At 41.6% G+C, this 72089-nt stretch overlaps 2 protein-coding genes across 36 annotated transcripts in view; both read right to left on the bottom strand.

Moving 5' to 3' along the window:
• Positions 1–10879, bottom strand: part of LOC104215563 (uncharacterized) — a 19906-nt gene extending 9027 nt beyond the window's left edge. For 19 of the 35 annotated variants that reach the window (XR_011401763.1, XR_011401764.1, XM_009765391.2 and 16 more), the window contains exons 1-6: positions 10712–10879; positions 9109–9363; positions 8918–8971; positions 8769–8831; positions 5563–7014; positions 4567–4646 (exon numbers count right to left, since the gene is read on the bottom strand). The gene's annotated coding sequence lies outside the window, so the exon portion shown is untranslated. Of the gene's footprint in view, positions 1–4566; positions 4647–5562; positions 7015–8768; positions 8832–8917; positions 8972–9108; positions 9364–10534; positions 10637–10711 lie in introns of those variants that run through there. The other 16 variants (XM_070155421.1, XM_070155423.1, XM_070155425.1 and 13 more) reach the window with 16 other exon arrangements.
• Positions 10880–27513: 16634 nt separating this feature from the next.
• LOC138875762 (uncharacterized) lies at positions 27514–59810 on the bottom strand. Its single transcript, XM_070154626.1, has 5 exons — positions 59123–59810; positions 58296–58975; positions 57801–58184; positions 56448–56735; positions 27514–27717 (listed from the first exon to the last, which is right to left on the bottom strand). Exons 1-5 carry the CDS (start codon positions 59808–59810, stop codon positions 27514–27516), a joined length of 2244 nt encoding a protein of 747 aa, XP_070010727.1.
• Between the last annotated feature and the right edge of the window lie 12279 nt (positions 59811–72089).

The raw sequence follows: 72089 nt of genomic DNA, 5'->3' as shown, positions 1-72089 counted from the left end.
ACGGGGCAAGTCATGCTCGAGAACTGGCGAGCAAAATGCAAAATCTCAAAATGACCGGTCAGGTCGTTACATCCTCCCCCACTTAAACATACGTTCGTCCTCGAACGTGCCTAGAGTTGTTCCCAAAGTCAACCAATTGCTGAATAACCTCACCATGCACATACCCGGGGGTGATCCCACATCACCCTATCTCACATAGGTTCGATAACACAATATAATTGAAATTTCACAATCCTTCCTAGTCCATAAACCATAGAACCACATTTCCACTTCTAAAATCATCAACACGATCAGAATCTCACATTTATACTATGAATAAATCCGAACAAGCTGTAACAAACCATATATACTATCTCCGGTACAATCACATGATATACCACATAACTCCACACTTGTAGTGATAACTTCTAACCACAACAACTGCACACAACATCTGCATACCGATAGAAAAACTCTTATCAACTAAAGTCTCATCCCAACACTTTCATATACTGCCAATGATCAATAAGACACGCGGTAAGCCATAACCATTTCCCAGATCAACCATTCATGAAGCCACTTATCCTTGGCAAATACCACATCAAATTTCTGAACCGAAGCTTGATACTATCCTTCCAACATGCTGAAATCGCATCCATTCGTATTTATTAATGATCCCCAACGATCTCCTCTAATCCAACACATTACTCTGGTGACATGACACATCCATACAGGCCTAAGCCACAACTTGCACAATACACGCACCAATACACAACAGTCCGAACATACTCAAATCATGAAAATGGCTCAAATAAAAGAGTTGTACCTCAGGTTCACCAGTACCACCACAACACAAGGCTGAGAACCCGTCTAACATTATAGGAACAAAACACACGAATCTAACCCGCAAGGTCATACCTCCACATAACTTCGTTGCGATGTGAGATCCTATCCAACACTGCTCCACATGAACCACCTTAAGTCATATTGCTCGAAATCGACAACCACGCACAATTCGATGTCTGGAACCAAAGAAAATCATCATACCTACGATGAAGCAAATAACATACACCACACTAACCCGAAAGGACATAACCGATACGCCATTCACTGAGCAACACCCAATCACTCTTCCTGCTCGACTTCCACTATGAAACCCCAATAGAACCGCACCATATGTGCCCATAACCAACAAATCATAACATCTCACAACATAGAAAGGTAACTCATGGATCTCCCCATATTACTAATAAGCTCAATAACAATCGAATCAACACATCCCTCAACAGTACAATTCGGAGCCAACCAAGCCGACCCAGGTTAGAACACGCATCCATATTGGCCTGCCAACGAACTCCTTATCAAGGAAATCCTGGAGCTGCTCCTTCCACCCCTTTAACTCTACCGGTGCCATACGATATAGTGCCCGACATCAACTTAATACCGAAATCAACAACCTTGCCCAGCGACATGCCCGACCACAGGAAACACATCCGAAAAGTCCCTCACCACCGGAACTGAATCAATAGTAGAAGCCTCTACAGTAACATCCATCACGAAAGCCCAAATAAGAAAGACAATCCTTCCCAGCCGTCCGCTGGGTCTTCGAAATATAAAACCACTCCACTAGGACATAATCCATCGAACCTCGCCACTCAATTCGTGACATTTTCCAGCATAGCCAACAGCGTCACATTAGCGCAATAGTCCAGAATGACACCACACAGAGACAAACAATCTGAACCCAATATCACATCCAAAATCTAACATACCAAGCAACAAAAGATCCGCTCGGGTCTCCAAATCCCGATAGTCACTAAACAGTGCCGATACACACGACTCACAACCACCACATAGCCTGAATATGAGAACTTCCCGTCTCCAACTCTATATAGTCCATGAATCAACATATCTGGTCCTAATCCCGCCGTCCGAATGAATACCATACCTCAAATGCCCAATCATTCCACGAGAGATAATCTAGAATTCCTCTGTGCCACCAAGCAAACTCGAATATTAGCAGTCGAGCTAACAAGAAAAATGCCGCAAAACTACCGAAGTATTATCAACTTAATCTCATTGCCCTTTCTGAAACATATGCCCTCGTCAAATCACCCCAAATTATCAATACCATTTCCTTAATCATCCAAAGACCCTTTCTCTAATTATCTGAAGCTCGTTCCTCTAATTGTCTGAAACTTCCTGCCGCCTAAGAGTTTGTGACCTTCCTTTCAGAACCGAATCGCAACCTTACACACGCGATTCTCAATCCTTAACAACATACCGTATAACCCGAACTATCCTAGGATAACCATGAGAACTTCATATCCCTTCCAAACCATAAGCAACTATGCATTCCACTAGCCAAGAACTTCCTATTGATCCCATCTAGAAGAGAACCACTATACATCTCATGCTCCTCACGCCAATAGGAAAAATATACCTCTCTAACTGTGGTGGAAACTATCTAGAACTCCCCGAATTCCTTTTACACGACACTAACTCATCAGGACTGAATCCTTCTAACTCAACCGAGCTATACATGTCACTAAAACCCAAAAGAATTGCTGCGAAACACCTGCAGAGACTCGTTACCTCGTAATCAGCCAAGGAACTAATCATATCCTTACCATACTGATCTGGCCTACTACCATGCTATCCCATCTATCCGAGTTTCCTTCTGATTTACGTTCAACTTGATATCCCCTCTTGCTGTGGCACCATAGTTCCTCAACCCAGACTTACCACACGAGACCCAAGCATAAAACCACACTGTCTAAGGCTCATAAGCCGCTGAGTACTCTCTTAAATGTTTCCAAAAGCACCACATTCAAAATACCTACCTCGAAGGGACTTCCTGCGAATTTGGAACCATTACCTTCCTAATACTGATATATAGAATCCCATAGTTAATATAGAAAGTACCACAAGTCCTGACATCTTCCAAATGAAAGCTCAGTTCCTAACCACATATATAACTTTAAAATACCCAATTGTTACATGTAGAATCTTGAACACATTAGAACTATTCTCGAGAGTCATTCACTCTATTCAAGATGCAATTAGTCTGATCAAATGAACCGAACAACCCGTGCCTCATTGGTACCCCGACACTGCAGAATGAAACCTCATCCCAATACAACCAAGCAACTTCCTGCTCTATGCAACGAGCATTCTTGCCAATAACAACTCAAGACATCACGTGATTCTCACACACCTATGAAGCATAATATAATCTTCGTCAAAATTTTCCTTTACCCGAGCCATCCTCGGTCTCAACCTCCGTAGGCCATAACCGATTCACCCGAACGTCTCAAACCGGAAGCACATAACCATGCAATCGCTTAATCAATAGCAGACTCCCCCACTTGGCTCAAAGGCATAGACCAAAACACACACAATAACTCATAACACATACTCTATTGCTGCCACAATACTTTAGTGAGATTAAACTCAAACTTTCACAAGCTCGTGAAACACAGACCATCTGGTACCTTGAATCTTCTGCAAATCTCACATTCATCCTTGCAACAGTCAAGCCCACTCTCTTAAGCGACTCAAAATTCAAATTTCAACAACTATATTTCACTTGACCTTCTAAAAGACACATAAGGATCACACAACCTCGGAACACTTCGCAGGAGATAACCCACCTGCCTTGTCTTCAACTAACATTTCTGTATACCTTCAACCATCACAAACATTATGCAGTCACTTAGCCTTCCTGAGTCTGAACTCATACCGCAACATGAAATTTACTTCACTCCCAACTTGGACACATGAAAAGACTCTTCGCACACCCATAATTCGGGGCTATACCTCAAATCAAGATGAAAATCAAGCACCTAATAGTCCTTCTATCCTCCAGCAGACCCTCCTCATCGCCTCCAAATCATATGGATACATCTAGCAGTACTAGCATACTCATCACATAGCCATGCAGCCGTCACTTCCACTAATAGGGACACTACCGAACATATCAGTTCGAAGACACTTGCTCACACAATCAGCACATCTGATAGAGATCATGTCTCGCCCCTTGATTAGGGAATCACAAGCCATCAATGCACATCTGATACTAAGCGCTCATGCGCGCATACGAACGCGTGGAAGGCATTCAAGAGTTACTTTTCAAGCTGATTCAAGGACGCACAATTAGAATTCAAGAATGTGAAGTTTTCCTAAAGGTTCTGCAGCCTCTCGAGGATAAATACAGATGTCTTTGTACCGATCCGCGAGACTCTACTAAACCTGCTCATGACTCGTGATACCTATGTAACCTAGGATCTGATACCAACTTGTGAGAACCCTAACCCCGAACCCGGTCGTGATGGTGCCTTTCATGAAGACAAGGCCAACCAGTTCAACCCAACTCAACTTTTAAAGCAGTTAATCAACATAAAAATAGTCAAAACATGATTTAATGATAATAAGTTGCAGAAATACAACCCAACACAGCCCTAACCGGGGTGTCACAAGTCACGAGCATCTACTAAGGTATAAATACAACTGAAAGTTTGAAGTGTACAAATATAGAATAATGAAATGAAGAGAGAGAAAAGTAGTGTTGAGAACGCCGACAACTACCTTTCTAAACTCCGGTAACTCTGCCTCGGATCAACCAAAACCCGCTACTGGGTGTATAAATACCTGAATCTACACACAAGCTGCAGGGAGTAAAGTGAGTACTTGAACTCAGTGAGTAACAAATATAAATAATGACTGAAAGTAAGAAATCACGTAAAACACAAGGCATTCCATACTGAAGCAGTAAAATCACTTAAAACAGTAAAACAGTGAAAATTCAATTGAAAATCCCTTTCTTAACAAGTAAAACAAGTAATTGACAGGTAAGTAAACAAATAGAAATTTGCCCCTCGGGCACAGTATCAACAAATCCGCCCCTCGGGCGACATCTCAAAACGGTACCAGCCCCTCGGGCTCAAATCTCAGAACAATACCAGCCCCTCGTGCTCAATCTCACATCACAATGGGTACCCGCGCTCACTAGGGGTGTACAGACTCCGGGAGGGGCCCCTTACGGCCCTCGGCCTCATATCAATCAAGCCACCTTGTGGCATATTTATGTATCTCAGGCCCTCGGCCTCATATCAGTATCAATGTATCCTCACAACTAGGTCCTCGGCTTTACTCAGTCCAAAAATCATCACAAGCCCCTCGGGCAATAAAAAAAATAGTATTTCTCAGCTCAAAACATCATTTTAAAAAATCATTTAAGTCAAAACTGAGTAAAAATGGTTGAGTAGTAAATTAGTGGAAAATAAGATGACTGAGTTCAAGTAATAAGTCAAAACAGTGAGGAAATAGCAACAAAAATCCCTGAAGGGTTCAAATAGTTGGCACAAAGCCCAAATATGGCAATCAGCCCAAATCTTGATGACAACAAATAAGTTTCAGTCAAATACGCGGTAAAATCATCAATCGGGATGGACCAAGTCATAATCCCCAATAGCGCACGACCCCATGCTCATCATCAAGCGTGTGTCTCACCTCAATATAGCACTACGATGCGCAAATTCGGGGTTTCAAACCCTCAGAGCATCATTTACAATCATTACTCACCTCGAACCGGCCAAATCTCTAACTCGCGACGCCTTTGCCCCTTGAATCGGTCTCCACGCACGTCGAATCTATCCAAAATCAGAACGAATATGTCACAATATGCTAAGGGAACAAAACCCAAGCGAAACCAATCAACAAAGGGCACGATTCCCAAAATTACCAAACCCGAGCCCTGGGCCCACGTCTAAGAATCGGGTAAAATTTACATTTTCAGAATCCTCATACCCTCACGAGTCTAACCATACCAAAATTATCCAATTCTGGTACCATTTGGTCCTTCAAATCATCATTTTATATTTTTGAAAGATTCCACAATTTTTCTTCCCAAATTCCATCCCAAATCACGAATTAAATGATGAATTCAATGATAGATTCATGTATTCTAGCTAAATCTGAGTTAGAATCACTTACCCCTATGTTCTTGAAAAACCTTCAAAAAATTGCCAAAATCCGAGCTCTCTAGGTCAAACTATTAAATAAAACCCAAAACCTCATATTTATAGAGTACCCCACAGATTTTCACCTCTGCGGACCGCACAAAAACGACCGTGGTCCGCACAAAACCAGTGCGGTCCACACAAAAAGGACTGCGGCCGCACATGTTTTCATCTGCAGTGACATGCTTTAGTTCTTTGGTCATACCTTTCGCTACATATGTCCAAATTGCGATATCTTTATCTTTCTAGAAACTAGACACGAAGAGCTACAACTTTCGTTTTTGAATCATCTCAAAATTCCTTGTATATCAAAAGATATGAGCTTCCGAAGTAGGACCAGTGAAATGTTCCCCACCATGGCCGCACTGCATTTTGTGCGGTCCGCACAACACCTACCAAGGCCGCACTTCATTTTGTGCAGACCGCGCTGGTGGGTTCCGAGGCCTGCAACCCTTCTAGACCTGCTACAACTATGATTTCGGCCTAAAACATCTCGGAACCTACCCGGAACCCCCGAAACTTCAAACCAATTGTACCAACACATCCCATGATATCGTTCAAACTTGTTCAGAACTTCGAAACACACCAAACAACATCAAAATGTCAAATTTGCATCGGATTCAAGCCTAAGAATCCCGAAATCTTCTAGATTGCGCTTTAGATAAAAAACCCAACCAAACCACGTCCGAATGACCTGAAATTTTACACACACATCCCAAATGACACAACGAAGTTATTGCAACTCTCGGAATTCTATTGCGACGTCTATATCAAAATCTCACCTATCCACCGGAAAACGCCGAAATCTCAATTTCGCCATTTCAAGCCTAAACCTTCCACGGACTTCCAAAATGTATTCCGATCTCGCTCCTAAGTCCCAAATCACCTAACGGAGGTAACCAAATCATAAAGATTCCAATCCGAGATCATATACAAATAAGTCAAATATTGGTCAACCCTTTCAAATCTCAAGCTTCAAACTGAGAACTGTTCTTCCAAGTTTATTCCGGTTATCCTGAAAACCAAAACCAACGATTTACATAAGTCATATTACATTACATGGGGCAAGTCATGCCCGATAACTGGCAAACGAAATGCAAAAGCTCAAAATGACCGATCGGGTCGTTACAAAGGAACAACCCATGAGTTATCAAAATAGTGATCTTTAACTTTCACAAGTCCCATGTTTCATCTTTTATAAATTGGGTAAGAATTTTTTCCTTTTGATGTTTGATCAACAAAGCTTCTTGGATATTTGAATTTGCATCAACCTTTTTTCTTTTGCATACATGAATTTATAGGATTTAACTTACCACAAGGTCCATGTATCATATGTTGGACAACAAGTTTATATAAGGTTTCTTCAGCGTTACAATCATGTAACTCAGCACGAACAATATTATCATAAGATTCTGGAGTAAGTAGTTTGTATTCATTAGTAAGTATAATAAGGAAATGAGCATGTGGTAAGCCACACTTTTGGAATTCTATAGTATACATAAAAGTTGCAACTTTTCCAAAGATATTTCTTTTTAATATATCTGTTTTAGTTCTTCTATCTTTGGTCAAAAAACTCGACTAATTAAATCAGGTCTATTCTGTGCTTCATCAGTTGATAGCAAGTGCTCTTTTATCTCAGGCCAAGATGGGTTACAAGTCATCGTTATGAATAAATCAGGTTTTCCAAATTGTTGTACTAAAGAAATAGCATCCATGTAGCGTCGATGCATGTCTCTTGGTCCTCTTATAAAGGTAACCGAAAGGAATGTTTGCTTTCCTTTATTGGAAGCATCTCTTTCTCCAAGTCTTAAAACATCAATGAGTCCTTATAGCATTTCAATTCTAAAGAGATTTGGGTTGAATGAAAAAAAGTCTAATCTTTGTGTTTCTAGTTTTATGTGTTTATCTACTGAATATTGCTGAAATAATCTTCCAAAATGCAAAGTTTCATTTGTTTCGTCTTCTCTCATTTGGAATTTGTAACAGTAATATTTACAAACAGAAATATTATCTCTTTTTTGTTTTCCTTTTTCAAAATTTTGAGCTTCCATGTCAAGGTATCCATCAAGAGAACACATATTTCTAATACTTGGTAATTCTTCATGTTCACAATAGGCTCGATGTTTAGAAGTATCTTTTGGTTGTATAATTATTTTGATGCCATAGTGCCATCCACTTTGACCATAAGGAAATAATAATGGGTACTATAATAGGTCATAACATCCGTAATAGTAGTTCTCTATTTGAGATCTATTGCTATGAGTGTAGATTCAGATATGAGGTGCAGAACTAACTTCAATGATTTCTTTTTCAATCCATATACCTGCAACTTCTGATGTAGTAGGAATATTGTATACACATTGATCCAAGCCTGAGTCAGATTTAAGTTCAATATTGTAGTTTGATAGATTTGGAACATCTATTAGGGATTTTAAGAAAGTAGAATATGGATTAATTCTCAGTATATTCATTAGTTTTTTGACTATTGATTCATGGATTTTGTCTGAGCAAGCCATTATGTTAGCTAATTCGTTATCGTTGTCGTAGAAGTATAGTTGTAGATTTCTTGCTATTCCACTCGGAGGGAGTAAATCATTGAAAAAATGGTACATCTTCCCTTGAACTCTAAATGTATATATACCACGATTTTTTTTTTGCTAGTTCTTTGTCATAATTTGTGAGTTATAACCTGTATATTTAGGTATCATTGGCATAAAACTACCAATTAGGTAATATACAACACTATCATAATAAAATATTATGGCAAACCTTTTTTTCGAACCGTTCTTGAGCTCATACCATTGGCTTCATTAGATGCATGTGACGTTGAGCCTAATGCCAAAAAGTAATAAATTAACAATAATAAAGACGTTATGTATCATAGATATATAACTCAATGTTGGATCCCTTATACTTGCCTACTTCAAGTGAGTAGAAGGGATAAGTTATATTCTTTTGCTTGTCAATGGTAACTGCAAAAGCATCAACGTGAGGCTCGTTGGCTAATAGGGAAACATCACACATTTAGCATCATTTAATTAAACTCACATGCAAAGACCGTGAAGCAACACTTCTACAAAAAGTAAAACAACAAATGATGTATTCTAACCTGTTGCTCAAGAGCCCACCAGAGGAACAGTTTGTTGCTGAAACTCAAATGCAGCTTCAATAGTGCCGTGGAAACCAACATTGTCCGACAAACTACTTCTTTTTGACTCTTGTCTTTTTGTTCGTCGTTGTAGTAATAATGCTTCTTTTTTTCCGGCAGATATTAATCTATACGCTTCATGTCGCCTAAGTTTCATCTCAGCTTCCGACTTTGCTGAGCAGGCATGTTTGTTCTTTTGGTCAGAAGTCATTAGTCCTATAGAAGCACAATTATAAGAATTAAAACACAAGAAATAAGTGGAAATAGCTTGCTGCAGAGGTACCAGCAAAAGCGAATAGTATCAAGATTAATCACTTGTTAATAAAGAGATCCTGGGTACAAGGTGCAATGACGATTTCAACATTAGCTATGTATTCCTAGGTCTATTAACATGTTCTATCTCTGAGAATGAGCTTAAAATCAGTTAAGTGTACCTCTGTGGGAAGAGGAAATTAACAGCCAATTAATGAAGCTATGAAAATTTTATTTTGGAATATAACAACAGATTATAGATATAAAGTATCAAACAAGATCAACATAAATTTAATATGTTACATGACAAGATAACTCTAGTACCCAAAGATAAAGAGAACCTAGAGAAGGCAAACATTTTCAGATTTTTTTTAAAAGATTCTGACCTATATCATTTTCCAAGTAGTAGTAATGATATAATTTAACTCCAGACAAATGACAACAAAACCTGTTGATATTCCTCAGAACAATAGAGATAGAAATGAATCACAAACACTTCAAAAATAGAGAATCTAATTACCAAAACAAAAGCTAAGTAAATTGATACTGGATGGCATATCAAGAGACAAAATCTTTAAACCTCTATTTCAGGTCAATTTGGTTCTAAGCAAACTAAAACTGAAAAATATCTTCAGAAACTTAGCAAAAATAAAAAATAAAAAAAGGGCATATATAAAGACATAATCTTTACATGGATTAAATCAAGAATTCAAGAAATAATCAAAACCATTAACTCAACATAGATGATTACTGTAAATGGATCTATTAATATTAGAGAACAAAAAAGAATCAGAATACTATGAATTGACATGGGATTAGCTCATATGTAAAAAAGAAGAAAACGTTACCTTTTCGAATTTAGATAGAAGTTTGATGAAATTCAAATGAAGTCACATTCAACAAATATAAGAAGTAGATGGGGCTTCTTCTTTATCTTCTATAACTGTAATTTCTGGGGGAATTAGAAAACAACTTAAGTCTATTTTAGAATTCCTAACAAGGGATTTGCCATAAGAACTTTTTCATACACTATTATACTTCAGAGGATTCTGATAACAAATCTCACTCCTTTTCTTTGTATATTAATTATGGTTAAACTTTCACTTTATAAAAGCTGCAAAGAGAATCAAATTACCCTTCGCTAAGGAGATTCGACGGTGAAGATCCTCTCCCAAATAAAGTCTATTGCAATAACCCTATCCATGATTTTGTTGGTTTAGCCAACAGGTTTGTCACTTTTTTTTGTCTTCTACAAAGTCTTAATTGCAAATTAAATAAATTACTAAAAACAGAGAAAAAATCAGAATCCAACCTTAGTTTGTTTTTATCTTTATGGAAGAAAAGGCTAATCAAGCGAAAACCCCGAATATCTTTTTGCAGAAGATCTGAAGCTTTGAACAGAGGAAAACACAATAAAGCTGAAAGAGGAATTTATGAAGAGGGTAAAGAAGAGCACAAAGGAAAACTTGGTACTAAACAAAAGCAGACCAAAGAATAAAAAATTTGAAAGCGATGCTTTCTACCTGGCATTTTAGGGTGTCAAGAAAAGAGAAAATGACAAAGACACCCTTATGATGAAGCATACATGTTGACCATCAAATGCCTGCTTATTCTCTCTTATATTATAGTAGTAAATATGAGGAAATATCTAAATTAACATAAGAAAAAGCTAAATCAAACAATAGTAAGATGAAATCCTAAACCTATATACATAATTCATAAATATTGCATAATTCTTTCATATTATTTATTTTTGGCTAAATTTTATTTTGGAATTGCTACGACCCGGCCAGTCGTCTCATGAGTTACCGCTACGTTTCTCCCATTTCAGCTTCTTTATGCTTCGTTATCCATGTTTTTGTGGTATCGGATTGGTCGGATCGAGTCCGGAATGAGTTTGGTGAAGTTTGAGACACTTAGTCTCTTTTAAGAAGGCTTAAGTTGGAAAAGTTAATCGGATGTGGACTTATGTGTTAGAAGGCTCAGAAGTGAGTTCCGATGGTTCGGTTAGCTTCGGGAGGTGATTTGTAACTTAGGAGCGCGATCGGAATGAGTTTTGGAGTTGTAGAGAAGATTTAGGCTTAAATTGGCGAAGTTGATATTTTGGCGATTTCCTGTTGATAGGCGAGATTTTGATATAGGGGTCCGAACGGAATTTCGAGAGTTGTAGTATCTTCGTTGTTTCATTTGGGATATGTGTGAAAAATTTCAGGTCATTCGGACGAGATTTGATACACTTTTTTATCGAACCTATAATTTAAGAATTCTTGGAGTTCTTAGGCTTGAATCTTATGTTAAATTGGTGACTTGATGTTGTTGTGAGCGTTCTGAAGTTTTGAACAAGTTTGAACTATGTCATGGGATGTGTTGGTACAATTGGTTTGAAGTTCCGGGGGTTCCGAGATGTTTTAGGCCGAAAATCAAAGCTGTAGCAGGTCCGGAAGGGTTGCAGGCCTAGAAACCCACCAGAACGGTCCGCACAAAATGAAGTGCGTCCGCGGTAGGTGCTGTGCGGACCGCACAAAATGCAGTGCGGCTGCGGTAGGTGCTGTGCGGACCGCACAAAATACAGTGCGGCCGCGGTGGGGAACATTTCACTAGTCCTAATTCGGAAGCTCATATCGTTTGATCTACAAGGAATTTTGAGATGATTCAAAAACGAAAGTTGTAGCCCTTCGTGTCTAGTTTCCTTAAAGGTAATGATATTGCAATTTGGACATTGGACATCTGTAGCGAAAGTTATGGACAAAATACTGAAGCATGTCACTGCAGATGAAAACATGTGCGGCCGCAGTCGTTTTTGTGCGAACCGCACTGGTTTTGTGCGGACCGCGGTCGTTTTTGTGCGGTCCGCAGAGGTGGAAATCTGTGGGGTACTCTATAAATATGAAGTTTTGGGTTTTATTTAATATTTTGACCTAGAGGGCTCGGATTTTGGCATTTTTCAAAGGTTTTTCAAGAAATTCATCGGGGTAAGTGATTCTAACTCAGATTTGGCTAGAGTACATGAATCTATCATTGAATTCATCATTTAATTCGTGATTTGGGATGGAATTTGGGAAGAAAATTTGTGAAATCTTCCAAAAATATAAAATGATGGTTTGAAGGACCAAATGGTACCGGAATTGGATAATTTTGGTATGGTTAGACTCGTGAGGTATGAGGATTCTGAAAATGTAAATTTTACCCGATTTCGAGATGTGGGCCCAGGGCTCAGGTTTTGGTAATTTCGAGAATTGTGTCATATTTTGATTGTTTTCGCTTGGGCTTTGTTCCCTTAGCATATTTTTACGTCCACGTTCTGATTTTGGATAGATTTGACGCGCGTGGAGGCCGATTTGAGGGGCAAAGACATTGCGAGCTAGAGATTTAGCCGGTTCGAGGTGAGTAATGATTCTAAATGATGCTCTGAGGGATTGAAACCCAGGATTTGTACATCGTAGTGCCATATTGAGGTGAGACACACGCTCGATAACGAGCGTTGGGTCGTGCACTATTGGGGATTGTGACTTGGTCCGTCCCGATTGATGATTTTACCGCGTAATTGACTGTAACTTATCTGCTATCATCATGATTTGGGCTGATTGCCATATTTGGGCTTTGTGCTAACTATTTGAACCCTTCGGGAATTTTTATTACTATTTCCTCACTGTTTTTGACTTATTACTTGAACTCAGTCATGTTATTTTCCATTGTTTTACTACTCAGCCATCTTTACTCAGTTTTGACACTTAAATGATATTTTGGGCTGAGAAATACCATTTTACTATTGCCCGAGGGGCTTGTGATGATTTTTGGACTGAGTAAGGCTGAGGTCCAAGTTGTAAGGATACATTGATACTGATATGAGGTCGAGAGCCTGAGATACATAAATATGCCACGAGATGGCTTGATTGATATGAGGCCGAGGGACTAGATTTGATGCCACAAGATGACTTGATATTGCGGTTAGGCCGTAAGGGGCCCTTCCCGGAGTCTGTACACCCCCAATGAGTGCGGGTACCCATTGTGATATGAGATTGAGCCCGAGGGGCTGATATTGTTCTAAGATTGAGCCCAAGGGGCTGGTAGTCTTCTGAGATGTTGCCTGAGGGACAGATTCGTTGATACTGTGCCCGAGGGGTGAACTTCTATTTATTTACTTACCTGTCAATTACTTGTTTTACTTGTTAAAAAGGGAGTTTACTTGACTCTTCACTGTTTTACTGTTTTAAGTGATTTTTACTGCTTCAGTATAGAATGCCTTTTGTTTTACGTGTTTTCTTACTTTCAGTCGTTATTTACATTTCTTACTCACTGAGTTGGAGTACTCACTTTACTCCCTGCCCCCTGTGTGCAGATTCAGGCGTAGCTGGTATCGCTCCAAAGTGCAGATTCCTCCAGTTCCAGGCAGTTTTTCGGAGACTGTGAGGTATTTGTTGACGTCCGCAGCCTCGTGTCTCTACTTCTCTATCATTTATGTTTCCTTTCAAACACTTGTAATAGTTTATGACTTTAGCAGACTAGTATTATGGTTTAGAGATGCTCGTGACTTGTGATACCCCGGTTAGGGCTGTGTCGGGTTGGACGTTCCGCATTGTTATCAATATTTCCGCTATTTAGTATTGTTAAATCATGTTTAGACTATTTTTATGTTGATTAACTGCTTTAAACGTTGAGTTGGGTTGAACTGGCTGGCCTTGTCTTCACGAGAGGCGTCATCACGATCGGGTTCGGGGTTAGGGTCGTGACAAGTTGGTATCAGAGCCTAGGTTACATAGTTCTCACGAGTCATGAGCAGGTTTAGTAGAGTCTCGCAGATCGGTATGGAGACGTCTGTATTTATCCTCTAGAGGCTGCAGAACCTTTAGGAAAACCTCAGATTCTTGAAATTCTTGTCACTCTAACTTGTTGATCCGAGTACTAAACTTCTGTTATTCCATTCTCTCACAGATGGTAAGGACACGCGCTACCGGGCGGGGTGGATGACCACCAGTGCCACCAGTTGAGACCACCAGAGGCCGAGAATGCGGTCGTGGTCGTGGTAGAGGCAGATCAGCGAGGGCAACACCTGTTGATCTACCAGCTGCCCCATCTCAGGATCAGACTCCAGCTATGGATGCTCCAGCAGCACCAGTTCAGGCACCAGCTGTGCCCATCGTGATTCCAGGTCTTTAGGAGGCCTTGGCACAGATCTTATTAGTTTGCACTAGCCTGGCTTAGGCGGTTTCAACCACTACAACCGTAACTATTTCACAGGCCTGGGGAGGCACTCAGACTCCTACCGCTCGTACACCTGAGCAGGTAGTGCAAGGACTTCAGATGCTGGGGGCACATCCAGCCTAGCCGGTCACAGCTGCTCAGGACTATGTGGTTCCTATCATGTCGGAGGATGAGCAACATATATTGGATAGGTTTGGTAGATTACAGTCTCCGACATTCAGTAGCATAGAGGGCGAGGATGCCAGGGCTTTTTGCATAAGTGTCAGAGGATGCTTCGTACTGCCGGTATTCTGGAGACCAGCGTGGTCACTTTTACCACCTATCAGTTTTCAGGAGCTACATTTACTTGGTGGGAGGATTTTGAGAGGTGTAAGCCTGTTGGTGCTGTGCCCCTTACTTGGCATCAGTTCTCCATTCTCTTCTTGGAGAAGTATGTGCCGCAGTCCCGCAGAGAGGAGCTACGTAGACAGTTTGAGTGGTTGCGACAGGGGGATATGATGGTGTCACAGTATGAGTTGAGGTTTTTTGAGTTGGCTCGTCATGACATCTGGATGGTTCCGACAAATCGAGAGAGGATCAGGAGATTTGTTGATGGTCTTACTTACCACCTCCGTATTCTTATGACCAGAGAGAGGGTGACTGGTGCTACCATCGAGGAGGTTGTTGATATCTACCATGAGATTGAGACTGTTCGCAGTCAGCAGCAAGAGGAGAGGGAGGCCAAAAGGCCTTGAGGATTTGGCAGCTATAGCGGTGCTCCTTCGAGGGGCCAGCTCCAGCACAGCAGAGGTCATTCACTCAGGCCTACTTAGTCAGCTCGCCCAAGTTATCGGGGGGCATCTTCAGGTCATGGTTATCATGGATCTCAGTAGGGCCAGTCTTCACTCAGCGCCCTTCTAGATCAGAGTTCATCTCATGCCCCATTAGTTCAGGGTTCTTCTAGGCCGAGTGCATCAGCTAGTCACTCCGGTACGAGGGGTTCCCTTCAGTCCCATTTTCCAGCATCTGGGTGTTGTTATGAGTATGGCGAGATGGGCCACATGTGGAGGCAGTGTCCTCGTCGTGTTGTTAGTTCATCCCAGCAGAGGGGTCAGTCTTTGGCTTTAGTGTTGTCGGAACTGAGACTCCCAATATTGATTCTGTTCTAGTTGTGAGGGATTTTCCCGATGTGTTTCCTGCAGTCCTACCGGGCATGCCACCAAACAGGGATATTGATTTTGGTATTGACCTGGTGCTGGGCACTCAGCCCATTTCTATTCCGCCGTATCGTATGGCATCAGCGGAGTTGAAGGAATTGAAGGAGCAACTTTAGGAGCTCCTAGATAAGAGGTTTATTCGGCCTAGTGTGTCACCTTGTGGTGTGCCAGTTCTGTTTGTGAAGAAGAAGGATGACACAATGAGAATGTGCATTGATTATAGGCAATTGAACAAGGTAACAATTAAGATCAAATATCCTATGCCTCACATTGATGATTTATTTGACCAGCTTTAGGGAGCGAGGGTGTTCTCCAAGATTGATCTCCGTTCAAGTTATCACCAGTTAAAGATCAGGGACTCGAATATTCATAAGACGACCTTCAGGACCCGATATAGTCATTATGAGTTCTTGGTGATGTCTTTTGGGCTGACCAACGCCCCAACAGCGTTCATGCATTTGATGAATAGCGTGTTCTGGCCTTATCTGGATTCATTCGTCATTGTCTTCATTGATGATATTCTGGTGTATTCGCATAGTCAAGGGGAGCATGCAGAGCATTTGAGAGTTGTATTGCAGAGATTGAGGAAGGAGAAACTTTATGCAAAATTCTCCAAGTGTGAGTTTTGGCTTGGTTCAGTAGCTTTCTTGGGGCACGTGGTGTCCAATGAGGGAATTCAAGTTGATCCGAAGAAGATAGAGGTGGTTCAGAGTTGGCCCAGACCGTCCTCAGCCACACAGATTAGCAATTTTCTTGGTTTGGCAGGCTATTATCGATGGTTTGTTCAGGGATTCTCCTCTATCGCATCGCCTTTGACCAAGTTGACTCAGAAGGGTGCTACATTTGTATGGTCGGACAGGTGTGAGGAGAGCTTTCAGAAGCTCAAGACAGCTTTGACCACAATTCCAGTGTTGGTTTTACCATCAGCTTCAGGTTCATATACCATGTATTGTGATGCTTCGAGAGTTGGGATTGGTTGTATATTGATGCAGGAGGGTAGAGTTATAGCTTATGATTCTCGTCAGTTGAAGTCCCATGAGAAGAACTACCCCGTTCATGATTTGGAGTTGGCTGCCATAGTTCACGCATTGAAGAATTGGAGGAATTACTTGTATGGTGTATCTTGTGAGGTGTTCATTGATCATCGCAGTCTTCAGCATTTGTTCAAGCAAAAGGATCTTAATTTGAGGCAGCAGAGATGGTTGGAGTTGCTTAAGAATTATGATATCACTATATTGTACCATCTGGGAAAGGCCAATGCGGTGGCCGATGCTTTGAGCCGAAAGGCAGTGAGTATGGGGAGTTTGGCATATATCCCAGCTGGGGAGAGACCTCTTGCAGTTGATGTTCAGGCCTTGGCCAATCGGTTTGTGTGATTAGACATTTCGGAGCCCAGTCAGGTATTGGCTTGTGTGGTATCTCGGTCTTCCTTATATGATCGTATCAGAGAGTACCAGTACAATGATCCGCATTTGCTAGTCCTTAAGGACAGAGTTCAGCATGATGACGCCAGAGATGTGACCATCAACGATGATGGGGTGTTGAGCATGCAGGGCCGGATTTGCGTGCCCAATGTGGATGGGCTTCAGGAGTTGATTCTGGAGGAGGCCCATAGTTCGCGGTATTCCATTCATTCGGGTGCTGCGAAGATGTATCAGGATTTGAGGCAGCACTATTGGTGGAGAAGAATTAAGAAAGATATTGTGGGATTTGTAGCTCGGTGTCTTAATTGTCAGCAAGTGAAATATGAGCATCAGAGACCGGGTGGCTTGCTACAGTAGATGGATATTCTTGAGTGGAAGTGGGAGAGAATCACTATGGACTTTGTTGTTGGACTTCCACGGATTTTGAGGAAGTTCGATGCTATTTGGGTGATTGTGGATCGGCTGACCAAGTCCACACACTTCATTCCTGTTTGTACTACCTATTCTTCACAGCGGTTGGCAGGGATCTATATGCGAGAGATTGTTCGCTTGTATGGTGTCCCAGTTTCCATCATTTCAGATATAGGTACTCAGTTTATTTCGCAATTTTGGAGGGCCGTGCAGAGAGAGTTGGGTACTTAGGTAGAGTTGAGCACAACTTTTCATCCTCAGACGGACGGGCAGTCCGAGTGTACTATTCAGATATTGGAGGACATGTTGCGTGCATGTGTCATTGATTTCGGAGGATCATGGGATGAGTTTCTACCGCTTGCAGAGTTTGCTTATAACAACAGCTACCAGTCGAGTATTCAAATGGCTCCATATGAGGCTTTGTATGGGAGGCGGTGTAGATCTCCAGTTGGTTGGTTTGAGCCCGGTGAGGCTAGGCTATTGGGGACTGATTTGGTGCAGGATGCCTTGGAGAAAGTGAAGGTGATTCAGGAGAGGCTTTGTACAGTGCAGTCGAGGCAAAAGAGTTATGCTGATAGGAAGGTTCGAGATGTGTCTTACATGGTTGGCGAGAAGCTTCTATTGAAGGTTTCACCCATGAAGGGTGTTATGAGATTTGGGAAGAAAGGGAAATTGAGTCCTCGGTTCATTGGACCTTTTGAGGTGCTTAGGAGGATTGGGGAGGTGGCTTATGAGCTTGCTTTGCCACCCAGCTTGTCGAGTGTGCATCCGGTATTTCATATTTCTATGCTTTGGAAGTATATTGGGGATCCGTCTCATGTTTTGGATTTTAGCACGGTTCAGTTAGATGATGATCTGACCTATGATGTGGAGCCAGTAGCTATTTTGGGTCGTTAGGTTCGGAAGTTGAGGTCAAAGAATATAGCTTCAGTAAAAGTGCAGTGGAGAGGTCAGCCCGTGGAGGAGGCTATCTGGGAGACCGAGCGGGAGATGCGGAGTAGATATCCTCACCTATTTGAGGCTTCAGGTATGTTTCTTGACTCTTTCAAGGACGGACATTTGTTTAAGCTAGGGAGGATGTGACAACCCAGCCAGTCATCTCAAGAGTTACCACTTCATTTCCCCCATTTCAGCTTCTTTATGCTTCGTTATCCCTGTTTTTGTAGTATCGGGTTGGTCGGATCGAGTACAGAATGAGTTTTGTGAAGTTTGAGACACTTAGTCACTTTTAAGAAGGCTTAAGCTGGAACAGTCAACCGTATGTTGACATATGTGTTAGAAGGCTCGTAAGTGAGTTCTGATGGTTCGGTTAGCTTTGGGAGGTGATTTGAGACTTAGGAGCGCGATCAAAATGGGTTTTGGAGTTGTAGAGAAGATTTAGGCTTAAATTGGCGAAGTTGATATTTTGGCGATTTCCGGTTGATAGGCGATATTTTGATATAGGGGTTGGAATGGAATTCCGAGAGTTGCAGTAGTTTCGTTGTGTCATTTGGGACGTGTGTGCAGAATTTCAGGTCATTCGAACGAGATTTGCTAGACTTTTTGATCGAAAGAATAATTTAAGAGTTGTTGGAATTCTTAGGCTTGAATCCTATGTTAAATTGGTGATTTAATGTTGTTGTGAGCGTTTCGAAGTTTTGAACAAGTTTGAACGATGTCATGGGATGTGTTGGTACAATTGGTTTGAAGTTCCGGGGGTTCCGGGTAGGTTCAAGGATGTTTTAGGCTGAAAATCATAGCTGTAGCAGGTCGAGAAGGGTTGCAGGCCTCGGAACCCACCATCACGGTCCGCACAAAATGAAGTGCGTCCGCGGTAGTTGCTGTGCGGACCGCACAAAATGCAGTGCGGCCGCGGTGGGGAACATTTCACTGGTCCTACTTCGGAAGCTCATATCTTTTGATCTATAAGGAATTTTGGGATGATTCAAAAACGAAAGTTGTAGTCCTTCATGTATAGTTTCCTTAAAGGTAAATATATTGCAATTTGTACATGTTTAGAGAAAGTTATGGCCAAAATACTAAAGCCTATCACTGTAGATGAAAACCTATGCGGCCGCAGGTTTTTGTGATTTTTGTGCGGTGCGCAGAGGTGGAAATCCGTGGAGTACTCTAAAAATACAAGGTTTTAGATTTTATTTAATATTTTGACCTAGAGGGCTCGGATTTTGGCAATATTTCAAAGGTTTTTCAAGAAATTCATCGGGGTAAGTGATTCTAACTCAGATTTGGCTAGAGTACATGAATCTATCATTGAATTCATCATTTAATTCGTGATTTGGGATGGAATTTGGGAAGAAAATTTGTGGAATCTTCCAAAAATATAAAATGATGATTTGAAGGACCAAATGGTACCGGAATTGGATAATTTTGGTATGGTTAGACTCGTGAGGGTATGAGGATTCTAAAAATGTAAATTTTACCCGATTCCGAGACGTGGGACCAGGGCTCGGGTTTTGTTAATTTCGAGAATTGTGTCATATTTTAATTGTTTTCGCTTGGGCTTTGTTCCCTTAGCATATTTTTACGTCCACGTTCTGATTTTGAATAGATTCGACGCACGTGGAGGCCGATTTGAAGGGCAAATGTGTCACGAGCTAGAGATTTTACCGGTTTGAGGTGAGTAATGATTGTAAATGATGTTCTGAGGGTTTGAAACTCTGGATTTGCACATCGTAGTGCTATATTGAGGTGAGACACAGGCTCAATGATGAGCGTGGGGTCGTGCACTATTGGGGATTGTGACTTGGTCCATCCCGATTGATGATTTTATCGCATATATGACTGAAACTTATTTGCTATCATCATGATTTGGGCTGATTGCCATATTTGGGCTTTGTGCCAACTATTTGAACCCTCCGGGGATTTGTATTACTATTTCCTCACTGTTTTGACTTGTTACTTGAACTCAGTCATGTTATTTTACACTGTTTTACTACTCAACCATCTTTACTCAGTTTTGAGACTTAAATGATATTTTTAAATGATGTTTTGGGCTGAGAAATACTGTTTTACTATTGCTCGAGGGGCTTGTGATGATTTTTGGACCGAGTAAGGCCAAGGGCCTAGTTGTAAGGATACATTGATACTGATATGAGGCCGAGAGCATGAGATACATAAATATGCCACGAGGTGGCTTGATTGATATGAGGCCGAGTGCCTAGATTTGATGCCACGAGATGGCTTGATATTGTGCTTGGTCCGTAAGGGCCCCCTCCCATAGTCTATACACCCCTAGTGAGCGCGGGTACCCATTGTGATGTGAGATTGAGCCGAGGGGCTGATGTTGTTCTGAGATTGAGCCCGAGGGGCGGATTCGTTGACACTATGTCCGAGGGGTGAACTTCTATTTGTTTACTTACCTGTCAATTACTTGTTTTACTTGTTGAAAAGGGATTTTACTTGACTCTTCACTGTTTTACTGTTTTAAGTGATTTTTACTGCTTCAGTATAGAATGCCTTGTGTTTTACGTGTTTTCTTACTTTCAGGCGTTATTTACATTTGTTACTCACTGAGTTGGAGTACTCACTTTTCTCCCTGCCCCCTGTGTACAGATTCAGGCGTAGCTGGTACCGCTGCTGAGTGCTGATTCCTCTAGTTCCAAGCAATTTTTCAGAGACTACGAGGTAGCTGTTGACGTTCGCAGCCCCGTGTCTCTACTTCTCTATCATTTCTATTTCCTTTCAAACACTTGTAGTAGTTTATGAATTTAGCAGACTAGTATTATGGTTTAGAGATGCTCGTGACTTGTGATACCCCGGTTAGGGCTGTGTCGGGTTGGACGTTCCGCATTGTTATTAATATTTCCGCTATTTAGTATTGCTTAAATCATGTTTAGACCATTTTTCTGTTGATTAACTGCTTTAAAAGTTGAGTTGGGTTGAACTGGCTGGCCTTGTCTTCAAGAGAGGCGCCATCACGATCGGGTTCGGGGTTAGGGTCATGACAGGAATGTCAGACCTAGGTCCAATTATCTTGTAAGAGTAGTGAAATTATTTCAAATTTGATATTATTGAAACTAAATCAAATTTCGTATAGCTATACTATCATGTACGATAGTAGTGTTAGATTATAAATAAAAATTAGAATAGAAATAGAAATAAAAAATATTAAACGAATTAAGGAACAATCTTATAATACTTTGGGGGGAAAAGGATAAAATGAAAATTATAAAAGGAGCGAGGAACCAAAGGACAACAATACAGGTTTTAGGTGGTGGAAGAAAGGCACATTTGCATCTATACCGCTTTTTGGGTCATGTTTTAACTTGTGACCGCTTTGAAAAAAAATTGCAAGCGTGCCCACTTTTTCGCGTAACTTCAGCATACGTGGCTGAAGTAGCAAAGGCAATCACGCAAAACTTCAGCATCCTAGTAGACGGGCCTGAAGTAGCAAGTGTGCTGAACCAAAGTGTTCTGAAGTTTTTGTTTGTAATTGCTAAACTTAAGCATTGTAGCAGAAGTTTTTTTCTCTATTTGCTAAAGTTTTTGTTTGTAATTGGTGAACTTAAGCATAGTAGCTGATGTTTTGTTCTCTATTTGTTGAAGTGTTTTGTTTGTAAGCACTAAATAAGCTGAAGTTTTTTTTGTCCTACATTCATTAGTTGTCATTATGCTTTTTCAAAAACTTCAACAGAAGATGCTGAAATTATTTAGTTCATTTATAAAAACTTCAGCACTAAATAAGCTGAAGTTTTTTTGTCCTGGATAAGCTTTTTCAAAAACTTTAGTAGAAGATGCTGAAGTTATTTAGTTCATTTGTAAAAACATCAGCACTAAAAGCTGAAGTTTTTTTGTCCTGGATTCATTAGTTTTGTCATAAATCTTTTTCAAAAACTTCAGCAGAAGATGTTGAAGTTATTTAGTTCATTTGTAAAATTTCAGCACTATATAAGCTGAAGTTTTTGAAAAAGCTTTCTCACATACTAGATAAATAATCAGGTTGCCAACAGTATCTAAATCATAAATTTTGGAAACAATAAATATGAAAAGAACAGAATTATCATTGTCTGCTAAATTATGTATGTGAAAATATTCACAAATTTGTCACGACCCTAAAATCGACCTGGTCGTGATGACGCCTATCGTGAAACTAGGCCAGCCGACACAACTCCCGAATTAATTATTTATCAATAACAATCATTTTTAAGCTTTAAATTAATTAGATGTTTCATAATGTAATTCTAAATGAACAGTGCAGAAATAATACATAAACCCAACATCGGGGTGTCACAAGTCACGAGCATCTGCTAAGGTCTGAATACAACGAAGTGTGTGAAAATATACTAAAAATAATCTAAGAAAGACAAGAGGGAGAAGAGTAGAGCTGTGAACGTTGGACAACTACCTTGCTAACTCCGATGACTTTGCCACTAAGCAATCAACACCCGCTACCGGGTTTAGAAATACCTGAATCTGCACACAAGGTGCAGGGATTAATGTGAGTATGCCAAATTAGTAAGTAATAAAAGTAAATGAAAGCTGATTAGTAAGAAAACACGAAAGCCACGTCATAACGCTACAACAACTGCAGTACATTCCAAAATAGTACAGAAATCATTTTCGTCGTAAATCAAGTTCAGTTTCAGTAAAATCTTTTAAAACAACCTTTAATTGTTTCAAACGAGTGATGAAACAATGAGTAAAAATGATAGAAAACGTAAACAGCCCCTCGGGAAAAATATTTACCATAAACCACCCCTCGGGCATAATATCAATAGAATCAGCCCCTCGTGCATAACATGAATCAAGAACCGCCCCTCGGAAAAAATATGGATCAAGAACAGCCCCTCAGGCAATAATATGAAACAACAACAGCCCCTCGGGCTACATCATATAACTCACACTGGGTACCCGCGCTCACTGGGGGTGTACAAACTCCGGGAGGGGCTCCCTATAGCCCAAGCGCAATATCAAACCATCTCGTAGCATAATCAATATATCACTGACTCAGGGTATCCGTACTCACTGGGGGTGTACATACTCTAGGAGGGACCCCTTATGACCCAAGCGAAATAATAAGCCATCTCGTGGCATAATCAAACAGGCCCTCAGCCTCGTAACAAGCTACCGCGTGACGTAGCAAATCAGGCCCTCGGCCTCATAACCATAAATCAGTAACAACCTACTGCGGCGCACAACTCGATCCCATAGTATCCTCACAACACAGTCCCTCGGCCTCACACAGTCAGAAATCTCTCAAGCCACTCGGGCAACAGTAAAACATGATGCTCAGCCCAAAATATCATTTAAAATATCAAAACAGAGTAAATATGGCTGAGTTATAAAAATAGTAGAATACAGCATGACTGACTACAAATAAGAAGTCAAAATAGTGAGGAATAACAGTAAAAAGGCCATAAGGGTCCAAAATAGTTGGCATGAGGCCCAAATATGGTAATAATTTCCATAACACAATGATATCAAACAAGTGTTGATACCCAATTTTTTCCTATATATTTTCAATACACAAATAATTTCAAAATAGCGTATATATACATATATAAGTATGTCCAAGTGTTTTATTATTTTTCCCATAATTTTAAAGGTTTAAATTGATTTATTTTCTCCATTTTTATCCATAAAATTCCCAATAATTATTTCCAAAATTATGGTTTTGATAATTCATTTATTTTATTTCTATATTTATACTAAAATATGGCTAAGGTAATTTTTATATATTTTTACAATTTTATTGTGGTATTTTTAAAGCTATATTGCACATAATTGCAATATTAGCCATTTTAAGGTTTAATTGTGTTTTATATGCATAAAATCGGATCCTGTATTTTTAAATTGTTATTTAGGTATTATAAATCACTTTAGTACTTTCAATTTATTTTTCAGAAACTATTTACTATTTATTTATAAATTAAAAAGGAAAAACTGGCTATTTAAATAACATCCCCTTTTGTATTTCAATTCTAGCCAAAATTGGACCCCAATTCCCCAGCCTAAATTTTAATTTAAACCCGACCCACACCCTGTAAATCCTACCCAAACCCGGATCCCCACCTACTCCATTCAATCTAGACCATTGATCATTCAGATCAACGGTCCCCAGCTCCCCTTCCTAAATTAAACCAAACGACCCCTCACACCCTTTCATTCTTCACTCAACCGACTCTCATATCTCTCTCTCTCTATCTCTGGTACTCTCTAGAACCTTCCCCCATCCACTCCTCTTCGATGAACTTCACCCACTTTCTACGACCATCTCCTTGCCTGAATCTATGGTGGTTTCACCACCTATCAGCCTTATGGCTCTCTCTTGAATGTGTGTCATCGTTTTGAGGCTTTCAAGTGAACTAGAGGTGGTTTACTCGCCTCCCATGGTTTCCCATGCCATTTTTTGGCCATCCATGGCCGTTCGAGTAAGATCGGTGACTCTTCCGGCTAGATCGGTAACTTTTCGAAGTTTTCTCACTTTTTGGGGTTCTCCGAAACCCTAACTTTAAAGACTTTCCGATATTTCTTTCAGATCTGTCTTAGATCTGTGTATGTTATGAACCTCTTGGTTTTCTTCTCAAAGGTTTTTCTGATCTTTTTTCAAAGTGACTCTCCGTCTTCAAAATTAGGGTTTTCTTAATCCCCTTTAAAAGACTTCTCCTCTGATTTTTAGTGTTGTCTTTGTCGACACCTCCTTTTCCTCTAACCGTGGGGTCAGAAATCGGGTATACGACATTGGGACGACAACCCTATTCCCTTTCGAGAATTGGGTTTAGAAGTTGAAGAGTCTCCACCTAATGATTATAGTGCATTAGGACACTTTAAGAAGGGTTTGAGATGAAGGGACCAGAGATTAGGGTAAGGGCTAGAAATTATCCCGAGGGGAAGATGTTAGGCACCCCTCAATATCCACTAGTGTGGTTCCCGGCCATGTTGCAATTGTGACTTTACAAGTAAACAATCAAGGCTCAAATAAGGATTCGCACATAACATTGCGACCAAGTTGAAAATTTTCAAAGGTAAGTAGAGAGGGCAGAAATTTATGAAAAAGAGATTCGAACAGTTTTACAAGAAGAGATGAAAACAAATAAAGGGAGGGGAGTCCTAAGTTTATAATTAATATGGATCACTTCAATGCAATACCCAGCAATCACTCCTCAGAAGAGGGGTCGCACGTGATATTAACGCATCGGTCATCATATCTATATTCTACCCTTCCTACCCCGTTAAGGTATTTAAACGCGATCAGTCTCGTTTACTTATTGCATGCTAGTACCCGTCCCAACCTATCAGTCCCGGGGTATCAGGACTTCTGATCCTAAAGGGGAAGAAGAGGGATATAGGCATATATGGAGTTCAAAGGTTAAAATTCTAATTGCGACATACAAAACATGTAACAAATATAAGGATGAACAAAACAAATAGGTAAGGCTCAAGTAAACCCCTTAATAAAACAAACACTTAGTTTAGCATATCTTGACACATACTGATTTGGTCTTTAAATTAAACTTAAACAACGAACGGATTGGTTAAACCCATATGTTTAAATAGAAAGTCTGCATTAGGAAACTTGGATACAATTGTCAGAAATTAAGGTATTTCAAGCGAGTGATTTAAAAGGTACTGGTTTCAGGAAAAGTAGTCTAATGCAGAGGAGTTTTGAAAAAAAAGTATAGACTACAGTAAAAATAAAACAAAGAAATGGTTGTGAAAGAGTTTTAGAGATAGAAATATCTAAGGAAAGGGTAAGTGGAAACTATTTTGAAAGACAATTTCAGGGTCTGAGTAAAACGTTTAGGCAGAATGTTTAGAAAGAAATGTTTCAGAAAAGATGCCGATTTGAGGGATTCAAAAGCATACTGAGTCAAGAGAGTTTTGTCAAAGAATTAAGACTTCTGAAATCGTTGTTGTATTAAGACGTTAAGGACCAGTTAATAGATCTTTATTACTTTAAGCGAATCAGACGAGTTTGATGCAAATCCTATAGGCATGATATCTACTTTGATTTTTAAAACCTATTATTGAACTTGTAAAAGATGATTGTGTTAATTAACCCTACAGTTTGCCTAATGCATATGCATTCCTTATAGGCATGATCTCTATATGCATTGATTACATGAACGTTAAGTCCTATAGGCATGATTTCTATGTGATTTGTAACACAATGAAGCGTTGACCCTATAGGCATGGTCTCTAGGTGATGTGGAACCAGAAACATTGAATAACCCTATAGGCAGGATTTCTAAAAAATTAAAATCCTAAAGCATGGTTTCTACCCCTACTGATGCAAGAATGTAAAACCCCTCCCACACCCTTTTACTATATTCCCCAAATCATTTATTCAAATTATTACAGACCAAAAGCATCTCAAGGATTCCCGGCATTGCTTACACTCAGGATACCATTTAGAATAAGAATAGTGCAGTGCGGAATAGCCAGCCCTCAGGCATCCAAGTTCAGTGGGAGCTCAAGGGTCCCAAAGCATGGCTTGCAAGAGAGGGCAGAACTTAGAGCTAGGAGTAAGTGCAAAGTGAAAAGGAATTGGGGAGACATAACAAATGGTGGTCATACCTAGCCACAGGTGCAGACTGGCACACCCATGACCATTTGTTTGGTCAAACAAGTTAGGAGCAGACCCCTGAGGGTCAAACCTAGGTTTGGATGGTGATTAGGACACCACCAGCCACAGGTCCAGGCTCAAGCACATAAAGGGGAGAAAGGAGTGGGGATTGATTGAGTTAGGAGGTTCAAAGAACCCAGTTCAGAGTCATAGACAACAATATCAAAGTGTTGTTATGGCTAGAACTATACTCACATACAAAGGGGAAAAGGGAAAGGGAGTTCCCATAAGAAAAGCACAACAGGGTTGCAGAAACATAGTAAAGAAGAACATAACAGACTAGGAAGTAAACACATAATGAAGAAACATTATTCAACTAAGAATGACGTACCAGTTGCAAAGTAAGAACAAACAGAAGAATAGAGCAATCACGGCAAGCAAACACAGTAGGAGCAGACTTAAGTTCAGCAGAACACTTGAGAGTTTTAAAGAGAGAGCCCAAAATTGTTTCAGAAAGCACAAAGTAGAAGAAGAGAGTAGATTTTTTGTGAAAGAACTCAGCATTCGAATGTGTAAAAGCCTGTGTTTTTGTGCAGAAAAGTCTGTGAAAGCATGTGTAAAAACCCTTTTTTTAGTGCAAAAGAGCAGTCCCTTTTATAGTGCAGAAGGTGAGTAAAAAAAGGTAAGAGAATAGTTTTGAAATCAATCACAAGCTGTTTCCCTTTGGTTAAGGGATTTGATTCAAACGGGCAAAATAAATAAGGAAAAGATTTGTTTTAAACAACCTTTTCTAAGGCAGTATAACAGGGGCAAATACACAGAAACCTATTTAAGGAAACAGTTTAGTAGTACACGGTTTAGGTCAAACAAAGAAAGACAATCAATCAACCAGCCAGTAAAATCAGGATTCGAATCTTAGTGTGAATGAATCCAACCAGAAAAAGGTGAGAAGGGTTTAATTTAAAGAAAATCAACAACACACAATCAAACCTTTTTAAAAAGGAACTCAGAATCAATCACAAGCTGGCCAAAGGTCTTTTGAAAGAAGAGAATTTCATATAAAAACCATACAGAGACAAGAGAGAGTTGTTGCAACACTAGCAAAGAAATCAGAGTAGCAAGGAAAGTTATGTTCGTAGACTCAAAGTGAGTCTTTGAAAGAGGGCCAGGGTTCTGAATGGAACCCGAACCCAAGCACACAGCCAAGCTTGTCAAAAAACCTCCAACACTAGGGTTTTCTAACTCAAATCAGATACATAGGCGAAGAACAACAAGTAGAATAGGCTCAATAGCCTATCTCAGAAACTCATGAGAGAATAAGCAAACAGAGAGAACAACAAGTTTGAAACACAGGGAATACATTTAGGCAAAGCTTTGTTGCTTAAACAAGTTCAGGAGAGACAAGAAATACAGGTTTAGGAAAACAGTAGAAGAATCATGCTTAGGGCTTTAAACAAAAAATGCAGTGAAGGCAGGCAAGGAGCAAAGGTTTAGTGAAAAATACAGTAAAGGGATATACGAGGGAGACACATAAATCATGCTTATAGAACCCTGTAGGAGAAAGAACAAAACACAAAACAGACGAACATGCGTAATAATGGAAAAACACAAGAACATAGGAGAAGACATGCGAGGAAAGAACATAAGACATAAGCGAAAAACTCGTAAGAAACATGGCATATACGGATTCACACAAAGAAAAGAAGAAGGAGAAGAAACAGAAGTCGTTTTAAGATTTTTGAAAACCCTAAATCGAAACAGACTAGTTTTTTAAAAAAGAAAAATTGGGGAAAAGTTTAAAAACTTCGAGTATAACACAGATTTACCACAGATCTAAGAAAATAAAAGAAAAAGGAACCTCGAACAGCTTTAGGGTTTCTCAGAAACCCTAGAAATGAGAAGGCTTGGAAAGGGTCTGGTCTCGAACAGGTCTGAGCCATAGCTATGCCTTTTAAGGCTCAAACACGTCTGAACGGAGCCGGAGAGGCCATAGGACCTCAGATCTGTGGAGGATCTGAACGGGAATCGCTGAGGTCGAACCTCAAAATCTCGAACAACCATGATTTGGGGGTGAAGGGAGGTGAGCATAGGCCGTTCATGGCCTGAGAAGCCATGGACTCCGGTGAGATTTGGTCGGAGAAGACGAGGAAGACAGTTAGGGTTTTTGAGTGTTAGAGAGCGTTTGAGAGAAAGGGCGGGGGGGTTTGAGGGCGGCGGTCGAAGAGAAATGAGAGATAGGGTTAGGTCGTTCGAAATTAAAAAGGAAAGAATGGACGAGGGCCGTTGATCAAAATGATCAACGGCTAGGATCTGAAGATACAAACAGACGAGTTTAGTTAATGGGCCAGGGGTCAGGTTAAATTTGAATTGGGTTGGTCCAATTTGGGCTTGAAATTGGCTGAGATTGAGATGGAATTGTGGTTAAAAATTGAAACGAATTGAGGCTAAAATTGAAATAGCCAGTTTTCCCCTATTATTTTATAAAATAGTAAAAATGCTTAAAAAAAAAAATTAAAGGTACTGAGTTAATAAATATTATATAAATATTAATTCAAAAATATTGGAATCAATTTTGTAATTATAAAATGCTATTAAATCTTAAAGAGGCTAGTATTGCAATTATATGCAATCTGCCTTAAAAAATACCAAATGAATTTGTAAAAATGTGCAAAAATCATGCTGAATATATTTTGGTGTAAATATGAGAATAAAATAAATTATTCTCCAAAATGGCAAGCTTTGGGAATAATTATTGGATTTTATGGGGTAAAAATAGGCCATAAATTGGTTTAAAAATCATTAAAATGCCAAAATATTTTGGTGTGCTCATATATGCACATATGTGTTATTTTGGAAGTGTTTTGGGTATAAAAATACATAGAGAAAAATTAGATATCAATAGCTGCCCCTCTTTACTCGAAAAGGATGAAAGAGTTGTCGGGTAAAGACAAGATGACCAATTTTGACCGGATCGGCGATTGAAAAGCGTTTTGACCAAGATCTGGATTCAGAGCCGCCTACATATCCCTGGTTTTATCGGAATCAGGCCATATGTAGTTCAGGAACCATTGACGGAGTGTGTCGAATGAGGGTTCGAAAAGAACGGACTTGATGATTAGATTTGGAGTCGGAAAAACTGTGGAGAACCGGAGCGGGATCGCTCCTGCTAAGATGGCCGTTTGCTAGCCGGTGTACCTACAAGTGAGAAATGTATCGTGTATTGTGCATAATTTGAACATGATGCAAGTTCCCATTGGACCATGAATGCTGTCTTTGGACGGTTAGGATGACGTCCTCAGACTATGATGTCCTGGGCCGTATAGAGCATAAAAAATAAAAATTCGCAGGCCATGAAATGGTGTTCTCGGGCTATGCAAATGGTGCCTTCAAACTATGACGCCTTTGAATAAGTTGGCGATCTTTCAGCCCATGAAAAGGTGGTAATCTTTCAGCCAAATGAATGCAAAGGGTGGCGATCTTTCAGCTAGAGCGAAAATTTAAATGCATATGGTGATATTGCAGCCATTCAAAATAAAGTGGCGATATTTCAGCCATACAGGATGGAGACAGAGCTTAGTCTCGAAAGGCAGATAAGTAGCCTTATGCATGATGGAGGTAGAGTTTAACCTCGGAAGGCAGATAGGTAGCCTTATGCAAAATGTAGATGGAGACAGTGCTTAGTCTCGAAAGGCAGATAAGTAGCCTTATGCAGGATGGAGGTAGAGTTTAACCTCGGAAGGCAGATAGGTAGCCTTATGCAAAATGTAGATGGAGACAGTGCTTAGTCTCGAAAGGCAGATAAGTAGCCTTATGCAGGATGGAGGTAGAGTTTAACCTCGGAAGGCAGATGTAAGCACGTGATTTTTGCTTCACGGACAGTCACTCCAAAAGAAATAGTAACAAAGGACCTCGCTGTACAATTTTCAAGTTTCCGTAACATGTGCTGTTAGTCATGTGTGGTTCTGTCCATTTTGTCCATTTTTACATTATTAAACAAAATACAAAATGTGTATGTCCTGGTAATTAGACCATAATTCATTCAGTAAAAGAAAAATTCACAAAAATATTCTAGGGTACGATTTAACCTATTTAAATATTTTGATAATTATGTTTGTTTGAATTTCATTTTTTCTTAGTTTTAAAATTAGAAAAAAAAAGGAAAAAGAAAAAAAAAGAAAGGGAGAAAAGAATGAAGGAAGCGGTTTGGGCCAAGGAAATAAACCAAAAATAGGCCCAAACCAACGATCTGACCCGGTCCGAACCAGGCCTGCCCAGGCACCTCCTGAAACGACGTCGTTTCAGGGACGGTTAATCTGGGCCGTTCATTTCCATTGATCCGATGGCCCTTATTAGCCCTCATGACCCGACCCATTCCCGTTTTTGACTGACCCCTTGATTAACCAAACGGCACCGTATGGTCTAGCCTACCCAATCCTGGCCATCAATTTTAATCAATCCAACGGCCAGGATTGAATCAGCCTCCCCGTATATAAGCCTCCTATCACACCCCACGCCCCTATTCTAACCCCCCCCACTCATCGTCTTCATCCAAACACTGAAGCCCCCCCCAAACCCTAGCAGCCGCCCTAGCTTCCCTTTCACCAGAACCCGGCGGCACGAACGCCGGTGACCGCCTCCTGAACACCCTAGGACCACCTCACTGTCCTGAACACAAATCCACTAACCACGAGCCTCGAATCACTTCCGTTCGTCTCGAATCTTCATTTGAAGATTTGAGTCGAACCTGGATCTATGCCAAACCATCCCATCTTCATACCAGACACTCCCCTGACTTTCCTCGTGACCAAACCAAGCTTGGTTTGGTCCGAATCTACCCACAACTCCCTAAAAATCAGATCTGGAAATCCAGACTTTAGAACACATGCACCTGGGGAATCCGGCCGGTTTGGACATGGGTTTGAGGTCTAATAGACCTTAATCAAGGTGTTCTCATGTGAGAACACCCTGATTAAAGTTTGTTCGGCCTCAAAAGGTCGAAGATGAATCAGATTTGGGTCTGTTTGATTTAAACATTTTCGGTAAGTTTTCCTTTCTTTTGTGTTAATTTTGATTAAGTGGTCAGCATGTTTCGTTGTGTTTGTTTGTTATTTTTGTTATTTTTCATCCGGATTTCTTTCTTCTCTGTAAAGACCTTTTTATTTGGTCGATTGTGTTCTGTGTATGATTCTGAATGTACTCTGTGATAAACATGATCGTCGATTAGTTTAATCGTCAGATAAGTTAACTCATATAGGCCCCCAGTAATTGAACAAAAATTGTCTGATGCCCTTTAGGTCCCTAAATGTATTGTTTATGTGAGCGATTGATTATTACCTGCTATAATTAGTATAGTCGACTCGATAAATGTCGTCGATTAGTTTTCTATAACTAATAAACCGAATGAGCTAATAATGTCGCATGACTAATTGAGCTTTGCCACTGACTGTATGACCCAGGATTGTTTGAAATGGGTCGTTTGCACTGTAAAACTGACTGAAAAGGTACAGCCCAGGCAGTCTTAAGTTCGAACTTTCATCAGATAAAAAATGCCCTGATGCTGCAATAGGCAGGGGCAGTAATAATCAAGGTTGACAGGGGTATTCTGGGGTGTTAAAAAGAACAGAAGTAATTAGTTTAAGTGAGCTGACAAATGGGGTACTAAATTAGGATTAAACTAATGCCAATGGGGGGACAAGACATAAGAGTATGGGGCTTAAAATGAATAAATAAAACAAGCCCATAACTCTTGATTAAACAAAGCCAGGCGTGGGGAACCAATGGCTGGCATCAAGAGATGCTCAAGCATGGGTTTAACAGAGTATGGGCAGGCTGCAAGTTGCAGCAAAAAGGCAGCTTAACTGCACTGGTTCATTTGGCTTATAAATAAGCCATTTGAGAACTTAAAAGAGGGCTGGAGTTTTGAGTCTTAGGCTGGACTTTTAGTCTTCAGAAAAAGAGAAAACAAAAGGTTGGAATTTTTAGTCTTAAGGCTGGAATCTTTAAGTCTTAAGAAAGAGTGGTGAGTTAAAAGAAAAGATTGAAAACATAAGAGAGGCTCGAGTAAGACATTGTAACCAAACACTGCCTGAAAGTGGTATAAGAATGCATTTTGGTCAATCTGTCTTGGCCAAGTTCTGTTGCTTGCATTGACTGAGTTGTTTGTGGTTGATTAAACTGGTGGTTTTACTGCATTTGAACCCTCAGTTACTGCTGCTATTTCTTTACTCTTTCCTGAGATTACTGGCTTGGCACTCGACTACTTGCTAGTCCTTGTATTCTGGGAGATCATTGTTGGTTGTCTGTGGCTATGGAAAACATTTGGTTTAGTTGGTTGTTGCTGTGTTGTTGCTGTGTGTCTGCCGCTGCTGTATTCACTGCATATTGCCTAGCTGATCATTCCTTTCTTCTTTGTCCTCCTTACCAGGTACACAATCGATACCACTAATGTAACTGAGAGTTTGAACATGAATGCAAAAGAGAGGACCTGCAGATTGTTTTTATATACACGTGGACTGTTGTGTTAAATGTCATGTAGTATATAGTAGTTACATTTTCGTTTGGATAATAGAAGTAGCCTACATGCTTAGTGTATCAATGTAGGTTAATGAATGCTAGTCATGTATGTGTGCTGTTAGGTGAAAAACATTCCCAGTGTAATAAGTTGTATTTTTAGACTTAGTCTGAGGGTGTAATATATTCTCTAATGTAAGCCAAATAGGAAAACTATCCACTTTAGTTAAATTTCTTTCTCCTTTTGCCAGATTGTCCCATATAAATTGATAAACTCATTTCACAGAACAAAGAATCAGTTCTAGGCCTCAATCTCATGAAGGCCGAGCCCAAATCGAAACAAATCAGTTAGGCCCATATCGAAAAACAGGGGCCCAAGTCTGGCCATCTCGCATGAGCTAGGTTTGGGCCCATAATTGTCGACTAGTTGTCCATAATCGCAGTCACATTTTATTATTCTGTAAAAGCATTTTAAATCCTGTTATAAGTAAGCTCGCAATCATGTAATCGATTAGGGCTATTTACTGCTTTCAATTAGTAGAGACAAACACCACAAGAAACGTAGTTGCTATAGGATATCCTTTTAAAATAAGGACGAGACGAGCCTCGATGAAAATAAACAAAACGCGCAGGTGCGGGGCCCTCGTTAAATGTATATTATTGAAGCATTTAGTTTCCAGGACGGGTTGCTTAGCAAATCTCACAACCCTCCTAAAATAACAACACGTTAGTCTTTTTAGGATACGCTTTAATAAACCTTACCTTCTTAAACTCGGGTGCACATTTATGTGACCCAAATCCAAATCTCGACGGATTCGAAATGTATTTCTAATCACGGGTACATTGATTGTGACGTGATCCGAGAGGCATATCCATGACGTCGCGAATTCCTTTTAAAAGTAGAACGAGACGAGCCTCGTCAAATAAAATAGACTCAGCTGCGGGGCCCTCTAACTGTATATACATTACAACACTTAGAATTCGGGACATGCCGTTTAGCAAATTTTACGGCCTTCCCCAAAACAACCATACGTTAGTTGTTTTAGGCGCGTCTTAAATAATTTATTTTTCTTAATTCGGGTGCACATTTATGTGACCCAAATCCAAATCTCAACCGAGTCAAGGTATGTCAATAATCACGGGTGCATTGATGTAACGTGGTTCGAGATATGTTTTCACGACGTTGCAAGTCCTATAAAAATAACAGTGAATGATAAAAGCGGTTTAAAAGATAAAATTGGCACATAAGTTCATGCTTGTATAAAATCAGATAATCAAGCCGAATATAACAATTGAGCGACCGTGCTAGAACCACGGAACTCGGGAATGCCTAACACCTTCTCCCGGGCTAACAGAATTCCTTATCCGGATTTCTGGTACGCAGACTGTAATATAGAGTCATTCTTTTCCTCGATTCGGGATTAAAATTGGTGACTTGGGACACCTTAAATCTCCCAAGTGGCGACTCTGAAATAAATAAACCAATCCCGTTTCGATTGTCCTTTAATTGGAAAAAACTCCCTTGCACCTCTCGGGTGCGGAAAAAGGAGGTGTGACAGCTCTGACGACTCTGCTGGGGATTTTATACCCAGAACCACTGGTTCAGGGTTAAGAATTCGAGCTTAGAATAATTGTTATTATTTGGCTTTATTTATTATCTGATTATTACATGTTCTGAGCCTAATGTGCTAAATGCTGCTTTTACCGCTTTGATATTATTTGAACTGTATATAAACTGTGCCGAAACCTTTCTCTTCTTACCTCCGGGGATGTGCTCACTGGTTGAGACTCCCTATTCTGTTAGTGTCATACCCTAAATAAAAAGAGGCTCGGAAAGTTTCTAAGCCGGCTGGCCTTTTGGTTCCCGGAAAGGAGCTCCTTCCTCAGCTCGAGTTGTCCGCTCGGGTACACTGTCTAGAACACCGACCCAGGTTTTGAACATAGAATAACGTGACTTCATGCCGGATCCCTAGTAGGAACGCTTATTTGCATCATGTTGCATATGACTTAGGGGACTCAACACAGGGGTTGGGTCCGTCTAGGACTAGCAACCTGATATGAAAAGACCATTCTGATGCATCCTATCGTTTTCCGTGCATTTATTTGTCTCATGCCCGCATGCTGACCGGTTTGAATATTTGGAATATTGTGAAAAAAAGGGAAATAAAGGTTAGGAGTTGATTGTTTATTTTTGAAAAAAAAGAAGAAAAAACAAATGCTGTCAAAACTCTGCCAAATTTTTTTTTTAAAAAAAAAAAAAAAAAAAGTCGTTGTTCTATAGAGTTTGTCTTGTCATAAAAATTAAAAAAAAAAAAGAGATCTTATTTTTAAAATGTTTTTTTTTATAATAATCAAAAGGGAGTCTTATGTTGTCTTTACTTTTATTATTTGTTGCAAATATATGTATATATATGAAAAATTCAAAGTTTTTCTTTACTTCAAGATGTATATATATCTTTATTTGTGACAAAAGTATTTGTCTTGCTGAAGGTCTAGAAAAGTCCTTTCTGGCTCCCAGTTTTCGAAACAAAATCCAAAATATTTTCCGTTATTGACATCTTTAGAAAGTTTTTATATATATACGAAAATTCAAAATTCACAAAAATCGCATATATTTTTGTTTTTATCAGGATAAGTGTCGTTTGTTAAAATCTTATTAATAAATGTGCAGAATGAGCACGATTCCGAATGAACCCTTTTCAATCATGAATAAAATTCCCCTCCAATTGCGGCTCTGGTGGAATGATTTGGGCAAAGAAGGGCATGACGAAATCAAGAAGTATCTGAAAGGCCTCACGAGTTTGTTGGATATCAGGCCACGAGGAGATATCATAAGGGCACTAGTCCCCCACTGGGATCCTGCGCACAATGTCTTCCGTTTCTCAGATTTTGAACTTACCCCAACTTTAGAAGAAATAGCAGGGTATATCGGCAGCACTGAGACTCCTTTGAGGCACAAATATCTGATTGCTCCAAGAGCTGTAGCAGTACACCGGTTCCTGGACTCCTTAAAGATAGTCAGAACAATTCATAACCCTGACTTGGCAAAAGGTTTTTGCAGCATGAGTTTCATATATCAAAGATATGGTCACATAGGAGGATTCGACAAGCCAGAAAACCAGTTGTGCAGCAAAGGTAATCGCCAGAAGTGGGAAGAACATAGACGAATTGCTTTCATGATAACTTTCTTAGGACTACTAGTATTCCCAAGAAAAGATGGGAATATTGACATAAAGATAGCAGGGGTCGTCAGTACGTTGCTCACACAGAGTGATAGTACGTTGGCGCCCATGATAGTATCTGATATATTCCGGGCACTCACTTCTTGCAAAGCCGGAGGAAGCTTTTTCGAGGGTTGCAATTTGTTGTTGCAAATGTGGATGATCGAACACCTATGTCACCGAGCCCAGTTTCTGAGCCATGGATCCGCTGGAAAGACCTGCATAGAGGAGTTCTATACCAGAGTTGATGAAACCTACCTACCAGAAGGAGTTATAGCATGGACCTCATATTTCCATACCCTCAACGCCAGTCAAATACAGTGGGCGCTAGGGTGGCTACCGATCGACGAAGTCATATACATGCCAGCAGCCAGGCCCCATTTTCTCTTAATGGGACTTAAAAGTATTCAACCATACGCGCCGCATCGGGTTTTAAGGCAACTTGGGAGGTATCAGATAGTGCCGAAAGACGAGGATCTGAGCATCCAGGTAATCGAGATCAGTCCCGACGGCCAGTTTCCTGAAGCAAGGGTTCGTCAAATTTGGAGCCAATGTCAATACTTAGAAGCAAATACTTGTGTAATGAATCGGGCAAAAGGGGAAGTTTCGCCCGGGTATCAGGCCTGGTACAAAGGGGAGACATCATCTGGAAGACCGACCAAAAGACCTCACCTGCAAGAATTTGCCAAATCTTCACAAGAACAGTGGGGCTGGTTGGCCAAAGAGCAGGAATATCTTGTCAAAGCAGGCAAACTGAAGCAACAAGTTCAGGATATGAAGTTTGAGTGCCAATTACAGTCTGCTGCCCACAAGGGAGAAAAGAACAAGTTAATCAGAGAAGGCGAGATCCTCAAAGCTCAGATCCGGAGAATGAAAAAAGAGGCTAATAGCCAGCTAGGAAGCCGGGCAGATAAAAGATTGATAGCAGGGTTAAAAGATCAGGTTGCGGAATGCCAGGAAGATTTGGAAAAAGCCAGGGCCAGCACAGCAAAATTGCGAACCAAGTGGGCAAAGGGTGCGATGGCTCGGAGGCAGCGCCTGCAACAAGTCATAAGGGAGTATGAACTGAGCGTCGGGACATTAAGGGAAACGAATGCCTCTCTTCGAGAAAGGATCCTCAAGCGAACACGAGATGCCCAAGCCGACAGAAGGCAATGTTGCGATGCAATGACCAGAATGGAAAGGCAAATGGAGATGTTCCAGGATCAGCTTGCCAACAATGCGCAAACACTGGGATTGAAGAACCAACAGATAAGGCATTTGTTCACAGAAAGGGACAACATCCGGGGAAAGATCGACGAGATTGGGCATTACATCTACATGAGATGCCTGGCATGCGAGCAAAAGCCTCGAAAGACCCTCCTTGTTTCCATCATGGGTTGCGTCCACCGAATCATGAATGAGTTGAAAAACCTGCAGAGGGACCTCACACCAAGGGCCGCGGAAAGGCCGAATGATGCCTCGCGGGTCCCTAAGTTGGAAAATTAATCTTTGGTTGAGTCCTGTTTATTTGGCTTTGTCGTTTTTCCATATGTTATTTTCCTTTCTTTTAGTCAAAACGGGTTAAGAACTGTGGAGTCTGTACTATTGCTATTCCTTGCTTGATGTAATTTGTAATAGCAAAATTTTGAGAATGAATTTAATGATTTCACAAGAATTGTGTGTTTCTTTACTTTAAGGCAGAACTACGCCTGGTCTGATTCACGCGGGGACGTGATACGTAGGCAATCCCCATAAGATTCGACCGCTTTTAATAAATAAAAATAAAAATACAAAATAAAACACAGGGTTTCCCAAAGTACTTTAAAAAGGGATGAATGAGCAAACCGGGATGACGTATGTTGTTTGAGGCAAAGCATGTAGAAACGATTAACTGCCTAGGTGCATTGCATCCTCTATGTGTTATGATCAAATCTGTTAAGCTCTAACACTAACAAAGTTTGTTGTTGTCTGATACCAGACAGTTAGTTGTTAAAGAATTCTGGCAACACATTCATACCAAACCAGATCCAAAGGACCGGTAGCAACAAGCATGACTACTTCAGAGAATAGTAATGAGGAAGAAAGGCCGATGAGCCAGTTGCTAAAAGAGGCAATGGAAAAGATTGAAAGGATGGGACTAGAGATGCATGCAATGCAGCTAGCCCTAGCCAAAACACAAAAGAGTCCTGAAACACTGGGACACGTGCCGGAGTACCCTCACTCTGGCCCTTCCACAAGCCGCCCAAATCCCCTCTATCATCAAGAAAGAAGCCCTCATGATTCCCAAGCTCCACCACCCCATCAACCTCTCCCAACACCCAATATTCCCATTTTTGTGGGACCTGCATCAGCCCCTTTGCAGCGAACGACCAGTGAGCCATTGTTTCAGGCTCACGATACACAATACTATCCCCCTGAGCCTACATTCCACGCACCGGAACCACAGGCTTACAATCCCCATTTGGAAGTACCGGCAGAGGTTGAGAAGCCGATTAAGGCCCCTGAACAGGATGAAGTGTTGAGAAAGTTCAAAAGCCTGGAGCAATCCTTCAGGAACTTACACGGGCTGGGCAATCAAGTCAGCGTGGCATACAAAGATCTGTGCCCTTTCCCAGATGTCCAACTCCCGGCTGGGTTCAAGATGCCCAAGTTTGATTTATATGAAGGGCACGGTGATCCCATGGCACATTTGCGGGGATTCTGTAGCAAAATGAGAGGGGCAGGAGGCAAGGATGAGCTTTTGATAGCTTATTTCGGCCAAAGTCTGAGCGGATCTGCACTGGAATGGTATACCAGGCAGGATTTCAGCAGGTGGTACACGTGGGATGACCTGGCGCAGGCTTTTGCAGGTCATTTCCAATACAATCTGGAGATAGTCCCTGACCGTCTCACGTTATTGAGAACTGGGAAGAAACCCGGGGAAAGTTTTCGCGAGTTCGGGTTCCGCTGGAGAGAACAAGCAGCTAGGGTCGATCCTCCCATGAGAGAGGGAGAGATGGTAGACTACTTTTTGCAGACATTGGATCCAACCTACTTTGGTCACTTGGTGACAACGGTTGGAAAATCTTTCAACGAGGTGGTCAAAATAGGGGTCATGATAGAAGAAGGTTTGAGGTCGGACAAGATCTTAAACTATTCGGCACTTAAGGCCACAACCCAGGCTATTCAAAGCGGCACGGGAGGTGCGCTAAGAAGAAAGAAAGAAGAGGTTGCCACGATCGAGGCAGGCAGTTGGCCCAGGGCTGGCAGGCCACACTACAACCAACCCAGGCCTCACAGGTCAAACTACCCATACAACCCACCACAAAATTTCTATCCACCTCGAGAACCACATTGTTCCGTACACCAAGCCCAGGTATACACTCAGCCTCCGGTTCGCCCACAATGGCGCGCACCGGCTCCCCAGAACATATATGCACCACCACAAAACACTTACCCTCCACCAAGGGCATATAGAAATCCTTCAGGGGCAGGTTTCCGGGGAAATCCAGATGCCAGAAATGACAGGTTGCGGAAGCAAAGAACCTTCACCGAACTGGGAGAAACCTACACCGCTGTGTTCCACAAGCTGCGGCAATTGGGTTTGGTTAGTCCCGTCCATACTCGGGAACCAAATCCCCCGCCTCAGAATTTGGATCGTTCAATCAGTTGTGAATACTGTTCAGGGATGCTCGGGCACGATACCGAGAAGTGTTGGAAGTTAAGGCATGCCATACAGGATCTTATTGACACCAATAAGATCGAGGTCCAGACACCGGAGGCTCCTAACATCAACCAAAACCCACTGCCAACGCACCACGAAACTCACATGATTGAGTTGGTGTGTGAGGGAGGAGAATTAAGAAAACCCTCACAAACAGTGATGATGATCCAAGCTGCCCCAAAAGAAGTCTTAACCGGTGGAGGAACAAAGGTACAGTCGCAGGGAGAAGGCGTCAAGCCGGTAGTAATATGGGGGAAGAACCCGTCCGTCATAACAAGCAAACCCGAGCCAAGCAAATTGGTAATACCAGGGATCCTGCCCACACCGGCAGTCATGTTGAAAGGGGTATGTAGAGAACGGGTGACCATAAAGCCGGTGGTCCAACTGCCTATGCTTGACAGCAGGGCTGTGCCCTGGAAATATGAAAAAGCAGTGGTGACGTACCAAGGAAAACAGGTGGAAGAAGTCAGTTGTGAAGCGCAAGGGCTGACTCGATCAGGTCGATGTTTTGCTCCGGTGGAGTTAAGAAAAACCAACCCAGTGGCAACCAAGAAGCCAGTGTCAGAAGAAGAGGCTGAAGACTTCCTGAGGAAGATGAAAGTGCAAGACTATTCTGTGGTTGAGCAGCTGAGAAAAACACCTGCCCAGATCTCACTATTGTCCTTACTCCTCCATTCCGAGGAACATCGCCGGGCCCTGTTAAAGATATTGAACGAGGCCCATGTACCCAGTGAGATTTCTGTAAACCACCTGGAAACCATTGCTAGCAAGATTTTCGAGGTGAACAGAGTGACATTCTCAGATGATGACCTGCCGGTGGAAGGTACGGAGCATAACAAAGCTCTATACCTAGCTGTCAAATGTGAAGACTCGGTGGTAACCCGAGTATTGGTGGATAACGGCTCAAGCGCCAATATTTGTCCATTATCCACCCTGGACCAGTTAAAGATTGACCGTGGAAGAATCCGGGAGAATAGCATCTGTGTCCGGGGGTTTGACGGAAACGGAACCGCCACTGTGGGGGATGTTGTACTTGAACTGACCATTGGTCCGGTCCTGTTTACCATGGAATTCCAGGTATTGGATGCCATGGTATCTTACAACTTGCTGTTAGGACGACCCTGGATTCATGCAGCTAAAGCGGTGCCTTCCACCCTACATCAGACAGTGAAGTTCGAGTGGGAAAGACAAGAGGTCGTGTTGCACGGCGAGGATACGACATGCACCATGGGCGGAACCATTGTGCCTTTCATAGAGACCACTGATGACAAGGGTCCTTGGGTCTACCAGATTCTCGATACAGGGTCGGCCAACAAAATCTCTGAAGGAGAAATCATCCCGCACCCTAGGGTAGCTGCCGCAACAGTCATGATGGTATCGGAGATGCTGGGTAACGGATTTGTGCCGGGAAAAGGCCTGGGAGTTGAACTTCAAGGGATAGTCCAACCTGTTTCCCTTCCTAAGAATCTGGAAACCTTCGGGTTGGGGTTCAAACCAACCGCAGCAGACAGGAAGGAGGCGCGAAGAATGAAGAAGAGGGTCTGGTTTCTGCCTAAACCAGTGCCACGCCTCTCAAGGTCTTTTGTTAAAGCAAGTGCCAAGGGGTCAGCGATCCCAAAGATTCGAGGACCTTTGATCGGTATAAATGAAGACCTCAATCAGAGTTTTGAAAGGCTATTTGCGGATGTCAGTATGGTGGAAGCTGGAGAGGGTTCCAGCAGAGCAGAGATACAATTCGTGGGGCCTAAGGCCAAGACCAACAATTGGACGGTTACTCCTCTTCCTGTCCGAGGGGAGTCTTGGTAGTAGGCTTTGATTAATGTTTTGTTTGTTTGTTTGTTTGATCGGATTATTCAAGGGTGTAATCCCAGTTTTACTTTCGTTTTGTAAAAGTGTGAACCCTTTTTATCCTGCAAATTTAATAAAGTTCTTTTCTTTTGTCCCATTTTAATTTCTTGTTTTGTTCTTTTTCTTTCTGAACAGTTCTCTTTTTACTGGTCCTAATGACATGGCATGCACAGCGGATCTTCGACCTAGTCTAATAAATCAATCTGAATCTGACTCAACAATGCAAGAGGTCGTTTGTGATAATGAATCCGAAGGTGACGAAGGGGAAGCCTTCGAAGAAATAAACCGAGAACTGTGCCAATTTGAAGAGAAACCCAAGCCTAACCTAAATGACACTGAGGCTGTGAACCTAGGAGACGCTGATAACATCCAAGAGACCAAAATTAGCATCCACATTGAGCCGAATGTCAAAGCAGAATTGATCGAAACTCTCAGGGAATTCAAAGATGTTTTTGCATGGTCATATGATGATATGCCTGGATTGAGCACCGATTTAGTGGTTCACAAATTGCCCACTGACCCGGCATACCCTCCGGTCAAGCAAAAACTAAGGAAATTTAAAACAGAAATGAGTGTAAAGATCAAAGAAGAAGTGATTAAGCAGTTGCAATCGAAGGTCATTCGGGTCACTCGATATCCCGAGTGGTTGGCCAATGTGGTACCAGTCCCAAAGAAGGATGGAAAAATCAGGGTGTGCGTCGACTACCGCAACCTCAACAAAGCAAGTCCCAAGGACAATTTCCCGTTACCCAACATTCATATCCTGATCGATAATTGCGCTGGGCGCGAGATCGGATCCTTTGTGGATTGCTATGCAGGTTATCATCAGATCCTAATGGATGAGGAGGATGCTGAGAAGACAGCGTTTATTACGCCATGGGGAACCTACTGCTATCGGGTAATGCCGTTCGGGTTAAAGAACGCTGGGGCAACGTACATGCGAGCAATGACTGCTGTGTTTCATGACATGATACACAAAGAAATAGAGGTGTACGTCGATGATGTGATCATCAAATCTTGGCGTCAGGAGGACCATGTGGCAGACCTAAGGAGATTTTTCCAAAGACTCCGGAGGTATGATATCAAGCTTAACCCGGCCAAATGCGCATTCGGGGTTCCATCAGGAAAGTTGCTAGGATTCATCGTCAGTCGACGGGGGATTGAGTTAGACCCATCCAAAATTGAATCCATCCGAGACTTGCCACCGCCAAGGAACAAAACAGAGGTAATGAGTTTGCTGGGTAGACTCAATTACATCAGCAGGTTCATCGCTCAACTCACAGCAACTTGTGAGCCCATATTTCGGCTACTGAGAAAGGATGCTGCAGTAGGTTGGACGGCAGAGTGTCAGGAGGCTTTCGACCAAATCAAAGGGTATCTGTCTAATCCACCCGTATTGGTCCCGCCTAAGCCCGGGAAACCCCTAATCCTTTACCTGACGGTCTTGGAAAATTCATTTGGTTGTGTACTGGGGCAACATGATGACACAGGAAGGAAGGAGCAGGCCATTCTACTATCTTAGCAAGAAATTCACAGTGCATGAGGTCAAGTACACTCAACTCGAGAAAACATGCTGCGCCCTAACTTGGGTAGCTCAGAAGTTGAAGCACTACCTGTCTTCATATACTACTTATCTCATATCCCGCTTGGACCCATTGAAGTATATCTTTCAGAAACCTATGCCCACGGGAAGGTTGGCAAAGTGGCAAATTCTGCTCACAGAGTTTGATATCATCTACGTAACGAGGACGGCCATGAAAGCCCAGGCACTGGCAGACCATTTGGCAGAGAATCCCGTTGACGAAAAATACGAGCCCTTAAGAACGTATTTTCCTGACGAAGAGGTGATGCACACGACTGATTTGGAATTACCTGAGGAACCGGGTTGGAAGCTTTTCTTCGATGGAGCTGCAAACGCAAAAGGGGTTGGAATAGGAGCAGTACTCATTTCTGAAACAGGGCGCCATTATCCTGTCACGGCTCAACTACGCTTCTATTGCACCAACAATATGGCCGAGTATGAGGCTTGCATTCTGGGTCTGCGCTTGGCTGCTGACATGGATGTCCAAGACGTCTTGGTCTTGGGAGACTCGGACCTCTTGGTACATCAAATTCAGGGTGAATGGGAAACACGAGATCTAAAGCTCATACCATACCGACAATGCTTGCATGATCTGAGCAAGCAATTTCGATCGGTGAAGTTCAAACACATCCCGAGAGTTCACAATGAGGTTGCAGATGCCTTAGCCACCTTAGCATCAATGCTGCACCACCCTGACAAAATGTATGTTGATCCTCTGCATATCCAAGTCCGTGATCAGCACGCCTACTGCAATACCATAGAAGAAGAAGCAGATGGCGAACCCTGGTTTCATGATATCAAGGAATACCTCAGGATGGGGATATATCCAGAACATGCCTCTGGGGACCAAAAAAGAGCCCTTCGGCGTTTGTCGAATGGTTTCTTCCTCAGTGGAGGAGTATTGTACAAAAGAACCCCGGATTTGGGATTGTTGAGATGCATAGATGCCGGGCAGGCAACGACGGTTATGGCGGAAGTACATGCCGGAGTTTGTGGGCCACACATGAGCGGATATATATTGGCAAGAAAGATCCTTCGAACAGGGTGTTATTGGCTAACCATGGAACGCGACTGTATCACTTTTGTGAGGAAATGCCATCAGTGCCAGATACACGGAGATTTGATTCATTCTCCGCCAACAGAGTTACATACGATGTCAGCACCTTGGCCGTTTGTGGCCTGGGGCATGGATGTCATTGGGCCCATCGAGCCAGCAGCGTCCAACGGTCACAGGTTCATTCTAGTGACCATTGATTACTTCACCAAATGGGTTGAGGCTAAAACCTTCAAGTCGGTAACCAAGAAGGCAGTGGTGGACTTTGTTCACTCCCATATCATCTGCAGATTTGGGATCCCAAAAGTGATCATCACGGATAACGGTGCGAATCTTAATAGCAGCCTGATGAAAGAGGTATGCCAACAATTCAAGATTACACACCGCAATTCCACCCCATATCGTCCTAAGGCAAATGGAGCAGTCGAAGCAGCCAATAAGAATATCAAGAAGATACTGCGAAAAATGGTGGAAGGGTCCAGACAGTGGCACGAGAAATTGCCCTTTGCTTTGTTGGGTTACCGCACTACCGTCCGGACTTCCATAGGCACAACTCCTTATTTGTTGGTGTATGGAACTGAGGCCGTGATACCAGCGGAGGTCGAAATTCCGTCCCTCCGAATTGTCGCTGAAGCCGGAATTGATGATGATGAATGGATCAAAGCTCGCTTGGAACAGTTGAGCCTGATAGATGAGAAAAGATTGGCAGCAGTGTGCCATGGTCAGCTGTACCAGAAGAGAATGGCAAGAGCGTATAATAAAAAGGTGCGCCCCAGGAAGTTTGAAGTAGGGCAGCAGGTATTGAAGAAGATCCTCCCACATCAGGTCGAGGCAAAAGGCAAATTCGCCCCAAATTGGCAAGGGCCTTATATCGTGACCAGAGTCTTGGCCAATGGTGCTTTGTGTTTGACAGATGTCGAAGGTAGATGTGTCGACATGGCTATCAATTCAGATGCAGTCAAGAGATATTATGCGTAATTTCTTTAAATTATGGCAATTTTGGTTTATTTGTTTGTATTTGGCATTTGTTGAATAATGAGATGACGGAGGCAATTCTTTCTTCTATCCAAACACTTTTAACCCTCGCTTCCCCCTTTGAGCCTTAAGCAAATTCTTTCAATACCCCTCTTTTGGAATCACTAATGGGAAAGATACGAAAAAAAAGAAAAGAAAAGAAAGGAAAAGAAAAGAAAAAGAAAAAGAAAAGGAAAAGAAAATGAAAAGAAAAGAAAAATCAAGGAATATAAAACCGTGGGAACTACGTTTGACCTGATTCCTCAAAGAGGATACGTAGGCGCCTCACGGCTCGGTCATAGTATGCATCATAATAAATATAGGATGCATAATGTACATAGTGTGCATAATAGACACAGCGTGCGTAACGCACGTAGCACAACATAAGAGTAAAAAATAAATAAATTCCCCAAGCAAGAAAACTGGGGCAGAGGTTATGTTTTAAGTTCCAACAAAGGTTTGATTCCAAAAGTTGTAGCACATCACCCTTCAAGTTGTTTTCATTTTATAGCCTTTCTTCAATCCCACACCAAAACCAACATCGACATCCAAAAGACCTCCCGATCAATGTTCGAGAGATGCCAAATCCGGCAAATAAGGCCGAGAATAATACACTGATCCCCAGCAAAGAAAAGGATCGTAAGACTGGGAATGAGTTGATAGTCAAAAGAATCCCCGGAAGAGAGGGTCGTATCTACAACACACCGGATTCTCGAAAGAAATAAAATGAGAGAGTCTTATCGGTGAAAACCTTCACAGGCACCGAGAGGCGATGTAAGATGAGGGATGTGAAATGAGAGAGTCTTATTGGTGAAAACCCTCACAGGCACCATAAGGCGCCGGGAGATGAGAGAAAAGAGAGAGTCTCATTAGTGAAAACCCCTCGAAGGGCACTATGAGGCGACAAGATAGAGCAGCAAAAGCTACCACATTCGCAACAAGATGAACATCCATTTATCATCCCCAGCAAGTCAGACCGTCGGACAAATCGATTGATACAAATAGACTGGGTCGGGAATCTATGGTGCACGTCATGATCATGGGGACCAGTTGTGTCCTCCAGATAAGTTCTTTGGATTGTCTCCTCCCACAAAATATTGGTTCAGAAAGTTTTTCTTTTTTTCCATATCTTTATTTCTTTTCCTAAAATGTGTCTTGAAAGGATTTTTCAAAGCTTACTACCAGGAACCAAAGGGGAATTCATCCAGTGCAGGATAATACAAACAGTCTTAAAGGCCGGTCCCGGGCAATGCAGTGATTGTGCCCGGAAATTTTGGAAGAAGTAAGCTCCAAAAGGGAGTGGTTTCAGGAGTTAGAAGCAGACTCCCACATCATGTGTTTAAAGAGAAAGAAGAAAAGGGGATAAATTGAAAACCAATCCCCAGCAGGCTAGAGACCCCCAACAGGCAACTTTGCCCGCCAACCAATTATGGGGACAAAGAGCAAGAAAAGGGGAAGAGAGAAAAATGGCTTGCCAGAAAGGCACCACCACGATTAAAACTGACTAAATCCTTTTGTCTGTTGCAGGAGATCAAAGAATTGATGATGGCAGCAAGATGCAACGCCATGGAAGTCACCAAAAACCGGGGCAGAAAATTTTCTGCCGATTGTCGAAAATTTTCTGGAAGAACGGGAAAGCAATTTCAATACATTTAAGTTCTAGGTCGCCCACCAGTATAATGCGGGAATACTTTTAAGTTCTAGGTCGCCCACCAGTATAATGCGGGAATACTTTTAAGTTCTAGGTCGCCCACCAGTATAATGCGGGAATACATTTAAGTTCTAGGTCGCCCACCAGTATAATGCGGGAATACTTTTAAGTTCTAGGTCGCCCACCAGTATAATGCGGGAATACATTTAAGTTCTAGGTCGCCCACCAGTATAATGCGGGAATACATTTAAGTTCTAGGTCGCCCACCAGTATAATGCAGGAATACTTTTAAGTTCTAGGTCGCCCACCAGTATAATGCGGGAATACTTTTAAGTTCTAGGTCGCCCACCAGTATAATGCGGGAATACTTTTAAGTTCTAGGTCGCCCACCAGTATAATGCGGGAATACTTTTAAGTTCTAGGTCGCCCACCAGTATAATGCGGGAATACTTTTAAGTTCTAGGTCGCCCACCAGTATAATGCGGGAATACATTTAAGTTCTAGGTCGCCCACCAGTATAATGCGGGAATACTCTTAAGTTCTAGGTCGCCCACCAGTATAATGCGGGAATACTTTTAAGTTCTAGGTCGCCCACCAGTATAATGCGGGAATACTTTTAAGTTCTAGGTCGCCCACCAGTATAATGCGGGAATACATTTAAGTTCTAGGTCGCCCACCAGTATAATGCGGGAATACTCTTAAGTTCTAGGTCGCCCACCAGTATAATGCGGGAATACTTTTAAGTTCTAGGTCGCCCACCAGTATAATGCGGGAATACTTTTAAGTTCTAGGTCGCCCACCAGTATAATGCGGGAATACATTTAAGTTCTAGGTCGCCCACCAGTATAATGCGGGAATACTTTTAAGTTCTAGGTCGCCCACCAGTATAATGCGGGAATACATTTTAAGTTCTAGGTCGCCCACCAGTATAATGCGGGAATACTTTTAAGTTCTAGGTCGCCCACCAGTATAATGCGGGAATACTTTTAAGTTCTAGGTCGCCCACCAGTATAATGCGGGAATACATTTTAAGTTCTAGGTCGCCCACCAGTATAATGCGGGAATACTTTTAAGTTCTAGGTCGCCCACCAGTATAATGCGGGAATACATTTAAGTTCTAGGTCGCCCACCAGTATAATGCGGGAATACTTTTAAGTTCTAGGTCGCCCACCAGTATAATGCGGGAATACATTTAAGTTCTAGGTCGCCCACCAGTATAATGCGGGAATACTTTTAAGTTCTAGGTCGCCCACCAGTATAATGCGGGAATACTTTTAAGTTCTAGGTCGCCCACCAGTATAATGCGGGAATACTTTTAAGTTCTAGGTCGCCCACCAGTATAATGCGGGAATACATTTAAGTTCTAGGTCGCCCACCAGTATAATGCGGGAATACTCTTAAGTTCTAGGTCGCCCACCAGTATAATGCGGGAATACTTTTAAGTTCTAGGTCGCCCACCAGTATAATGCGGGAATACTTTTAAGTTCTAGGTCGCCCACCAGTATAATGCGGGAATACTTTTAAGTTCTAGGTCGCCCACCAGTATAATGCGGGAATACATTTAAGTTCTAGGTCACCCACCAGTATAATGCGGGAATACTTTTAAGTTCTAGGTCGCCCACCAGTATAATGCGGGAATACTTTTAAGTTCTAGGTCGCCCACCAGTATAATGCGGGAATACTTTTAAGTTCTAGGTCACCCACCAGTATAATGCGGGAATACTTTTAGCTCTAGATTTTGGAATCAGTCACCCCACCTGAAGACGGAAAGGTTACAACAGAGATCCCCAAACGGGAAACAATAAAATCCCCAGCACCAAGAAGCAGACAACTGCAAAAGCAAGCGCACATTCAAAGGGAAGAAGGAACGCGTCTCAAAAGAAGTAGTTTGGGAACGTTGTAGCATGCCCAGTATAACAATTCTGATGAAAAGCCATACCACTGAAGAAACCATTGGAAGATTTAAAGAAGAAAGCCGTATCCCCAGCAAATCAAGCAAAGTGATGAGAACTGACATTCAAAAAGGTGAAGGACCAGCATCATCTCCAAGTTCACAAAATAAAGGCGTCAGAGGAAAGCGTTAGCCGACAAGAAAGCAAGGCAGCAAGAACAAGTTGAAGATGGATGAGATTTCAGGATCCTCAGTTTAGCTTAGCTTCTTGTTTTCCTTTTAGAGCAATGTAATAGGGAGATCGGTTGAGCAGTAGCATCCTACAGCAGCATACAACAGCGCACAACAACAGCAAACACTACAGTCACACGGTAGTCCCAGCTACCAAAATTTCCCGAACTACATTGACCTGATTCCTGTTCAGCCCAGGATATGTAGGAAACCTCTGAAGCAAAGGTTCGGTCAAATCTTTTTTCAAAAAACGCTTCACACGGAGTATTCGGACGGGCAAAAATCGCACGCTTTATCTTTGCGCGAAAACCCTTCGTGTCTTCGAGCAAAGAGGGGCAGCTGTAAGCACGTGATTTTTGCTTCACGGACAGTCACTCCAAAAGAAATAGTAACAAAGGACCTCGCTGTACAATTTTCAAGTTTCCGTAACATGTGCTGTTAGTCATGTGTGGTTCTGTCCATTTTGTCCATTTTTACATTATTAAACAAAATACAAAATGTGTATGTCCTGGTAATTAGACCATAATTCATTCAGTAAAAGAAAAATTCACAAAAATATTCTAGGGTACGATTTAACCTATTTAAATATTTTGATAATTATGTTTGTTTGAATTTCATTTTTTCTTAGTTTTAAAATTAGAAAAAAAAAGGAAAAAGAAAAAAAAAGAAAGGGAGAAAAGAATGAAGGAAGCGGTTTGGGCCAAGGAAATAAACCAAAAATAGGCCCAAACCAACGATCTGACCCGGTCCGAACCAGGCCTGCCCAGGCACCTCCTGAAACGACGTCGTTTCAGGGACGGTTAATCTGGGCCGTTCATTTCCATTGATCCGATGGCCCTTATTAGCCCTCATGACCCGACCCATTCCCGTTTTTGACCGACCCCTTGATTAACCAAACGGCACCGTATGGTCTAGCCTACCCAATCCTGGCCATCAATTTTAATCAATCCAACGGCCAGGATTGAATCAGCCTCCCCGTATATAAGCCTCCTATCACACCCCACGCCCCCTATTCTAACCCCCCACTCATCGTCTTCATCCAAACACTGAAGCCCCCCAAACCCTAGCAGCCGCCCTAGCTTCCCTTTCACCAGAACCCGGCGGCACGAACGCCGGTGACCGCCTCCTGAACACCCTAGGACCACCTCACTGTCCTGAACACAAATCCACTAACCACGAGCCTCGAATCACTTCCGTTCGTCTCGAATCTTCATTTGAAGATTTGAGTCGAACCTGGATCTATGCCAAACCATCCCATCTTCATACCAGATACTCCCCTGACTTTCCTCGTGACCAAACCAAGCTTGGTTTGGTCCGAATCTACCCACAACTCCCTAAAAATCAGATCTGGAAATCCAGACTTTAGAACACATGCACCTGGGGAATCCGACCGGTTTGGACATGGGTTTGAGGTCTAATAGACCTTAATCAAGGTGTTCTCATGTGAGAACACCCTGATTAAAGTTTGTTCGACCTCAGAAGGTCGAAGATGAATCAGATTTGGGTCTGTTTGATTTAAACATTTTCGGTAAGTTTTCCTTTCTTTTGTGTTAATTTTGATTAAGTGGTCAGCATGTTTCGTTGTGTTTGTTTGTTATTTTTGTTATTTTTCATCCGGATTTCTTTCTTCTCTGTAAAGACCTTTTTATTTGGTCGATTGTGTTCTGTGTATGATTCTGAATGTACTCTGTGATAAACATGATCGTCGATTAGTTTAATCGTCAGATAAGTTAACTCATATAGGCCCCCAGTAATTGAACAAAAATTGTCTGATGCCCTTTAGGTCCCTAAATGTATTGTTTATGTGAGCGATTGATTATTACCTGCTATAATTAGTATAGTCGACTCGATAAATGTCGTCGATTAGTTTTCTATAACTAATAAACCGAATGAGCTAATAATGTCGCATGACTAATTGAGCTTTGCCACTGACTGTATGACCCAGGATTGTTTGAAATGGGTCGTTTGCACTGTAAAACTGACTGAAAAGGTACAGCCCAGGCAGTCTTAAGTTCGAACTTTCATCAGATAAAAAATGCCCTGATGCTGCAATAGGCAGGGGCAGTAATAATCAAGGTTGACAGGGGTATTCTGGGGTGTTAAAAAGAACAGAAGTAATTAGTTTAAGTGAGCTGACAAATGGGGTACTAAATTAGGATTAAACTAATGCCAATGGGGGGACAAGACATAAGAGTATGGGGCTTAAAATGAATAAATAAAACAAGCCCATAACTCTTGATTAAACAAAGCCAGGCGTGGGGAACCAATGGCTGGCATCAAGAGATGCTCAAGCATGGGTTTAACAGAGTATGGGCAGGCTGCAAGTTGCAGCAAAAAGGCAGCTTAACTGCACTGGTTCATTTGGCTTATAAATAAGCCATTTGAGAACTTAAAAGAGGGCTGGAGTTTTGAGTCTTAGGCTGGACTTTTAGTCTTCAGAAAAAGAGAAAACAAAAGGTTGGAATTTTTAGTCTTAAGGCTGGAATCTTTAAGTCTTAAGAAAGAGTGGTGAGTTAAAAGAAAAGATTGAAAACATAAGAGAGGCTCGAGTAAGACATTGTAACCAAACACTGCCTGAAAGTGGTATAAGAATGCATTTTGGTCAATCTGTCTTGGCCAAGTTCTGTTGCTTGCATTGACTGAGTTGTTTGTGGTTGATTAAACTGGTGGTTTTACTGCATTTGAACCCTCAGTTACTGCTGCTATTTCTTTACTCTTTCCTGAGATTACTGGCTTGGCACTCGACTACTTGCTAGTCCTTGTATTCTGGGAGATCATTGTTGGTTGTCTGTGGCTATGGAAAACATTTGGTTTAGTTGGTTGTTGCTGTGTTGTTGCTGAGTATCTGCCGCTACTGTATTCACTGCATATTGCCTAGCTGATCATTCCTTTCTTCTTTGTCCTCCTTACTAGGTACACAATCGATACCACTAATGTAACTGAGAGTTTGAACATGAATGCAAAAGAGAGGACCTGCAGATTGTTTTTATATACACGTGGACTGTTGTGTTAAATGTCATGTAGTACATAGTAGTTACATTTTCGTTTGGATAATAGAAGTAGCCTACATGCTTAGTGTATCAATGTAGGTTAATGAATGCTAGTCATGTATGTGTGCTGTTAGGTGAAAAACATTCCCAGTGTAATAAGTTGTATTTTTAGACTTAGTCTGAGGGTGTAATATATTCTCTAATGTAAGCCAAATAGGAAAACTATCCACTTTAGTTAAATTTCTTTCTCCTTTTGCCAGATTGTCCCATATAAATTGATAAACTCATTTCACAGAACAAAGAATCAGTTCTAGGCCTCAATCTCATGAAGGCCGAGCCCAAATCGAAACAAATCAGTTAGGCCCATATCGAAAAACAGGGGCCCAAGTCTGGCCATCTCGCATGAGCTAGGTTTGGGCCCATAATTGTCGACTAGTTGTCCATAATCGCAGTCACGTTTTATTATTCTGTAAAAGCATTTTAAATCCTGTTATAAGTAAGCTCGCAATCATGTAATCGATTAGGGCTATTTACTGCTTTCAATTAGTAGAGACAAACACCACAAGAAACGTAGTTGCTATAGGATATCCTTTTAAAATAAGGACGAGACGAGCCTCGATGAAAATAAACAAAACGCGCAGGTGCGGGGCCCTCGTTAAATGTATATTATTGAAGCATTTAGTTTCCAGGACGGGTTGCTTAGCAAATCTCACAACCCTCCTAAAATAACAACACGTTAGTCTTTTTAGGATACGCTTTAATAAACCTTACCTTCTTAAACTCGGGTGCACATTTATGTGACCCAAATCCAAATCTCGACGGATTCGAAATGTATTTCTAATCACGGGTACATTGATTGTGACGTGATCCGAGAGGCATATCCATGACGTCGCGAATTCCTTTTAAAAGTAGAACGAGACGAGCCTCGTCAAATAAAATAGACTCAGCTGCGGGGCCCTCTAACTGTATATACATTACAACACTTAGAATTCGGGACATGCCGTTTAGCAAATTTTACGGCCTTCCCCAAAACAACCATACGTTAGTTGTTTTAGGCGCGTCTTAAATAATTTATTTTTCTTAATTCGGGTGCACATTTATGTGACCCAAATCCAAATCTCAACCGAGTCAAGGTATGTCAATAATCACGGGTGCATTGATGTAACGTGGTTCGAGATATGTTTTCACGACGTTGCAAGTCCTATAAAAATAACAGTGAATGATAAAAGCGGTTTAAAAGATAAAATTGGCACATAAGTTCATGCTTGTATAAAATCAGATAATCAAGCCGAATATAACAATTGAGCGACCGTGCTAGAACCACGGAACTCGGGAATGCCTAACACCTTCTCCCGGGCTAACAGAATTCCTTATCCGGATTTCTGGTACGCAGACTGTAATATAGAGTCATTCTTTTCCTCGATTCGGGATTAAAATTGGTGACTTGGGACACCTTAAATCTCCCAAGTGGCGACTCTGAAATAAATAAACCAATCCCGTTTCGATTGTCCTTTAATTGGAAAAAACTCCCTTGCGCCTCTCGGGTGCGGAAAAAGGAGGTGTGACAGCAGATAGGTAGCCTTATGCAAAATGTAGATGGAGACAGTGCTTAGTCTCGAAAGGCAGTTAAGTAGCCTTATGCAGGATGGAGGTAGAGTTTAACCTCGGAAGGCAGATAGGTAGCCTTATGCAAAATGGAGGTGGAGATAGTGCTTAGTCTCGAAAGGTAGATAAGTAGCCTTATGCAGGATGGAGGTAGAGTTTAACCTCGGAAGGCAGATAGGTGGCCTTATGCAAAATGCAGGTGGAGGTAGAGCTTAACCTCGGAAGGCAGAAAAGTAGCCTTATGCATAATGGAGGAAATGCAGATGGAGACAGAGCTTAGTCTCAGAAGGAAGAAAAGTAGCCTTATGCAGTGCAAGAATGTAAAAGGATGATCAGTAGTAAGATCTCTTAGCTGATAGCCGATTATGACAATATGACTGCTGGGGAGATTGGGTACGGATAACAATTGCGAGCAAGTGATGATTCTTAGAAGTTGCATTCTTGGGAAAGTATGCGTACATAAATATACCTGACGATATTGCAAGTCGGGTGCCTGCATCCAAAGAAAATCGTGAGTTCTATGAGGGGAAGGGTTAGTTCGTCTTCCCCGGGCTCTTGACGTTGTGTATTGTTGGGGTAGAGTGGCTAAATGACAACAATTCAAATGATAGTTATGCATGATTTAGTAAATATAATGTAAGTATATATTTGAAAAAAAAAGATTTTTCTTTCGGATGAACCAACGTCCGCAACGTGGTTCAAGACATTGCGACCTTGCTTCCTCCGGAATTTTGAGGGTCCTCCTCAAAATTCTGCCCCAGTTTACTGGGTTGGCTCTTCCGGCGATGAAGAGGCTGAAGAACTGACTTCGGAATTTTGAGGGTCCTCCTCAAAATTCTGCCCCAGTTCCAATAGCGGGGAAAATGGAATTTTTATTAAAATGTGACCGAACCCATAGGGCTGCCTATGTATCTCCTCTTAAATGGGAATCAGGTCAGGCGTAGTTCAAATCACATCATGAAGGAACATGCGATCAAATATAATATCGTTTCACTACGTCTGAGTTGATTGGCTTCGGCCAGACTTCTTCGTCCATTTCCGCAAGAATAAGGGCTCCTCCGGTTAGAACCCAGTGAACCATGTACGGACCCTGCCAGTTAGGAGAGAATTTCCCCTTGGCTTCATCTTGATGCAAAAATATTTTCTTCAACACCAGCTGCCCTGGTGCAAACTTCCTCGGCTTGACTCTTTTGTTGAAGGCTCTGGACATTCTATTCTGATATAACTGACCGTGGCAAACCCATTCATCCTTTTCCCATTTATAAGGGATAACTGCTCGTAGCGACCTTTTACCCATTCTGCATCATCCAATTCTATTTCTTGTATGATGCTTAAGGAGGGGATTTCTACCTCGGCGGGGATGACCGCCTCTGTACCATAAACCAGCATATAGGGAGTTGCTCCGATCGACGTACGGACTGTAGTGCGGTATCTCAATAAGGCGAATGATAACTTCTCATGCCATTGTTTGTGCCTTTCGACCATCTTCCTTAGTATCTTCTTGATATTCTTGTTGGCTGCTTCCACAGCTCCATTCATCTGAGGCCTGTAGGCTATAGAGTTCTTGTGTTTGATCTTGAAAGTTTCACACATTGCTTTCATCAAGTCGCTGTTGAGATTGGAACCATTATCGGTGATGATTGATTTCGGAACCCCGAACCGAAAAATAACGCGGTCGCGGACGAAACCCGCCACAACCTTCTTAGTGACCGCCTTGTATGATGATGCTTCGACCCATTTGGTAAAATAATCGATTGCCACTAGGATGAACCTGTGCCCATTTGATGTGACAGGCTCGATAGGTCCGATAACATCCATTCCCCAAGCGGCGAATAGCCATGGTGAGCTTGTCGCAGTAAGCTCGTTTGGAGGTGCCTTTATCATATCTGCATGTATCTGAAAGCGATGGCATTTGCGAACATACTGGATACAGTCTATTTCCATAGTCATCCAAAAATACCCTGCTCGGAGTATCTTCTTTGCCAAAACAAAACCATTTATGTGCAGTCCGCAGGTCCCTGCATGCACCTCATCCAATAGTTTGGTTGCTTCTTTTGCATTGACACACCTTAACAAGCCCAAATCGGGAGTCCTCCTGTACATGATTCCTCCGCTGTGAAAGAAGTTGTTGGATAACCTCCGAAGCGTGCGCTTCTGAGTAGTATTGGCAAGTCCCGGATATTCCCCTGTTGTCAAGTACTCCTTGATGTCATGGAACCATGGTTTCCCATCCGCTTCTTCCTCAACGTGGGCACAATAAGCTGGCTGATCATGAATCGTTACTGGGATTGGATCAATGAAAATTGTATCTGGATGCTGGATCATGGACGTAAAGTAGCTAATGCATCAGCAAACTCGTTCTGGACTCGGGGGACGTGCTGAAATTCTGTCTTTGTGAACCTTTTCCTCAATTCCTATATGTGATGCAGATAGGGAAGTATCTTAGAGTTCTTGGTTTCCCACTCTCCTCGAACCTGATGTATGAGCAAGTCTTAGTCTCCGATCACCAGTAACTTCTGAATGTTCATATCGATGGCCAATTTGAGCCCTAAGATGCAGGCTTCATACTCGGCCATGTTGTTGGTGCATGGGAATCTGAGCTTGGCAGATACCAGGTAGTGCTGGCTGGTTTCTGATACTAAGACTGCTCCTATGCCAACTCCTTTGAAATTTGCAGCTCCATCGAAAAACAACCTCCAACCATCATAGTATTCTGCAATATCTTCTCCTATGAAAGATACCTCTTCATCGGGAAAATATGTTTTTAGGGGCTCATATTCTCCGTCTACGGGATTCTCGGCGAGATGGTCCGCCAAGGCTCACGTAAACAATGTCGAATTCACTTAGTAGGATCTGCCACTTGGCGAGCTTGCCAGTGGGCATGGGCTTCTGGAAGATATACTTTAGAGGGTCCATTCTGGATATGAGATAAGTAGTGTAAGCACAGAAGTAATGCCTCAACTTCTGCGCGACCCAAGCTAGAGCACAACAAGTGCGTTCTAAAAGAGAATACCGGGCCTCGTACGGTGTGAACTTCTTACTAAGATAGTAAATGGCTTGCTCCCTTCTCCCTATTTCATCATGTTGTCCTAAAATACAACCGAATGCTCTATCCGATACCGCAAGGTAAAGCAATAGGGGTCTTCCTGGCTCAAGCGGAACTAAGACCGGCGGCGTTGATAGGTATTCCTTGATTCTGTCAAAAGCTTTCTGACAATCATCAGTCCATTTGGTAGCAGCGTCCTTCTTCAACATTTGGAAGATAGGTTCACAAATCACCGTGGATTGAGCTATGAACCGGCTGATATAGTTGAGTCTTCACAGGAAACTCATCACATCCTTCTTGTTCTTTGGCGGTGGTAGTTCTTGAATGGATTTGACCTTTGACGGATCCAATTCTATTCCTCGGTGGCTCACAGTGAAACCCAATAACTTTCCGGCAGGAACCCCGAATGCACACTTGGCGGGATTCAGTTTCAAGTTGTATCTCCTCAATCTGTTGAAGAATTTCCTTAGATCTTCCATATGGTCTGCAACTTTCTTGGATTTGATGATGACGTCATCCACATATACCTCGATCTCCTTGTGTATCATGTCATGAAAGATGGTAGTCATGGCTCTCATGTAGGTGGCCCCAGCATTTTTCAATCCAAACGACATCATTCTATAGAAATACATCCCCCACGGCGTGATGAACGCCGTTTTCTCTGCATCTTCTTCATACATCCATATCTGATGGTATCTAGCAAAACAATTGACGAACGACTGCAACTCATGATTGGCGTAGTTGTCGATCAAGATGTGTATATTCGGCTAGGGGAAGTCATCCTTGGGACTGGTCCGGTTGAGATCCCGGTAGTCGACACAGATTCTAACCTTCCCATCTTTCTTTGGTACCGACACGATGTTGGCTAACCATGTCGGATACTCTACCACTCTGAGAACCCTGGCTTTGACTTGCTTGGTAACCTTCTCTTTGATTTTCAAACTCATGTCGGGTTTGAACTTTCTGAGCTTCTGTTTTACTGGCGGGCATATCGGATCTGTTGGCAACTTGTGAGCTACAATGGATGTGCTGAGACCAGTCATATCGTCATAAGACCATGCAAAGATGTCCTTATACTCTTTTAGGAACTCGGTGTACTCTTTCTTTTCTGATGGTGACAAATGCATGTTGATGCGCGTATCCTTGATATTCTCTGCATCCCCTAAATCAACAATCTCAGTTTCGTCCAAGTTAGATTTAGGCCTATTCTCAAAGTTCTCGACCTCTCTGACAACCTCTTCTGGTATATCCTCCTCCTCTGAATCTATATCCGTTTGTTGCATTGCCTCGTTGCAAGTCACAGTCGTTGGTTCATCATCAAGATATGTAATAGTAATGCCCGAAGCTTTCTGAGCACTGGTGGTCCTGACCGACCAATTAGTGAGGCGTTCCCCTCGGTTCACAGCTTGTATGGAAGGGCCTTCCTCCCCTTCCTCCTCGAAGATAACATAACAGTCCATATCTTCTTCCAGAAATAGGTTCTTCATTGCTGCCAATGCCTCGTCTTCCTCTGATCCATATATAATGTCAGCTGGCTAAAAGGTTTGCTCTAGACGAGGTATAGGGTGCTCCAACGGATAGTAGGGACCGCGCCATGGTGTCGACCAATCATTAAACTCCTACCATGTGTATTCATACCCCAGGCCGAAAGTGGTACCATGTTCCTTTAGCTTGATGGGCTTGGTGATGCCCTGGAGATTCTTGCCAAGTCCTTTTCCGGGCTCATACCCACTCCAATTTAGGATACTCTCGATCTTGTTATCCCACCATTTGTCTTTGTCTACAGCGTTGACTCTTTCAATGTGGTGGTATGTTTCTCCGCCTATTTTCCTTCTGCCTCCAATCATCGGTATGGTTTGACGGCTGTATATAGGGTTGCTACCATCACAATGAATGATCACTTCTTGATGATTCCATTCAAATTTTACAGCTTGGTGCAAAGTTGATGCCACAGCCCCAGCGGCGTGGATCCAGGGTCGTCCTAGCAATAAATTGTAGGATGCTGGGATGTCTATAACTTGAAAGTCCACATCGAACCAGGTAGGTCCCATCTGCAAGCATAGGCTAATTTCCCCAATGGTGGATCTTTGGGACCCATCGAAAGCTTTAACATTGATAGCTCCATCTTTGATCTCGTGCAAACCTTTCCCCAATGTCCTGAGAGTTATTAGTGGACAAATGTTAAGGCTAGATCCCCCGTCAACCAAGATTTTAGTGATGAAATAATCTTCGCATTGCACGGTGATATGCAACGCCTTGTTGTGACTCAGTCCTTCTGGTGGTAACTCGTCCTCGTGGAAGGTGATCTTGTGGCTTTCCAGCACTTGTCCTACCATATTCGCCATTTCGCCTCCCGTTATGTTGCTGGGAACATAAGCTTTACTCAATATTTTCATCAAGGCATTTTATGTGCCTCAGAGCTTTGCAAAAGAGCAAGGATGGAAATCTGCGCTGGTGTTTTATTCAGTTGCTCAACGACCGAGTATTCTTTGGCCTGTATCTTTCTCCAAAGGTCATCGGGTCCAATTTCGACAGACCGTCTAGAGGCTTGCTTACTGGACTCAGCTAAATGTTCCGGAGTGTATATCCTGCCGGTTCTGGTCATACCCTGTGCAGCGATCGCTTCTCCAGTATGTGTCTTCCCTTTTCTCCTAGCTTCCATTGTGTAATCCTAAGGTATGGCGTTTGGGTTGAACGACGTTACTTCTGTCATGGAAACCGGAATAGGCATCCTTGGGGGTAACACAGCAACTTCAAATGGTGCAGGTGCTTTTGGGATCCCAAACTTAACCTCAATTGGCTTCGGTGCCTTTGTAGGAGGTGCTTCGAACTCGAGTGGTACAGACATATTTACCTCATCACCCTCAGAAGGCTGGATCTGAACAACAATGGGGTTGAGGGTGACCGTTGGCTTCTTAGGCTCATCTCCTTCAGCAATCAACCCGATTGACCCTTTGGGGTCCCAATCATCCTCAATCTCGATCATATGGATGCCTCAACCCTTGTGGTCAGGCAGAGGGTTGTTGCAGACATTGGGAGCGGGCTCCTTTGCTATAATGACCTTATTGTCAATCAAGGTCTGAATCTTGTCTTTCAACGAGCGACACTCGTCGATGGTATGGCCTTTCATTCCGGAATGGTATGCGCAGGTTTTGTTCGGGTTGACCCATTGGGAGGGATTTTCTGGAGTTATGGCTGGGATAGGGGTAACATAACCGATTAATTTGAGTCTTTCATATAGTTGGTCAATTGGTTCAGCAATGGCGGTATATTGTCTAGGAGGTCTGCGGTTGAAATTTGGTCTGGGTCGAGGAAAGTTTTGGCGAGTAGGTGGTGATGGGTAATGAGAAGGTTGGGAGTTATATTCTTGGTACACAGGCGCGGGCTGGGAATATCTTCGTGAAGTGGGCTGATACGTGGGTGGTGGAGGTGATTGGTAGGCAGGTGGTGGAATTTGGTATGTGGGTGAGGGTGCTTGGTAATTTGGGGAAGGTTGATATGTGAGTGGATTTGAGGGATATGTTTGGTGTTTCATAGGGGATTTGGTTCTTTGCGCAACCATTACGGAATTCACGTCCTTTTTCTTTGCCGTGCCACCAGACTGTAATGCCTTGTTGGTGGCCTGTAATGCTTCGAGATTAGTGACCATACCATTCTTGATACCTTCTTTAATCCTTTCTCCCAACTTAATGATGTCAGAGAATTTCTGACCCTCTATTAGCATCATCCTTTCATAGTTTTGCGGATCCTGAGCCCGGACAAAAAACCTGTTTATTTGCTCTTCCTCTAAGGCTGGTCTGACCTTAGCAACTTCTGACCTCCAATGAGTAGCATACTCGCGAAAGGTTTCTGCAGGTTTCTTCTTCAGATTCTGAATGTAGAACACTTCTGGTACATTTTCTGTGTTGAACCTAAATCGGTCCATAAAATCGGATGCCATGCTCACCCAACTTGTCTATCTCTTTGAATCCTGCCTGATGTACCAAGATAAGGCATCACCTTTCAGGCTCCTCATGAACAACTTCATGTGGATCTTCTTGTCCCTTCCAACTCCTACCAGCTTATCACAATACATTCTTAGATGGACCCTGGGATCACCTGTACCGTCGAACATCTCGAACTTGGGAGGTTTGTACCCCTCCGGGAGTTCAACATCTGGCTGAATGTAGAGGTCATCATAATTCAGCCCCTCTATGCCTTTGTTTCCTTCCATGCCCTGGACTCGGCTAGTTAACTTCTTGAGTTCAGCGGCCAAAGTCCTGATAAGGGAGTCTTTGTCGTCTGAGTCAGATACACCTGAGATTGGCTGGGTGTAGTGGGGTATAGTGTCCACAAAGACAGGAGTGTTGTGGAGGTGGTCGTTTGTGGTGTTTTGCGGTTCAGGAATGAGCAGTGGAGTGTTATTACATGTGTTGTAAGCTTGGGTTTGAGTGGGTTGTACTGGTGTTTGTGGGGTGTTCTGTGGAAGTGCAGGGTTCTGGGCGTTAACATCAGGAGCGACAAGAGTGATTGATTAGCTTGCCAAGTTCCGGACTTGGTCCAATTCCTCCCGAAATTTCAGCAATGTCTGCTCAAGATGAGTAGCAGTTCCCTTGGTAATTGGAGTATTCTGAGAAGTCTCCTCAATTTCCTTTCTAGCATTTGCATCTCCCATTTTGCTTTTGTTCCTGTTTCTGGTAGGACTTGGAGGAGGAGGAGGTAGAGGGCCCTTGGATCTTGTTGAGTATGCTGATGGTGCCAGAGTGCACGAACTAACCTTTGGGAGGGGAATAAAAATAAAAGAAAAACTAAAAGGTAAAAAGTTAGTGCGAATTCTGAGAAAGAAAATATTGCGATATTTAAACACGTCGTGCAGGAATATAAGCCATTTCCTAATTTGGGTGCCTCGTTGTGCCCGAGGTAGGCCTAGCAACAAATTAAATTTGGAGAACTTATAATGCTAAATGCCTCATTTTATTGATAAGAAATAAGACGAATCCAAAGCGACGCTAAATAATGGAAAATAAAATGTCACTAGTGGTCATCGGCCTTATTACATCATTAGAAGCAAAATAAAAGACTCCTAACTACTTGGTCCCAGACAGACCTTCCCCAGATTCGGTATCTTTTTCCCCCTCGAATAGCTTCACCAGCTCGCGCAGTCCTAGCAGTAGATAAGCTTGGGCCAAATGTCCACCTGCATTCCCTTCAGCGTTTCGACAATCTTCAATCCTCTTGAGGAACTTTCCTTCTAGCTCCACTAGACCTCGCTCCAGATACCCTAGTCACTTGTTGGCGCTGACAGCCATATCCTTCCATTCCTCGATCAACTTCTGATGGGCTTCTTGTATTTCCCAATGCTCACTTTCACACTCTCGAATCCTCTTGCGCAGTTGATTGTACTTAACCCGTGCTTCAGCTTTCTCGTTGATGATTCTGTGTCCGTGAATGAACCCGGGCTGACCTATACCATTGTGATTATCTTCTAACCAACTCGAATAGTGCGGCACGCAACCAGCGTGATACCTGTCTGGCTCAATAGATTCTTTCCCCAAAACGAGCGTGCAATGCCACATGTGTTGAGCTTGGTATTTGTGAGGGCTATCATCGTCCTGGAAATCGACCCTAAAGTGACTCATTTTGTCGACCCTTGGTATTATTTGATTTCTTCCAGCCTGCCTCATGGCTCAGAGGGGAACATAGGGATTAGTTCCTCTCAGACCAATGAGTATGAGAAATGGTGCGTCTCGGGATCGAACAATGAATTCTTCCGTAGGGAACCATTCGACCATCCACTGTACCCGGTCTTCTTTTAGATTCTCAAATAGCTCCACCCATCTTCCAGCGTTCTCTGGCTGAGTGAACATGTTAGGTATATAATTCATACGCCTTGGCTGGTGGAAGGCAATATGATCATCCCAGTCTCTGCGTAAGATCTCTTGTCGGTATTATCCTTTCTGAAAGTGCTCCATGAGCCAGAGCTGAAGTAATAAATTGCATCCCTCAAAATGACTGGCCTTTCGCTGACAGTTGTCCAGAGCCTGGTATATCTCAGCAACAATCATGGGCGTTATGCTGAAAGGCTGTCCGCCGATTCCTTCCATCAGAGTCTTGGTTACCATGGCCAATCTGGTGTGGATCCTAGCCTTCTTCATAGGGAACACTATCATCCCCAGGAAACAAAACATGAATACGAAGACCCTTCTGTGAATATGCTCCAGTGAGGTGAGGGCAAATTCATCTGAGTAGGTGCGGTATGACTTGCTATGGCCGTACCTCTCGTACAGATAGTTGAATGAGATGTAGGAGTCTTTCAAACAGGTCAATTTTGGGTTCTTATTCAGTCCCATCATCTTAAGGAAACCCCTACCCTTGCGATTCTCTGGCATAAGCAAACCCGGAGTCTCCCAAGGAATACCAGCTAAGCCTCCTATTTCTTCGAGCAAAGGAGTCATTTCAAGGTTCCTGAAGTGGAATACAGACCTGTCACTATCCTAGAACAGAGTTGTAGCCTCTATGATTTTGTTGTCAGGCTGAATTTCTAGAAGAGAAGGCAGATTCCCTAAGTATTTGCGGACGAGTGTCTGATCACTAGAGTGAAGATCTTCCCACCAATTCAGCAGCCTTGGATGAATGTTGGTTACCATGCCAAATCTGGGGACTTCGTGCCTCATTTTCTGCAAAACAGAGTGTTAGACCCTTACCTCGCCAGACTCGACTATTCAAACCAATAATTAGCATAAAAAGCATTTAGTTCTCCAAATAAATGCACAGAACATGTAGGTGTCCGTTTGGGTTTCAGGGAAACCCGATGGACTTTGGATAAGGCTATCTTAATGAGTCATTATGTGGACAACATAACTGACTCGACTAGGTTTGACCATGATGCATGCACATTTAAACAGAGTAAAGTTTCTATTGGGGTATTAGACATGTACCCTTGAGCGGACAACTCAAGAGGGAAAGGCACGGAACCGTCGACTGCACCGCTGATCGACTGGTTTTACTGCAAATACGCCTTTGCCGAATTTAAAGGGTGATAATATTGGAAGAGCGCAACCACTCATTATAGCGTTGCTATGGTGTTTGTTTGGCACGAGTGGAATATGATGTTTAAGATGCAGTTTACAAGAATGAAACAAATTGACATGTATTTTCACGTTCATAAGAGAAATGATTACAATAATTGCAGTAATTACAACAATCATTGAAATAAAGTAGTAAAGGAAAGCAGCTAAAGGAAAGAAAAGACATGAAGATCCAAGTCAGTTTCGTAGTGAAAGAATAAAAGACAGTAAATAAAGCAATTAATGAGATAATAAAGTCACAAACAACATGCAATGGTAAAAGCCTAAAGAAAGTTCCCCAGCAGAGTCGCCATGCTGTCGACGACCCCTCTTCCTCTAACCGTGGGGTCAGAAATCGGGTATACGACATTGGGAGGACAACTCTATTCTCTTTCGAGAATTGGGTTTAGAAGCTGAAGAGTCGCCACCTAATGATTATAGTGCATTATGACACATTAAGAAGGGTTTGAGATGAAGGGACCAGAGATTAGGGTAAGGGCTAGAAATTATCCCGAGGGGAAGGTGTTAGGCACTTCTCAAGATCCACTAGTGTGGTTCCCGTCCATGTTGCAATTGTGACTTTACAAGTAAACAATCAAGGCTCAAATAAGGATTCGCACATAACATTGCGACCAAGTTGAAAATTTTCAAAGGTAAGTAGAGAGGGCAGAAATTTATGAAAAAGAGATTCGAACAGTTTTACAAGAAGAGATGAAAGCAAATAAAGGGAGAGGAGTCCTAAGTTTATCATTAATATGGATCACTTCAATGCAATACCCAGCTATCACTCCTCAGAAGAGGGGTCGCACGTGATATTAGCGCATCGGTCATCATATCCATATTCTACCGTTCCCACCCTGTTAAGGTATTTAAACGCGATCAGTCTTATTTACTTATTGCATGCTAGCACCCGTCCCAACCTATCAGTCCCGGGGTATCAGGACTTCTGATCCTAAAGGGGAAGGATAGGGATATAGGCATATATGGAGTTCAAAGGTTAAAATTCTAATTGCGACATACAAAACAAGTAACAAATATAAGGATGAACAAAACAAATAGGTAAGGCTCAAGTAAACCCCTTAATCAAACAAACACTTAGTTTAGCATGTCTTGACACATACTGATTTGGTCTTTAAATTAAACTTAAACAGCGAACGGACTGGTTCAACCCATATGTTTAGATAGAAAGTTTGCATTAGGAAACTTGGATCCAATTGTCAGAAATTAAGGTATTTCAAGCGAGCGATTTAAAAGGTATTGGTTTCAGGAAAAGTAGTCTAATGCAGAGGAGTTTTGAAAAGAAAGTATAGACTGTAGTAAAAATAAAACACAAAAATGGTTGTGAAAGAGTTTTAGAGATAGAAATATCTAAGGAAAGGGTAAGTGGCAACTGTTTTGAAAGACAATTTCAGGGTCTGAGTAAAACGTTTAGGCAGAATGTTTAGAAAGAAACTGTTTCAGAAAAGATGCCGATTTGAGGGATTCAAAAGCATACTGAGTCAAGAGAGTTTTGTCAAAGAATTAAGACTTCTGAAATCGTTGCTGTATTAAGACGTTAAGGACCGGTTAATAGATCTTTATTACTTTAAGCGAATCAGACGAGTTTGATGCAAATCCTATAGGCATGATATCTACTTTGATTTTTAAAACCTGTTATTGAACTTGTAAAAGATGATTGTGTTAATTAACCCTATAGTTTGCCTAATGCATATGCATTCCTTATAGGCATGATCTCTATATGCATTGATTACATGAACGTTAAGTCCTATAGACATGATTTCTATGTGATTTGTAACACAATGAAGCATTGACCCTATAGGCATGGTCTCTAGGTGATGTGGAACCAGAAACATTGAATAACCCAATAGGCAGGATTTCTAAAAAATTAAAATCCTAAAGCATGGTTTCTACCCCTACTGATGCAAGAATGTAAAACCCCTCCCACACCCTTTTACTATATTCCCCAAATCCTTCATATAAATTATTACAGACCAAAAGAAAGAAAATAAATACATTAAAAACTAAAAGCTAGATCCGAGCAGCCTAATTCAATCTTAATGTCCAATAACATGTGATTAACCAATTCCGAATTTCCAAAGCCTTCTCTTTATCCAAAATGTTTCAAAGTTCCAAGGAATCTCAAGGATTCTCGGCATTGCTTACACTTAGGATACCATTTAGAATTAGAATAGTGCAGTGCGGAATAGCCAGCCCTCAGGCATCTAAGTTTAGTGGGAGCTCAAGGGTCCCAAAACATGGCTTGCAAGAGAGGGGCAGAACTTAGAGCTAGGAGTAAGTGCAAAGTGAAAAGGAATTGGGGAGCCATAACAAATGGTGGTCATACCCAGCCACAAGTGCATACTGGCACACCCCTGACCATTTTTTTGGTCAAAAAAGTTAGGAGCAGACCCTTGAGGGTCAAACCTAGGTCTGGATGGTGATTAGGACACCACCAGCCACAGGTCCAGGCTCAAGCACATAAAGGGTAGAAGGGAGTGGGTATTGATTGAGTTAGGAGGTTCAAAGAACCCAGTTCAGAGTCATAGACAGTAATATCAAAATGCTGTTATGGCTAGAACTATACTCACATACAAAGGGGAAAAAGGAAAGGGAGTTCCCATAAGAAAAGCACAACAGGGTTGCAGAAACATAGTAAACAAGAACATAACAGACTAGGAAGTAAACACATAATGAAGAAGCATTATTCAACTAAGAATGACGTACCAGTTGCAAAGTAAGAACAAGCAGAACAACAGAGCAATCACGGCAAGCAAACACAGCAGGAGCAGACTTAAGTTCAGCAGAACACTTGAGAGTTTTAGAGAGAGAGCCCAAAATTGTTTCAGAAAGCACAAAGTAGAAGAAGAGAGTAGAATTTTTGTGAAAGAACTCAGTATTCGAATTTGTAAAAGCCTGTGTTTTTGTGCAGAAAAGTCTGTGAAAGCATGTGTAAAAACCCCCTTTTTAGTGCAAAAGAGCAGTCCCTTTTATAGTGCAGAAGGTGAGTAAAAAAAGGTAAGAGAATAGTTTTGAAATCAATCACAAGCTGTTTCCCTTTGGTTAAGGGATTTGATTCAAACGGGCAAAATAAATAAGGAAAGGATTTGTTTTAAACAACCTTTTCTAAGGCAGTATAACAGGGGCAAATACACAGAAACCTATTTAAGGAAACAGTTTAGTAGTACACGATTTAGGTCAAACAAGGAAAGACAATCAATCAACCAGCCAGTAAAATCAGGATTCGAATCTTACTGTGAATGAATCCAATCAGAAAAAGGTGAGAAGGGTTTAATTTAAAGAAAATCAACAACACACAATCAAACCTTTTTAAAAAGGAACTCGGAATCAATCACAAGCTGGCCAAAGGTCTTTTGAAAGAAGAGAATTTCATATAAAAACCATATAGAGACAAGAGAGAGTTGTTGCAACACTAGCAAAGAAATCAGAGTAGCAAGGAAAGTTAGGTTCATAGACTCAAAGTGATTCTTTGAAAGAGGGTTAGGGTTCAAAATGGAACCCTAACCCAAGCACACAACCAAGCTTGTCAAAAAACCTCCAACACTAGGATTTTCTGACTCAAATCAGATACATAGGCGAAGAACAACAAGTAGAATAGGCTCAATAGCCTCTCTCAGAAACTCATGAGAGAATAAGCAAACAGAGAGAACAACAAGTTTGAAACACAGGGAATACATTTAGGCAAAGCTTTGTTGCTTAAACAAGTTCAGGAGAGACAAACAATACAGGTTTAGGAAAACAGTAGAAGAATCATGCTTAGGGATTTAAACAAAAAATCCAGTGAAGGCAGGCAAGGAGCAAAAGTTCATTAAAAAATACAGTAGAGGGATATGCGAGGGAGACACATAAAGCATGCTTATAGAACCCAGTAGGAGAAAGAACAAAACACAAAACAGAAAAACATGCGTAATAACGGCAAAACAGAAGAACATAGGAGAAGACATGCGAGGAAAGAACATAAGACATAAGCGAAAAATTCGTAAGAAACATGGCATATACGGATTCACACAAAGAAAAGAAGAAGGAAAAGAGACAGAAGTCTTTTTAAGATTTTTGAAAACCCTAAATCGAAACAGACTAGTTTTTTAAAAAAGAAAAATTTGCGAAAAGTCTAAAAACTTCGAGTATAACACAGATTTACCACAGATCTAAGAAAATAAAAGAAAAAGGAACCTCGAATAGCTTTAGGGTTTCTCAGAAACCCTAGAAACGAGAAGGCTTGGAACGGGTCTGGTCTCGAACAGGTCTGAGCCATAGCTATGCTTTTTAAGGCCCGAACACGTTGGAATGGAGCCGAAGAGGCCATAGGACCTCAGATCTGTGGAGGATCTTACCGGGCATTGCTGAGGTCGAACCTCGAAATCTCGAACAACCATGATTTGGGGGTGAAGGGAGGTGAGCATAGGCCGTTCATGGCCTGAGAAGCCATGGACTCCGGTTAGATTTGGTCAGAGAAGACGAGGAAGATGGTTAGGGTTTTTGAGTTTTAGAGAGCGTTTGAGAGAAAGGGAGGGGGGGGGGTTTGAGGGCAGCGGTCGAAGAGAAATGAGAGATAGGGTTAGGTCGTTCGAAATTAAAAAGGAAAGGAGGGATGAGGGCCGTTGATCAAAATGATCAACGGCCAGGATCTGAAGATACAAACGGACGGGTTTAGTTAATGGGTCAGGGGTCGGGTTAAATTTGAATTGGGATGGTCCAATTTGGGCTTGAAATTGGCTGAGATTGAGATGGAATTGTGGTTAAAAATTGAAACGAATTGAGGCTAAAATTGAAATAGCCAGTTTTTCCCTTATTATTTTATAAAAATAGTAAAAATATTTTAAAAACAAATTAAAGGTACTGAGTTAATAAATAATATATAAATATTAATTCAAAAATATTGGGATCAGTTTTGTAATTATAAAATGCTATTAAATCTTAAAGAGGCTAGTGTTGCAATTATATGCAATTTGGCTTAAAAATACCAAACGAATTTGTAAAAATGTGCAAAAATCATGTTGAATATATTTTGGTGTAAATATAAGAATAAAATAAATTATTCTCCAAAATGGCAATCTTTAAGAATAATTATTGGATTTTATGGTGTAAAAATAGGCCATAAATTGGTTTAAAAATCATTAAAATGCCAAAATCTTTTGGTGTGCTTATATATGCACATATGTGTTATTTTGGAAGTGTTTTGGGTATAAAAATACATAGAGAAAAATTGGATATCAACAGTCTTATGATTTACTATGTTTAAACGGGTTGTTTATGTTTTCTTCTACCTAGTTCATCGTGTTGAAAACCCTAAGTATTTTTGGTTTTATTCGGGGTTCTGGAACTATCTTTGTTTATTTTGTATGTATGCCTGTTTTGATTGAGTTCTCTATGGTTAGATCCTTTTCTTTGTTTATCTTAACTGACTCCGAGTTCTCACCGCTTTTAACTCAACTCTGTCGAAACCCTAATTTCCTAAAGATTTTCCTCGCTTATTACTGTGGGTTTTTAAAGACTTCCTTTACTTATTTTCATGTGTTGGTCTGATCTCCTTTACATGTTGCTATGTGTTAGACTGGTTTATTTTCATTTTTGGTTCTATGTGACTACTTGACTTTATTGATTACCATGCTTCGAGTAGTCCTTAGCCTACCCATGTCACTCCTGTATGTTTGTGTGCATCTAGTTTGCTTCTTTTGTCAATATGTGTGACCCTGCATGTCTGATACGCCTATTCATTCTTTCTATTTATATGTCGAAGTGCATAATCATGACACCTTTTTGATTGATCCTAATTTCCTTAAGTTACGGTTTGATTGCAAGGTTTTCTTATAAACCTTAATGTTTCGCTCGTTTGTTTAAGTTGATTGATTCCGTTCCCTTATTTACTATGATGTTTCACCCCTGCTGAATTATTTTCCCAAATTAAGTATATTATGTACTTAGACTCAATTATATACTCTATACTTTTACCACCCCTTATAGGGTAAAAATCAATCTTCCTCAAATTGATTTTCTTTCCTTAATTATCCCTGTTAGTATCCGTTTGAGCTGTAATTCCTTGATTAAAGTGAAGTACTTGTATTAATGGGATTATAATTGTGATTACTTTCATATTTGTGTTAAACCTTTACTTGTTACCTTATTTTCTACCTATTTTTCAAAGCAATAAATACCCTACCCTCTTTTCTCTAAACAGACAAACATATAGTTCAGAACACACACATACACACTCAAACTCTCTCTTCTTTCTCTGCTACTTGTGCTATTGCTTGTCTAACCGGCTGAAAGCCAAGGCTAGATTTTGGAATTCTACTTACTTTACTTTTCTACACTTTGCTTCTTTAACTTGTATGTACTAGTTTAATTTTAAAGCTTCAACAACAATATGCTTCTCTTATTGTTTCAGTTTTTCTCATTTTTGGTCTACTTCTACTTGTGATTTTGTTGTGAAACCTGCAGTTAAGTTACATTACCAGGATGCTATAATGTCTCCCCTTTCCCTTTAGATTAATGCACTCCCCTATGTGTGTTTCAAGGCATTCTTTGTCAATCACTTATTGTGTACTTACCATCTTATGAATCCCAAGTCCCTATCCCTTCAATGTGTTTATGTTCTTTCTGACTAGTTTGTGATTGTGCCAGTATCAGCTATTGCTGTGCATGTCCAAACCAGTCCTAAGACCCTTAATGGAGTTTTGTATTTACAGTCAAATGTCTGTGTATCCCAAATCCCTTGACCCTCTTGTGTGACTACTGATTCTGTGTGTGATCCCCTCTTAAGGTGTTTGAGTTTTGTTTGCTACTACAACTGCCTCCAATCATCTCTGTTACCGATTGCTTTCAAAATGGACTTGTCAGTCCAGTTTTTAAACAAATTCTTTTCAAACTATGTCAAGCACTCTCACATATATTCTTAGGCTACTAGGTTCTGCCCCTTTTGTGTGAGCCTTGCTTTGGGACCCTTGAGCTCCCTCTGAACCTGGACACATAAGAGCTGGCCCTTCCACATTGCACTTATTCTTGGTTATGCAATCTGGGTGTAAGCACTGCTCGAGATCCCTTGAGGTCCTTATGAAACTCTAACACACCCAGATATGAGAAAGGTTATGGAACAATATTGGCATTTGAGGTGGTTTATTACATAACTCAGAGAGGAAGTCAGAATCAGGCTTCCTATAGTTGTAATTCTTATTTTACATTTCTCATGTAATTCAATCACATGGTCTGTAATAATTAATAAACAAGTATTGGGGTGTCTAGTGAAAAGGGATAGGGTGAATATGCATGCCATAATTTGTTTAGGGTAGAAAACATGTTATTAGGTTTATATTCCTAATTGTGCAATAGAAACCATGCTTAGGATCCATACGATGCATTAGGAATCATGTTCTTAGGACTTATGTTTCTTGATTTAACACCTCATTCATTGATCCATGCTCTATGTCTATGCATTTAGAAATCATGCTCTTAGGGAAATTCTGCAATCCTGCCATGTGCATTTAGAAATCCTGCTCTTAGGAAATTCTGCAACCCTGCCATATGCATTTAGAAATCCTGCTCTTAGGAATACTACATCAT

The sequence above is a fragment of the Nicotiana sylvestris genome, chromosome 8 (genome assembly GCF_000393655.2).
Source record: "Nicotiana sylvestris chromosome 8, ASM39365v2, whole genome shotgun sequence".
NCBI classification, from domain to species: Eukaryota; Viridiplantae; Streptophyta; class Magnoliopsida; order Solanales; family Solanaceae; genus Nicotiana; species Nicotiana sylvestris.
This window is presented reverse-complemented; position numbering and strand designations above follow the sequence as displayed.

Excerpts from the sequence above, each read along its gene's own strand:
- LOC138875762 (XM_070154626.1), bottom strand. The coding sequence starts at position 59,810 with ATGGCGAATATGGTAGGACAAGTGCTGGAAAGCCACAAGATCACCTTC. Across the intron at positions 58,976-59,122 it reads CATCAAGCTAAAGGAACATG|AGGAAGACGAGGCATTGGCA; the intron begins GTACCACTTTCG and ends TATATGGATCAG. Across the intron at positions 27,718-56,447 it reads CAACCAAACTATTGGATGAG|GCTTTTACACATTCGAATGC; the intron begins GTGCATGCAGGG and ends ACAAAAACACAG.